This window comes from Ambystoma mexicanum, chromosome 1q (genome assembly GCF_040938575.1).
Source record: "Ambystoma mexicanum isolate Mex_15411 chromosome 1q, UKY_AmexF1_1, whole genome shotgun sequence".
In the NCBI taxonomy this organism is placed as follows: Eukaryota; Metazoa; Chordata; class Amphibia; order Caudata; family Ambystomatidae; genus Ambystoma; species Ambystoma mexicanum.
This window is the reverse complement of record NC_090922.1, coordinates 519,699,262-519,771,350: the sequence shown is the minus strand read 5'-3', so window position 1 is coordinate 519,771,350 and position 72,089 is coordinate 519,699,262.

The window sequence follows — 72,089 nt, the reverse complement described above, 5'->3', positions numbered from 1 at the left end:
ATGATATGGGAACTTAGCATGGTCCTCTATATTTTTTTATAAAATACCCAAATCTTACTTACCGATCCTTTAATTAGATCGGTGCTTTAGGATAAGAATTAGCCTCCATCTTGAAGGATGTTGATTAAATGGACGGAAGAAACTTCCTGTAGAATGAAAACACAGGAAAAAAGGTTTGGGTCTAGGAGTCTATAGATACAAAGTTTTTCTACATGATGTCCATAAATACTATTTCTGAAATTTTTATTTCAAAGTATAGATTTCAAAAAGAGGGAGTTTTTTGCATGTCCCAATGTGTATACTTTATGCATTAGGGAAAAAGATTTCAAACTACACCCCAGGTTCTAAGGGTCGAGATAGATAATCTGCCTGCTGTTGATTTTCTAATGGCAGTTTCTCGTCCCATAAAGAGTGTCAAATCCTCCTTACCTTAACAGGAAAAAGAAAGGAGAAAGAAATTCTGGCCACAGAACAGGTTCCAGTCACATCTGTGCCGTTTTAAGAGGAAAAAGGGCCGCCTTTTAAATCCCTAATCTGTGGCGTCTCACGTGACGCGATGACATCACCCGCAACATGGAACGCGCGATGGCGTCATCACGCCACGTGCAGTGACGTCATAATGCTCCGCGCCATAATGGCGTCCGCCCAAATAATTAGGGCAAAAAAACAGCAATAAATTGGGAAACAAACAGAGTGAGGTACAACCTCACTTCCCTAGATTTACTGGGAAATATAGAGAGGAGCCTAGTCGTGGAAGGGAAAGAAAGGGGAAAGAAAAAAACAGAGACTGGACACAACCAGCTTCGTAGTTGCCCTTGAAGCCAAATAATAAAGGTAAAAATACCATAGCAGAGTTTATTGAACCCACACCAAAAGCTGTTTATAAAAGGACTACAGGTATTTGAAGAATGCCCACATCATTATCATCAATTGCCCATAAGCATTCTGGGACATTACTAAATTCTGGCGGTAAAGGTCGAGTCAAAAACTGAGACGCGAGTGATTGCTGAGGTGAAATTGTTAGCCGAATTCCGTCCGGAGAACAATGTATTACTGCATGCAATGCCTTCAACAAATTTAGCCCCAGCAAGTTCTCCCCACAGTTTGTGGTAAGTAGAAATGGACACTGTTCCGTGAAGGGACCCAGTGTTATTGGTACCGGCAAAGAGACCGGACAAACTACAGATGTGCCTGAAAACCCTACGGAAACATTGGACTGCCCTGACAGGGGAATATTTGGAACCCGTGAATGATCAATGGAACATTTCTGTGCTCCCGTATCTCCTAAAAATAGATGCTTCCTATTTCCCACCGTCATCTCACCGTAGGGGCCTTTCTGATGAACGGGAATAGGCGTAGGTTCCAAATCCTGCTTCGGGCAATCCTAGCGGAACAGAATATTATCAAAAGGAAGCTCTTCAGAAAGGTACGCGGCAGAAGGGTGATCAAAAATGTTTCTATTATCCACATTCGAAACTTGCTTATCTTGTGAAGGAGGTTGCTGTGATTCTGGTGTAAACTGACCTCTGCCAGGGCCCCCTGCACCTGGGCGACCTCTGGATCATCTACCCATATTCCCAAATTACCTTTGCTGCAAGGTCTGACATTGTGCGTGCCAGTGGCCTTCCTGCCGGCAATAGGCACACTGGTTAATGGTTACCAGAGCCAAGGGTGTACTTCCCTGTGGGCTGTACTGACCTCTAAATTGATTACCCCCTCTAGGGTTTCTAACAATCTGCTGTAATAAAACTTTAGTTTTCAGGTCACCCCTTTGTTTCTCTTGTTTTTACTTTTCAGTATTTACACGATTTTCATAGAACTGAGCCATATGCAGTATTTCTGATTGAGACTTCGCCCGCCACGCGCTTTCAGAAGACATCATCTGTAATTGGATGTCAGGCAGCAATCCATGTACAAATTTGTCGACAAACAACCTTTTCCCTGACTCTGTGCCTAAGTCTTGTCCACTGAAATCTGAGAATACCTGCTCGAACCGATTGAAGAAATCGGTAGCACCCTCAGACTTTCCTTGGACAAAGGCCGTAAGCTTATCCCAAATGATTCTTTTTTTCTGGAACCATAGTTTTCAATTTTACAATAATTCTTTTAGGCAAGGTTAATATCACTTGAGGTGGTCGTTCGCCAGCTGATCTTTCTCTGTCTAGCCTAACAATGTTATCCCATGTATCTCCCAACCCAGGTATGTCATCTATAGTCCTAATCTGTTTCCACAAATCAACTGGCAAGAGTACGGGAAATAATAGGACAATATCACTTAAAGTGAATACCGACGACTGTAAGACCGACTCTATTTCTTTATAGAATCCGGTCGGATTCTTTCTTATATCGGGAATAGATTGCTTTATGGTGTTCACTTCCTGTCTTGAAAACGGGACGTGAACAAACTGTGAAACGTAATGTGCAGGAATTTCTCCGGCGACTATTCCTCGTCCAGCATCGGCCGCAATCTCAACTTTCGGGACAAATGTCGGAGGGACCTCTCTCATAGGCAACTGAAAAGTAGGCAGCTCCGAACGCTTACTAAGCAACATAGCCAAATCAAGCGCTAAGGCAGTCGAAGAAGTATCAATCGAAAAGGCTCTCTTATAAACACTCAACAATTCTGCGGGACAACAAATCTTTCTTCTTACACACTCATTCTGCAGGTGCTCTACCATCACCTGTATCACTTTCTTTTGCATTTCTAATGTATACTGACTATATGTGTCATATACTTCATCTGGAGTTATCGACATATCCGAAATCCATCTCATCGCATCCTTTATACAAATTCGCGCTTCCTCTCCTTTTAATTCTCGACGAGGAGAAAACTGTTTCTGTAAGTACATAATACCTAAACTACCACCATCTGCTTCCTCATTCTGTAACTCTTCCAACTCCTTCCTATACTCAAAAATCCTCTCAACATGCTCATATACCTTCTCCGCAGTATCTCTGGACAACGCTAAGGCGTTCAAATCCCGTAACCCTTGTGGGAAATCTACATCATTTAGTCTATTCCACATTATGCTCAAATGAGTCCCTAATCCTTCGATAAAAACATTTTTCTCAGGAATATCTTTTAAATTTTTGAGTGTGGAAAAAACATCATCTTGTTCACCCTTCTCCATACAATGTTTAGCCCAAGCAGTCAATTCACTCCTTTTGTCTGGGGACACAGTATTACGAGTCACAACCCTTGGTCTTGCTCCCTGGTCTGCTACAAGCGATGCAGAATCACTTGGAAGAGGAAGAGTAGGCACATTCTGAATAACAACAGGTGAAGGCAAGGGGGCAGGCAAAGAGGCTACGGCTGGAAGAACAACAGGAAGAACAGCAGGGAGGACCAGAGGAACTATAGGAGGGGTAACTATAACAGGAAGGGGCAAAGCGCCAGGAGGAAGGACGTACGGAGGTGGCGCAGAGGCATCGGGCCTTCGTTCATGCAAAAGCTTATTAATCAATTCATCTGACATATGAAAATCTTTTGAAGGGTAGATTTTCTGAATGCCTTATTGAAACGCCCTGTCCGTGTTCCTAACTGACTCCAATTGTTTATTTTGATCATATAACCGTGCCTTTTCGACTCTTGTCATATGTCTACGCATGTGTTTCTCTCTACTCTTTTGTTGCTGCAAAGCTTCTGTTTTCCAACTGTGCAACGCGTCAAATGCTGCAGGTCTAGCCTTTTTCTTTACTAATACAGACTCTAAATATTCTATACGAGGGATTTCAAAACTACCATTGGTTGGCCACCGAAGTTCAGAATTATGTCTGCTTTGTCTGTGCCAAATGTCATTAAATGCTATACTACCAAAGCCTTTCTTACAGTACATAGTACATGCCCGCGACCCCTCCTGTGGTGCGGGACGGCTATCTTCCAAAGATTGTCTGTCGCTGCGGAATAATGCCCTAAAGCAGGCAGACAATTTCCCAGGCATATCAAAGTTCTGGTGTTACCTGGTTAAATAATTGTGCTCGCGAGTACAATGCTCCAAATTCAAATTGTCAGGGTTAGATTAAGAATCGGGGCACGATTCACCTCACCAAAGGCCTGGGAGGCCCGATCGGGTTACAAAGGACAATGCTAAGGACCCACATGTTTGGTGATTTTCGGCAAATTTACCCACCTCAAATATATGGACCCTCGTCAAGACGTCATCTCGGGCTACAGCTCACCGTCCAGGGATCGGATCGTGCAGTTTCGTCGAGGAATTCGCTTCTTGTCTAGACTGGCCGGTTCTGTTGGCACCGTCCGATCCCGGTCCGATAGCCGAGCCAACCTTTAACGAGACGAAGTCAATCTTGAGGGTCCCTATTCGGGCGCCATCTGTGTAATCAGAAAAAATACAATATTACGGCTGTTACACCAAGCAAAGGAAAATACACCGACACAGGCTTGTAAAGATTCCCAGAATCTTTATTACAAAACTGAACAGTATTCAACAAAGTACACAAATAGCTATTTGGCCGTCAATATATCACAGAGACCACCAGCAGGGTTCAATGTGAGCAGTGAACAGAATTTCCTAGCTTACAGGTTAATTATTCACTGGGCTAGGGTCGCACCAGGTTCACTTTCCTAATTTACATATCTCGTGCATGCGGTTTACTTTTGAATATATTTACTAACACACTTCATTATTCTTTAATTTAACATTTACACTCTTTACATGCTGTTTTAATACAGACCAAACAAATGTTTCACATATTATATTTGGATAGCATTACTGTTCTTGTAGACTTGTAGTTTAACATTGCTAATTCAAGTAATCCCCTGAACCCGAGGTCAACAAAGGACAAGGTCTACATGACCCTAACATGTAGCCTGAAGGCAGGTTGGACATTAACTCCCCTACAGAGGTTGGAGAGGTTAAGGCAATAACAAGGGCAAACGAGACGGCCATTTTAGATTACAGGGTGACTTTGTACAAAAACCCCAAAATGGCGGTTCTAACCTAAAACGGAGGCTTGATTCAAGATGGCGGCTTACATCAATTTCTAAGGTCAAGACCTTGCCGTAGAGAGTTATTCGCGTATAATTTTAAGCAACTTGGCGTAGGCCAATATACATACAAATCGTTATAATAGGAGGCATAATTTAATATCCGGTTTGACAAATTGGCAGGATACTTATTGAAATGTCCTTCTGCGTTTATACGGAACAAATATTTACGTTTCAGATTGAATTTATGGCTAACAAGAGAAGTGCTTGCTAGGCGTAACATCATTCCAGCTGATATGAATTACTGTTGTCATTGTAAGCTTACTACTGAAAAGGAGACACTCCAGCATCTCGTAATATCCTGTGATAAGCTAACTGAACAGCAAGCTAAATTTTTCACTAACTTGTTAAATTTGCATGACTAACTAGATGAAAATCAGATCTGGAGTTTATTATTTTCCAACATGAAATTCTCTGTCTTAAAAGCTTTAGTGCAATTCCTAGAAGCAATCCTTCCTTGTGAAATCAAGTTGTAATGCCTTCTCTGAGCTCAATTTGTAAATGTTAAAAACTAAACACGTATTCAGGGAATAGAGATTTTTAAAATGTCTTTTTTGTTTTAACTAATGTTTGTTTTTATTCTTGTTATATTAACATGTAAATGAAATGTGAAATATCTGTTCTGATTTTTTTGAAAAGTTGATTTATTCAGCTATATCAAAATAAAAAAATTAAAAAATTAAAATTGGAGAAGCTGTTTGCGAGACACACCCAAGGACAGGCTCTGGATAACAAACTGCTGTCCCTAAAACAGGGGAGTCATGATTTACTGACATATATAGCCACTTTTAATCACCTCATTGCACAAACCAATTGGCCTGAAGAAAAAAGAACCACATTATTTTACCGAGGACTTCGTTGGGAACTAAAGGACGTGCTAGCCCAGGTGGTCAATCCTCCTGAAGGCTGTGCAGAATATATCAATCTGATGCTGCAACTGGATCATAGGTTACAAGACCAAAAATTGGATCGCACAAGAATGGAAGAGAGGTCAGTCTATATGCGACCCAGAGACAATCTAGTCAAGGCCCATGAAACAACGGAACCCATGCAGATTGGGGGGTTACGGGCCCCTATATCCAAGGCAGGAAGAGAAAAGAGAAGGCAGCAGCAGCTTTGTTTATATTGTGGCAAAGCAGGACATTTTCTTTGAGATTTCTCCACGAAACCACCCAAGAAAACTGTAGGTGCAACGGATAATACCGATAACGAACAAGACAAGGCTCCGGAACACTGCAGCGCCTGACAAGGGTAGGGGTCCCTTTGTCGAGCGAAAAGAAGAAAGTAGTTCAGCCCTCACATCTAGTCATTTCGGTACTCATAGTCCACCACCAGCAACCATCAAGGGTACACGCCTTGGAGGCGTATATCAACAGTGGAGCAGTAGGTAACTATATTGATCAGGGTCTAGCCGCACGAATAGGCCTCCCGCTTCAGCATAAAACACAGTTGGAAAACGTGACTGCAGTGGATGGCTCTCAACTATCCTCTGGACCAGTAGCGCAACACACCGAAAAAGTTATGCTGATATATCAGGACAGTCACCAGGAAGACATTTCTTTTGATCCTATTGGAGCACCACAGTTCCAGATGATCCTAGGAATGCTGTGGCTGGAGGCCCATAACCCCAGGATAGACTGGAAAACACGACCGCTGATCTTTCCACAAGAATGTGCCAAAACCTGTTATCGCAACAATCTGCAAAAAACCAAAAGCATGGCAAAAGCACTTCTGGCTCTTGCTGGTGCCTTACCTTTGGATTATTTGGATTATCAAGACGTATTCCAAAAAGAACAAGCAAATGCGCTGCCGTCACATAAACCCTACGACTCCCAGATGGACTTGATACCTGGAGCTCAAATCCTGTGCAGCCGAATATATGCTTTGACAGAGCAAGAAAATCAACACTTACGAACCTACCTAGATCAGTATCTGCCAACGGATTCATTCATCCATCTAAGTCCTCTGCTTCCTCAGCGCTCTTCTTCGTACCCAAGAAGAAAGGTAACCTCAGAACGTGCATCAATTACAGGGCATTGAATCAAATCACGGTTAAGAATAGATACCCTCTGCCACTCATCCCAGAACTGCTCGACCAGGTAAAGAGTGCTCAAATCTAGATGAAACTAGACCTTCGGGGCACCTATCACCTTGTACGAGTTAAAAGTGGCGATGAGTGGAAAACAGCATCCGGACCAAATATGGACTTTTCAAGTATCAGGTGATGCCCTTTGGGTTATGCAATGCACCAGCGGCATTCTAGTTCTTTATGAACGATGTGCTCCATGAACTATTGGATGTCTGTGTTCTCGTTTACCTTGATGATATCCTGATCTAATGACAGGCCAAGGAAGATCGTGTTGGACATGTGAGAGCGGTGTTGGAAAAGCTCAGTCAGCACTGATTATTTGCCAAACTATAGAAATGCTCCTTCCAAGTCACAGAGGTCGTGTTTTTGGGCTTCATGTTTACTCCACGAGTAGTTCCTATGGACACATGTAAGGTTGAAGATACCCTGAAATGGCCATCCCCCACATCTACCAAAGGGGTACAAAGTGTTCTGGGATTTGCTAACTTTTATAGACGATTTATACTACAATTCTCACAGATTGTCCATCCAATCACATCTCTTCTAAAGAAGAATAAGACATTATTTTGGCCCGCAGAGGCTGAGAGCGCCTTCCAAGACTTAAAACAAGCCTTCACCTCAGCATCTATACTTCGACGTCCTCGGCTGGATCTACCGTATGTGGTTGAGACTGATGCCTCCAGTATTGCCATGGGAGCCGTGTTATCGCAAAGGGACCCTGAGACAGGGCAGCTCCATCCTATAGCATTCTGGTCCCGCATGTTTTCTGCACCTGAAAAGAATTACGCAATTATGGACAAAGAGCTCCTGGCAATCAAAGGAGTCTTCAAGACCTGGAGACACTGGGCCTCATTATAAGTATTGCAGAATGGGTTAACGGGTGCCGCTAATGGTGGCGGACCCGTTAAACCCATTCCGCAATATTACGAGGTTCCCTCGCGGAACCCGATGGGGACGTCTGGTTTTACCAGACGTCCTTACCGGGTCCCGCGAGGGGACCAGGGAGCTAACAACGGGCCGGTCGTAATCGGCCCATTGTTAGCTCCCGCGCCCATTCCCCTTGAGCCCTATGGGGGCTCAAATGGGAATGGGGAAGGTCCAGGCCCGGGTTCCCTGAGGGAGGAATTACTGGGCCCTCCAAACTGGGAATGGCCTGGTAATTCCCCATTCAGGGAACCCGGACCCGGACACGGTTTTGGAGGCAGCCATGCCCTTATTAAGGGCATGGCTGCCTCCAAAGTCGTAATGAGGCCCACTATCTTTTATGGGCAAAACACACGGTTACTGTTATTACAGATCACCGTAATCTGCAATATTTAAAGACAGCCAAAACTCAATCCTCTCATCAACTCCATTGGGCTTTATTCTTTGCCGAGTACAATTTCGTGATAACCTACCGACCTGGGGTGCATAATGGAAAGGCAGACGCCCTATCATGAATGTGAGAGGAAAAAGATGCCTTCATTCCATCCGACCCCATATCCATTATTCCTGAAGACCGGAATAAACATCAGATTGCCATAACTACCCGATGGGAAGAGTTAAAGACTGATCTCCAAGCTCAGATGGATCCGACAGCTCAAAAGGAATGGTTGAGTAAGGGACATCAGTACTCCACCAGAAATAACCTGCCTTACTTTCAAGGAAGGCTATATGTTCAGGACAATGAAATACGTGCTAAGATAAAAGCGAATAATCATGAGTCATTGGTGGAAGGACACCCGGGAATCGCCAAGACTAGAGCCAAAATACATAAGAATTATTGGTGGTCCTCTTGGAGGAAAGACATTGCCCAGTTCATTACCACGTGCGGTATTTGCGCACAAAACAATTCCCAAAAATTAAATCCTGCAGGACTATTGAGGCCATTAGGAGTACCACCAATGCCATGGCACACGTTGTCAATGAACTTCATCAACGATCTGCCACCCTGTGATGGGTTTAATACAATACTGGTCATGGTAGACCTATTCTCCAAAATGGCACATTTCATTCCACTGAGGGGACTTCCCACCGCTGCTACTCTGGCCACAGTATTTCTGGAACAGATTGTCCAACTGCATGGTTTCCCATCCCTATTGGTCTCTGACAGGAGATCTCAGCTTGTTTCAGCCTTCTGGAGAAGGTGTTGTAAATTAGCCCAAATTGACCTTGGTCTTTCCACAAGTCACCATCCCCAAACCGATGATCAAACAGAAAGGATGAACCAGACACTCGTCAATATTAGAGATGTATGTTACAACAAACAGGAGACTCCTGGTAAAACATCCTCTGGTTAAGTGAATTTGCATATAACAACTCTATTCATACGAGCACTGGACAGACCCTGTTCTACACAATGAACGGTCGACACCCAAGAACCTCTTCCTTTGATCCCCTTGACGAATTGGAGATGCCAGCTGTTACATCATTGCATAAAATAATCACCCAATCTCTTAAAGAAGCTAGCAAAAACTTAAATCGAGATAAGGAGCAACAAAAGAAATTTGCAGACTGACATAGGAGGGAGGCTCCACAATATCATGTTGGGGATAAAGTGTGGTTGGCATCCAAAAACATTCCATTAAAACGACCAGATGAGTATGCAGCAAAGAATATCCTGGACTCTAAGAAAGTACACTTAAAACTATATGAACTCATTGATTGGGAGGGCTACGGGCCCCATGATTGTACTTGGGAACCAGCTGAATTCGTCCATGCTCCACGACTCATCAAACAATTTCACCGGAACAACCCCACCAAACCGGGACCGGAGGGAAAGACAACCATGAGAGGGGCCTTGAGGGGGAGTGCTGTCATGGCCACCGGTCAAGGGCCAAGCATTTCACCACCTGCAACGTCCCAATGGACCCAATCTTGACGCCTATGGCACCAAGCTTATTACAAAGTGTGTTCTGCACACAGAATACAGAGGACTCGTGCATCTAGGCCGGGCGGGGCCCTACCAATACAGGGAAGGCATGTGCAGAAGGCAGGAGGTGTGGCAAGGTGGGGCCATAAGGAGGGGCTCAGAGGGAGTGGCTGGAACCAGGCTATATAATAAGCCCCACCCGCATGCTGGCGCTTCGCATTAGTCTGCTAGTACAGAAGACTCTTACCTGGTTCAGCATGTGCATCTTCAGTCTCTGGAATCCTCCAGTGTCTTACCTGGAATCAGCCACGACATCGCTAGAAGCACTGCCATCGGCTTCCCTCTGCAGCCACCACGCATCTTACCTTGAGACCACACCACCGCTGGAACGCCTGTTACCTGCTTCCGACTCTTGAGTCTCCGTGCGCATTTTACCTGAGTTATCCTCGCCATCGCTTCAAGAAGCTCTGCTCCGCTTCTGACTCTGCAGCAGCCGCATCCAACTTACCAGTCTTCTCGAGTTCTCCGCGGCTGCCGCCTAGCATTCTTACCTGTCCCAAACTTCCATCTACACGGGCCCATCACCTGGTGCAGCATCCACGCAGATCTTCATCTCCGGCAGCCTGCAGGAGTCTGGAAACCGTTCATCAGCTAACATCGACCAGCTACACCTGCAGAGGGAACAAGAAACACTAGGTGAGCAATCGCATCATAGACTATGGGCCTCATTACACGGAATGCGGTAAGGGTTTACCGATAACGGTAAGGGCACCGGTACCGGTAAACCCTTACCACCTTACTACGAGGTCCCTTTGCGGGACCCGACCTCAACGGCTGGTTTTACCAGCCGTTAAGGAACGGGCCCGCAAAGGGACCTTGGTGCTAATTACGGTACCGCAATTTGCGGTACCGTAATTAGCTCCTTCCCCATTCCCATTGAGCCCTATGGGGGCAAAAATGGGAATGGAGAAGTGCCTTGGTGAATGGGGAATTAACGCCCCCACTCACCTTGGAGTAGGGCGGTAATTCCACCATCCACCAAGGCGGACACGGTAAAATACCGGCGGCAACCATGGCGCTAATAGCACCATGGTTACCGCATACCGTGTAATGAGGCCCTTTAACACGTTAAGCAGCACAACTCACGAGCTTGCCGCAATTTCTGGAACAGTCTACTTACCACCAGTAGGTTCTACGGGACAGACTTTTTCCTCCTCACGTGCTCGTGGGCCATCTTCATACCTAGGGAGAGAAAGGACATTATATGGATACGGACAATAATCATTGGGGAAAATAATCACAAAGGATATGGACAATAATCATAGCAATAAACCTACCTTCAAGCCGGAATGGTCGCAGCTGTTCTGGACCTCCACACTCAGGACCAGTGATGCAACTAGGTCCATCCACAGCGCCCCTGCTGAAGGAAAGCAGGACGGAGAGCCCATCTTTACATCAATACAGGTGAGCTTGCATGGGCAAACTCTTGCGCACTACCTTTTGGCACGAAAGGGTCGAGGGGATTCACAGCACCACCACGTTATTCTCATCTCCTCTCAGGAACAGTACCAGCACCCCGGCCCCTCGATACCGCTGCAGTTGGAGGAGAGAAGTGACCAAGGGAGTCAACTCCTGAGGGCGCTCCAACCGTGCCCCAACGTCCCTGCAGATACCAGGTGAGCATAGCAATGCCCTGCCACCAGCCGAACTAAACAATAGGAAAGCAGATCATTGGAGCCTTTGATATTTTAATTAGGCTGCCGATGGCCGGAGGAAGGTGCACCTTCCCCCTTTTTGAGATGCTTTGATGTACCCTTGGCTGTCACATTCCAGCTGAACATGACAGGGGAGGACGGCGCCTGTAGGCTGTGTCCTCCCGGAGTACATGTGACCATGCGTTTCATGCTGTGAGCAGAGAAAATGTGTGCAGAATGGCCTCACAAATTTTTCAGAGGTTGATGTCCCATCATTCATTTTCAAAAAAATCGAAAAAGCCCAGGCAAGCGCACACTCCCCGTGCAGATGGTCGAATTCCTCACAAAATCTCTGTGCATCTATTAACTCAACACATACACTTCTGTGTTGCATCCCTCTAGAAGATAGCACATATATAATGTGTAAACACATGTCAATACTGATACAAGCAATACTGATGCAAGCATTTCGCTCTGCCAAATTCCGTCCTTACGTCTGCAAACTCCTGACCTTTGTTCCCTCCCTCATACTTCTCCTTTGTTCATGCTACTCTTCCCATCAAACTAAGGGCTGGTTACGTGAGGTGGGGAATAGTACACCTCAGATAAGGATTCAACACTTTGAAGTTCTAATGGTGGTGTCCCGCTGCAGTGCAAAAGAATAAGAGCAAAACATAACATATGTGCCTTAAAGAACCCTGAGGAAGGAGTGTATTTAGCCAGCATAGCTCAGGTGCAACAGGCTCACCTTGGGAACAGGACAATGCCTTGAGTGATGGGTTTGATACCCAATCAGATTGACCTAACTACTTCATCGCCTCAAAAGCCTTATGCATTTGCGGACCCTCCTCAAAGACCCTGATATACCATCCACCAATTTATGGACACAAAGTAGGAGTAGAAGCCATGGACTTTGGAACTAAAAGATCAATCTGAAACAAGACAAGCACAAAAAAAAGAAAAAAGAAATGACTGTGTACCGTGGACTCTGCACCACTACTTTAATGAACACAACAGCTTGCACCACACTAAAGATTATTTGCCGATTTTGTGCTAAAAACAGCATTGAGTCACCAGTGCTGCATATTGTTCTGGCAACACAATGAGCAACAAGGAGGTTTTGAAGTATCACTGAACCATCCGTCCTGATGAAGGTGTTAATAGCTTTTATTTTCCACTGACACCGGTTGACTAGTGTGGATGTGCCAAATAGAATTACACCCCCCTAACTAGAATGAATACATCCTTTTATTGGAAGTGGAAATTATTAGCTCACTTACTCTTTTTTGAAAGATTGTGGAATTAATCCCTAAATGTGTAATATTAGGACCAAGTTACAGAAAAAGCTTTCGTGGGGAACAAATAGAAAGCAGTCTGTCCTGGACTGTGGGAAGCTATGTAACCATACAACCTGAGAGCTTTTTTTCCAAAGGTGTGTGGCCAGTAAATATTAAATGTTGCTCCATATATAAGTCCGGACACACTTTTTTACATTTAGTATTATTTACCTCGAAAGACCATGTTTAGTCGTTTAGAGAGGGCAAGGTTTCTCTTTCTATCTTACCCCTAGGTAGGAGGCCCACCACTGCTTACTAGGGTTCAGGCCCCTACTCCGAGGGACAGTTAGAGTCTTTGTAAGGACATGTACATAAGTTTACCATGTCGCAAGTAATTGTTTTTTCTTTCTCTCACTTCTGTGTTTTCCCTAAAAGACATCCACCACGTTGCAGCACTCCTTGTTACGGGTAAAGGGAAATTTGACTGAATCGCCCCCATACTACCTAAGCTACACTGGCTTCCTCTCCAAGCCAAGATACTGATCAGGACTGCATGCATCATCTACAAAGCAGTGCGTAGTCGCACAACATTATACCTGCCAGCTGTGCTCCAGACATCTGGTGTCACATGCTCCTTGCACAGGAAATCAACCAACCGACTTGAATCACAAACCCCCTTAAAGAGAGGACCCGCAAACAATCCTTTTCTTGTCACACACCCACCCTCTTCAACTGAATCCCACTATCGGCTCTGAATGCCCCCACAATTCTCCCAACCTGGAAAGCACTCAAAACATGGATGTCTCAACAATAACTGACCAAGGACAAATCCTGATGGACCCAAAAACTGATGCACAGACCACAAATACTGTTAAAGACGCCAGCCAGAAAAATGGCTACCCACGCCCTAAATAGTGCTCTGCTGCTCTCATGCTAGGTCTGCGCTGTATATATTAAAATAAAAAATTAAATATAAAAGCCTTAGGTCAATAAATTAAGTACCAAATTGTGTGGTTATATGTAACATCAGTTACTAAAAGCTCTAAAATTGGATTTACAATGATAATGGCACTATTTAAAACATTAGAATTATAATCTTTAATTATGACTTAAAGGGGAAAAACAGAAGGGGATGAAATGTAATTAGGGTTAAGCATACATACTTATAATTGATTGGTTCCCATATTTAATGTACTTTGCAATTTCCAGGCATGAACTCTGTGTGACTTGCCTTCGTGAATGAAATACCATAGGATGAATAGGGCTTGTTAGAGGAAGGGGGAAAGGCACGGGTAAAAAACAAAACTGCAGAGGATGCACAAAGTTATTGCTCCTCAATCAGTTTGCTTGCGGTCCATATCAAACGGCTGGTGGCACTGGGAAGCTAGGTGCCGGAAACTGTTAGTCCCCATTCCTGTGAAGTCCCATAGGACTCCACAGGAATGTGTTCATGGAAGCACCAGAACCGTTACTAATGGTGCTGGTGCTTCCATGATGAGTCTGTATACCGTGGCCACTGCACCCGGCAGGGTCAGACCTGTCGGGCGCAGTGGCCACGGCAGGCAGACTTGTAGTTTGGTGGTCCAAAAACAAGGCTGCCTTTATTCCAGTTCTCAGTACAGAATGTACATAAAATGTGCCAAGAAGGTACTGCGCCATGAGAGATCCTAGAGCAATCCCCCCATTGGCCTGCCCAATAGGGTGGTAATGTTCTCAGGGTCTGTCTTGCAAAAGGAAAGAGGGTTCGCCTGATCTGGGAGTAATCGAGGATTGTCAGTTTTACTATACTCATCCCATGGATAGCTGGAGGAGGGCTTCACAATTGTGCCAAATTAATTTGGGCCTAATGAACAGCAAAGAGCTATTCCAGTGGTCTGTATAACCTTTGACACTCCAGATGCTTGGGACCAAAATTCCCAACAGCCCTAACTAGCGCAGTCAATGGTGAGGGATCATGGAAATTCTACTGCAAAATAACCTAGTGTGCTGCAGGTTTCAGACCTGTGAGCTACTCCAAACCTGAACTGGGATGTAGGTATAATGCCAGCAGGTAACTCCCTTTAGAGTTGCCGGTGCCCAGAGTGCCGTACAAGTTGAATAGACACCATGGTAAGGGGTACACACTATTGACTACTGCAACTAGTGCATTAGACAAGCAATGTCACTGGTTTAGCAGCTAGATTTCCCTATTGAATGACATTTTGGCATGGCTGGGTTATGGTACTCTCATAAGACCTTTATGTGCTTCCTTTTGCAGGGCCAACGAGTTTCGCTGTTTATCTTTTCTTTGCAGGGTTGAAGACTTGTTTTCCAGGCTTGAGGAAGCCAGCGTCCTCGCCCCATCTCCAGGGAAAATTGGACATTCTATCTAGTGGACAGACACTGGAGCCAGTTATTGTAGGGCCCAGTCCCACACAGTGAGAGGGGTCAGGAGGTTTGCAGACAACTAGTCAATGAGTCACTTGGGAAGACCAGCTCAATAGCTCCCTACAGGTGGGTGCCATGGCCTTAAATGACTATGGCCACACCACAAGGAGAAGAGGACTTGCCATTATGGTTTTGTCATCCACAGAGGGCAAACGTCTAAGAACATTCTAAGTACCAAAGATTGCAGAATCCCAAATCCTTAAAAATCTTAAATTGTGGAAAAATAAATGTATGAAAATTCTAGTGTGCATTGTATGCTCCTCAAGAATCACCTGGGACGTGTCACTTCGAAGAAGGTGTACCATTCAATGCCTGCACCAGGTATTGTCCTGAACTCTTTCGATGGTGCAATGAAGCCCAGCACGACCCCTCATGATACACTTGTCAGGTTTTGGCACTGGAACCATATTCGGATACTGCTTTTGACCAGCACCAACAGACGATTGTTGGGCTCCAGTATTTCTGCTTCCAAAGAACCAACTGTGAGACACCACGCCCCTGGATCTAGGAACCACCTCTTCCTTAACCGGCTGCCAGGAATGCCTGTATTACACTGCCTTCGCTGCAGTCAACTGCCAATCGAAGGTTTGGAACAAGTCTCGGACATTGTTGAAAAGCATACATTAAGGAGTGCTCAGAGCTTTAAAATGTCTTCTAAGTGCCAAAGTAATTTGATTTTCTTTCTTCTAGTTTATTTTTCCTGTCGTTCATTTGCTCTCTACTTCTGTGTCTCCAGTATCATGTCTCCCCTATTTTCGTCCTTCACACTGCTTCCTCTTCCCTTCCTTTCTTCCCTCCCTCTTTGCTATTCACTCATGTCCCCAGCAGATTTCTTGTTTGGCCTGTTATTGGTGGGGGGTATGGAAAGAGGGTGCAACTTCACATCCCAAGAAGAATAGGATGATAAGTGCACCTGATGGATTAGAGCAGCCCAAAGACCAGACAACTCACTGCCTCAACATAAGATAGCTGCCCCCTCAGGGAGTCCGGACAATTGCCCCTGAGGAAAAAGGCTTGCACCCTGGGGGGAACAAGTCCTGCTCCTGAGAACAGGCCTTTGACCTCAGGTTGGAGCAGGGAGATGGTGTCACCTAATAGCCCCAAGTTGAAGCTGCAGGTTTTCTGTGGTCCTATACTTCTAAACCGATTGCGGTAGGCTAATGTAAGAAGAGTGGGTGTATTATAGGTTTGAAAAAGGGTGTGGGAGACCTTTTTACTGTGAACAAACATGGCTCAAATGACCTGTTCAATGGAATGTCTTCCACTCTAAGGCTGCTGTTGATACTCTTGTTCAGAGGAGACTTGCCTAGCATTTCAGTGCCGGGTGGGTGGAACCAGACTGATATGCAAATGGGTATTTCTTCTCTGTGAAAGGTATAGTGAGCTAAAACGTGGTTGTAGACCCTCCTGAGTGGGAACCTACCCATACAACACGTTATTTGGCCATGTTCATTCTCGGTGGAGGGTCTCCCAGACCTTTTGCAAATGGTTTTAGGGACTTGGTGTTTCACCCTAATTTACTCAGAGTAATCCATACGTGGACCCCTTGTTGTCTGTGCTTAGAGAGGCACAGCTTCAATTCACTGCTGAGGCCCACAAAGGCTGAAACATGTGTCTCGGGTTGCTGTCGGTACTCTTGTTCAGAGTAGAATTGCCTAGCATTTTGGTGCTGGACTGCCCAGATGAGTGGGACCAGACCGATATGCAGATGCGCATTTCTCCATTGTGAAAAGTACAGTGAGCTCAAATGTGGTTGTAGACTCTGCAGAGTCGGAACCCACCCATAGAGCAGGTTATATGGCTGTGGTTGTTCACGGTAGAGGGGCTCTCAGACTTCTTGCATATATATTATAGGTATGGTTGGGGCCTTGAAGGTTTTTAAATACGGCTGCTGCACTCTATTTTTCTTTGTGAGTTGGTTTGCCTTGGCATGGTTTCTTTTCTTGGTTGACTGTATTGTTTACTTGTGTTTTCTTCTCCTATATTTTTTAAGAGGATGTTTGGCCTCAGCTTTCTTCTAGCGAAAGAGTATGGGCAATGTTTATGAGCTGGTGATGCCCCTTTTACAGAACTGCCACAACCTTAGACCAACCCTGCTGCACTCCCTTCTATGAAAGTATGCCAAGCTTTTCCATTCAAATGAATATGCTCATCTGATCTACTTAATGTCGATTGCAAATAAATCTGCATTACTATTAGATTATATGACAACTTATCAATCTGCTACATATACGGGTACGAAGCTACAAAAAAGATATGCTTTTTAGAATTATGGAAGTAGTATCAAAACGAGAAAGAAGACCCGCATGAGAAGGAGTGGATGATTAATCAGCCTAAAGAGGACGTAACACCCTCAGCTTCTCTTACTCCTCCGAAAAAAGATAGCATAAAGGAAGATAAACAGGGAATTTATCCTTTAAAAGAATTAAAGGCAGCAGCGGCGTATGTTAATCCAACATACGCACCTCCCGCTTATAACAGTGTAGAAAGCATGGAAGAAAGTAAGATTAAGGAACGAAAAAATATATTGACACATGATTCATGTAAAGAGTGTGAGGAACGTAGAAGTAGATGGATAGAAATAGAGGAGGAAGGTAGGAGACAAAAAAAGGAGACGGATAGAGCCAAGGAAGGGATTATAGTGCAAAACAAATGTATGGGAGGACAGATCTTAATCAAATTAGATGGAAAATGTATTGATGGTGTCCAAGAGAGGGAAGAAAGAGTAGAACCGAAGAGAAATAAAAGGAACGGGAAAGAGCATACAAAGAGGAGAAGGAGAAATGGAGGAGACAAAAGGAAGAACAAAGGAGGTATGAGGAACACAAGAAAGAGAAGGAGAGAATAAAGGAGAAGAGTCACAGTGAAATAGAAGCCCAGAGAATGAAAGAACATAGGTTGCTAAGAAGGCAAGAGGAAGAAGAGAACACAGAGATGAGGAGAAGGGTAGAAGAAACGAGACGGAGTAGGTAACAAAAAGATGATGAAATAGATTATCTTGTTAACAGATGCATAGTGCAAGTTGAAGCATGAGAACGACGGCAAGAAGGCAGAGGATCCCAACAGCCCCATAGAGAGCTGCATGGAATACAGAGAATACAGACATGGCTGATGAGCAAGAAGCAGATGGCATAGGGAAAAGAACTGGGGATCTATATAAAAAGATGAGATAGAAAGGCTGTTACAAGGGTAGGTGAGCATTGCAGGATCTCCACCAAAGGAAACAGGAAATAGGACAGAAAACATATTGATGGACGAGCATAGAACGCTCTCCCTAAGTAGACTCAATCTTGATGATGAAGAAGTTGAGGTAGAATTATGTCAGACGAAAAAAAGGGAGGAGAATGAGAAAACAGGAAGAGGTGGAGCATTCAGTTTTTCAATAGATACCAGTATAGAAAAAACGGTAAAATGGTCAGATTTAGAAGACCCTAAAGAGAAAACACCAGAACCAATATCATATTCTGCGCAACCACCAGTATGATCGTGCAGTGCAGGGGGTTTATCCCTGTCATATGTGAGCAGATTAAGGTCACTGCCAGGAGGAAGACAAACGGGAGAAACTAGCCCACCTGGAAAATGAGAAGCCTAGGTGGGTATGATTATGGAAAAGTGTATATGCAACTGTATATGCAATTCCCATTATTAGAGAAAGGGGATGGACGACCGCAATATATACTGTGGCCACAAATAGATAACGAGAACTTGAAATGTAAACTGCCTAGTTTGGCTGCAGGTGCAGGAAAATTGATTTATGAGTTAGAAAGAATAACAGCAGGAAGGACGTTAGCAGTGGGGGATGTAAAGGGCCTGCTACCAGCCATTCTAGGAGAGAGAGGTGACGACATTTGGAGATATGTGGTTGTAACAGCACAAAAGACGATACATGACAGAGCGCCATTTAATAATTGCAGAGCAGACTTATGGAGAGCACTTAGAGTACAGTACCCTGACACATCAGACATGGGTGTGATAATGACAAGGGAAATGGGGGAGAATGAAGACCCTGTTACCTTTATTCAAGAGATTCAAGAACTTTGGCCGCTCGAGATGAGAGAACCGTGGGATAAAACTGTGGCATTATTTTACCACAGTTTGTGTCAGGAACTGCCCGAGCCAGTGCAACAGCAGATGAAGAAACAGGTTGGAATGGAAGTGAAGCCCTAGCCAGAAATACAGTTCACTATTGTGCATCATTCTCAATTGTTGCAAGAGAAGAACAAGAAAAAAGCGGATGGTAGAAAGCAACATGAAGCAAAGTTAGTTTGAAATAATTGTTAAAGGAGCGGCATTGACAAGTGGTGAATGTGTGGTAACACAAGCAGTACAGCCATTGCAGTTAAGCAATGTAGAGTATCCTGCAGATCAAGGTGGATACAATTTTCACCACTAGGCAGAGGGAGCATGCATAGAGGAGTACAAGGGGGATTTCAGAACCCCCAAGGAGGAGGAGGCTTTAATGGAGGACAGCCACAGCAATGTTGGAACTGTGGGAGAATAGGATGCATAGACCGAAGTTGTAGAAGTAGAGGGGGCATGCAGCAGAAATGACAGGTTCCAAGAGGGGGGTAGGCTATTCTATGCAGTACAATACAGAACCACAGGAATATTATGCTAAAGATCACACACAGAATCAGACACATACACCCCAAATACAGCAGGATCAACAAAGCCCAGCACAAGTGCAGATGCCACAAGAGTATCTACAGCAAGCGCCTATAAAAGCAAAGTAAGTACCGACACAACAAGCGGCAGCACCACAATGGAACACGAATTTAGGAGCCCCACAAACATCTGCACTGAGGATAGGGAGCGTGACCATGGTAGGAGTAAATCCTTTCACAGGAACTGGGATGAATTTATATCCACAATAGGGCAGCCCGCAGAGTGACCTGATATCTTAAGTACTATCAGTGACACCAGAACCCCAAGAGGAACCAAGGGTCAGGGTAACGATAGGAGGCATGACATTTTTGTTTTGTAGACACTGGAGCGGCTCGTTCCTGTGTTCGAGAGGGAAAATACCCAATTCCTGGCATTTCCATGAATGCTCAGAGATTCTCTGGGGTGACGGGTTTAGTTCCTTTTACTGACGAATTACCAATTTTCATAGGAGAACATTATGTGTCCATGCCACTGTTGTTTTCTCGACAGACACCAGTTAATATATTGGGACGTGATTTGATGACAAAATTAAACATGACAGTGGGCCTCACTATGAGTGTGGCAGAAAGGCAACAACGGTGCCGGTAGTGCTACCGGCGCCATTGTTACCTCTCCACCACACTATGAGTTCTGCTCACCGGTGCCGGACTGCACACCTGGTCTGACCAGGCGTGCATACCGGCACCCGCGAGCAGAACTCATGATTGCACCAGCACCTTTATACGGTGCAGGTGCAACCATGCTCCCGACCCCCATTCTGCCCTACAGGGCAGAATGGGGATCGAGAGGCCAGCCAGAATGGCACCCGCAAATGGGCAATTACCGGGTCCGCCAAACTCGGCATGACCCGGTTACTGCCCATTCACAGGTGGCAGAAATAAAACAACTCCGGCGGCAGCCGTGGGCTACCGCCAGAGTTATAGTGAGAGCCAATATCTTTTACTGACAAAGGGATTGTGTGTTCCACTCCAGGAATACATCTTCTAAACGTAGGAGAGTTAATATTGGCACTTGCAGGCCAGAAGGTATTACGAAGGGTTTCTTTAGAGCCAGAAGTATTCTTATATGGAGTAACTATTTTGTAAACATGACTTCCTAGATTAGTAGGTAAAATATTGAGAATATCTAATGAATTTTTGTTTCAACCAGAAATACCTATGGATGGTGAAGATGGAAAGATAATTCCCATAGAGTTAGAAGTAGCAGCAGTCAGAGCAGTAAGGGTGGTTGTCTATGGGACAGATGATGAGGGAAGAGGATGGAGAGCAGTGATAGCCCTTGGTGAAGGATATAGACGGTCAGATTTGACAGATGAGGAATTGTTTAGAGATGACTATTCAGATGATGAATTAGTATTTTTATAAGTCTTACTTACTGGATCAACATAGAGAACAGAGACATACCACGGGGAATGGTATTAGTGAGAAAGAAACTGTCATTTTTTTCAGGAAGATTTAGAAAAGCATCTTGTGGACTAGTAGTGCTTATTATGTAGGTCTACTGAAAGGAATAGGAGAAGTTAAAATCAAACTCAAGCCTGGGGCTATCCTGCCACAAGCAAACCAATACCCCATGTCTATAGAAGTGGATGAGGGTATATTTGAAACCAGTTCAGCCTTAATGCAACAAGGGATATTGGTACCACCAGATTCCCTGTGAAACACAGCTGTGTAGCCCATGTAGAAATCGAAAGTGGGGGGGTCATGAATTTTTATTCAGAATTTCTGGCCTCTTAATAATATTGTTGAAGCAGAGTTTCTTCTAGTTCCGAATCCCGCTTCAATATTATACAATATTCCAGCCACAGCTAAATATTGTACAGTTATAGATTTAAAAAACACCTTCTTCTCAATTCCCCTTCATGAGGACTCACAAGATTTGACTTAATTTTTGTATAGACATACGTGCCTAAAACATACTCATTTGCCTCAGGGGAACTGCGAGGCCCCCTCAATCTTTAATAGGGTCTTTCAGATGGATCTAGGCAATATACAGCTTGAGAGTGCAATCATTTAGCATGTAGATGATATATTAGTACGTAGCGAGACAGAAAAAAGATGCAGAGAAGACTCAGTTTGACTCATGACCATACTAGCAGAGAAAGGATGCAAGGTAGACTAGGAGAAGCTACAATATTGTCAGGACGAGGACCTGTATATAGGACAGCTGATCTCCCAAGACAGGACAAAAGTGACACCCGAAAGAGCAAGACAATTCAAAACACCCCTGAACCAGAGACAGTAAGGGATATGTAACAATTCTTATGCCTATGTAATTATTCCAGGCCCTGGGTTTTTGATTACAGTACATACATACAACCACTTTTAAAAGGACTCAAGGAAGCACAGGTGTGCAAGAATAAAATACCATGGACAGTGGAAATGACTGAGGGATTTGAAGAATTGAAAAGAGCAATTTGCATAGCCCCTTTTGTTGGGAATTCCAGATTGGAATGAAATGAAGAGGTAATGACAGCAGTTCTGACACAGAAAATGACTTTAGGACATGGGCACAAACCATTAGCTTATTATAGTGGGATTTTAGACCCAGAGATGAAAGGACATTATCCTTGCAAACAAGCTTTAGCTGCTGCCACTTTTGAAATTGAAAAGGCTGCCAGTATTATAAGGGGGTGTTCAATGACATTATTTGTTGAGCATTCCTCATTTGCCATTTTAGAGAAACCCAAAAGTTCGTTGACTACACAAAGAGCATCAGGAAATGAGGTGATTATTTTGAATCCAGCAATTAAAAATGTTAGATGTAGAACAGTGAATCCACCAACATTTCTAGCAGAATTAGTAGGGAAAGAGGATTATGTACATGACTGCACCACGTATACTGAGTTCTATGATGATATTCCCCATGTTGGAGAAAATGCCCTCGGAGGGGGTAGGGGATTTCTTTATTGATGGTTCTTCAAACATTGACCAAACAACTGGTGAAAGGCATACTGGGGTGGCAGTAGTGAAGTTAAAAATGAATAGTGAATTTGAGGTAGTGACAAGTGCAAGACTGACTTTGCATTGTTGAGCACAGGCTGCAGAATTAGTGGCGCTCATCTCCGCACTTCAGAGATTTGAAGATGAGGAAGTGACAGTGTACTCTGGTTCTGCCTATGTGATGTCAACCGTACGTGCAGGATTGTCACGTTGAAAGAAGAAGGGTTTCCTCCACACAGACGGTTCACCCATGCAACATGCATCGCTATTGGAAACACTTATTAAATTATTGAAGCTTCCATTGGCTATTGCAAGCCTTGAAGTTTGCAGCCGATATTAAAAGGGCAGATTTGATATCTTGAGGTAATGAAGCCATAGACGTAGAAGCCAAAAGGGCAGCATATTCCCCAAACATTTCTGACTTTGATGTAGAGAGTGTTGAGAAATTGTCAGGACAATGTATGATAGTATGGGAAGGATTTAATATTTTATCCATCGTACAGTTAACTGAGCTACAAGGTCAAGCTCCGCAGGAAGAACAGGATTTATGGAAAACATGGGGGTGAACCTTATTCCCACTGAGGCTATATGGAGATAGGATAGCACTGGAAAGCCAGTTATGCCTCTAGCATATTTGAAGGTGGCATTGGAGCAGCATCACTACCCCACGCACACAACAAGAGAGAGACTTGCTGCTACGATTGCAGAAGACACCAAATTTATTAGAAGCTGTGGCACAGTTTATTGTGAACTGTATTGTATTTCAAAGGTTCACAGCAGGGCATACTTAAGGAACAATAAGAGAAGTAATCCCAAGGCCTAATGGTCCTTTTCAGCATCTACATATAGATTATGTGGATACGTTGCAAGTATGCAATGGACATAAGTACATGCTGGTAGTAGTATGTCCCTTTCCCAGATGGATTTAGGCAGGTACATGCACATACCCCGATGCGTGAAGTGTTTCCTAGATGGGATGTGTGCGAAGTCCTGCGGTCTGACAATGGACCGCATTTTGTAAACGAGTTATCCAAACAGATAGTGCTTCTACTAGGCATAAAACATAGGTTTTCATCTGCTTATCACCCAAAGGCCAATGGTACCTGTGAGAGATTAATGTCATGATCTCTGCTTCCAAAAGGTCAGGGTTTTCCCAACTCCCTTGGAAGCAGATCCATAACCCAGGTTCTGAGTGCCAACCAGTCCCAATTGGGACCTTTTGGACCCAGTCCTGGCGCCAGTGGCACCAGGCTCATAAATATGCCCAGTCCCAGCGCTGGAAGCGCCGGGCTCATAATGCTTGGGTGGACTTACCTGCAGCAGACCATGCTGCTTACTTGCCTGCCAGTTGAGCCTCTGATCCTCTTCTGTTTGGAACTACTTTTCCTGTTGGGTGGGGCAGGAGCCACTCCCTAGATTCAGAACACTGGAACTCTTCTGGAAAGCAGGAACTCTTTTCTTACCTAGGCGTGGCTGTGGAAGGAGGCACCTAAGCACTACAGGAGGCTATTTAAACCACACCCGATGGATGAATCTTGCTTTGCGTTATTCTGCATCCTCTGCAGCAGAACGCTCATCGTGTCTTCTGCATCTGATCCTGGGCCTAAGGAAAAAGGCTTACCATCCTGAATCCAGTCTTCAGCAACACCTATAAAGACAAGAAAGAACAGGTTAGCATTACGGTCTTCAGTGACAGCTCTTCACTTACCTGGTCCATCGGCTGTCACCAACGCCTCGCGCTGCATTCCGGCATCTGAAAGACAAAGGCTTACCTACTCTTCGTGCGCTCCGGAGGTCTTCACACTGCATTCCGGCATCTGAAAGACAAAAGCTTACCAACTCTTCGCACGCTCCGGAGGCCTTCGGCGCTGCATCCCGCATCTGAAAGACAAAACAAGGTGCGTTTAAAGACATTGGGGAACTTTAATACTCACGTGCCATTACTCCTTTCCACATCTAACCCAGTGGGTATACCGGCACCCTGCAGCCGCTCCGAACTTGTACCTGCAAAATAAAAAGACAGTTAGAGCGCATCGTGAAGCAGGCAACAAGCGCTTACTTACGTGCTTCCAGGCGCTTCTATTCATCACACGGGCTCCATCTTCAACTCACTTCAGCCCGTCATCCGCCATCGCCGGAACCCTGCAAAACAAGAAACATCATTACTAAAGACTTTAAAGACATTAGAATTACTCGAAACTTACCGTTCGTGCAGTAAACGACGGACAGCAGTCCTCTGAAGTCAAGAGGCCTGCTCCCCTTATCCAGTGAAGAAACTGGTTACAGCACCCTGCCCCGAGGCAGATGGAGAGCATGGCGTTCACTTACCTAAGGTGAGAGCGTTAACCTTTGGGGTTCTACAGGAGAAGAGAAAGGGAAGAAGAGAGAGACATTCAATAACCCAGTTCCTTAATCCCATATTTTCTATCTGCAGACATCTTACCCTTCGAGTCAGACATACAGTGCACAGAGGTCCAGCCCAAAGAGCCAGCCATGTGTTACACATCACCTTTGAAGATACGGTATACGCCCAGTCAAGACCGGCGCCTCTACGGGAATCAGGTGAGCGTTACAGAACGCAAAGCCTACCACAAAACTCCCGTCCAGGCGCTATGGAAACTTCGGATACCGACCAGCTAGCCCAGTTACTTGGGGAACTAAGGGCAGAAGTGCATGCAGCCCGTCAGGAAACGAACGCTCTAAGAAGGGAACTGATTATTTCCAAGGAGCGAACAGATGATCTCGCTAGACAATTGCTACAGTCACAAGCCGGACAGACCCCGTTACCCGCATCTGGGGGAAATCTTCCTTCTACATCCTCTATGAATCCAGTGCAGATCAACCTACCTGGGAATGTACCTCTGGCTCCGCCCGAACGATTTTCTGGTGACCCAAAGAGGTTTGCAGTATTTATCAATCAGTGCCGGTTGCATTTCTTATGCCGGCCAGCAGCCTTTCCAACTGATCAAGCTAAAGTAGCTTTCGTGCTTTCGTACCTTAGTGGCAATGCGGCAGACTGGTCGATCCCTCTAGTAAATCAAGATGATCCGGTCCTCCATGATTTTCAAGCTTTTCAGCTCAGTATGGAAAAACTGTTCGCAAGACATTCACAGGGGCAGGCCTTGGACAATGAGCTTCTTTCGTTGCGACAAGGTAATCAAGACCTTTTGGCTTATATTGCGTCTTTCAACAGACTGATAGTGGAAACTCAATGGCCTGAGGACAAAAGGATTACGCTGTTTTATAGAGGTCTACGTGGAGAGCTCAAAGATGTGTTAGCCCAAGTAGTGAATCCCCCACAAGATTGTTCGGACTATATAGACTTAGTCGTTCAAATAGATCACAGACTGCAGAACAGGAAGGCCGATCGTTCCAAGTTTGATGCTCGAGTATTTTCCAAACCGCCAACTCCTTCCAAAGGAGTAGACTCCGGGGAACCCATGCAAATAGGGGGTCTGAAAGGTCCTCTAACACAAAAGGAGCGGGAAAGGAGAAAACAGTTGCAATTATGCCTCTATTGCGGAAACTCAGGGCACTTTCTTCGAGACTGTCCGGTGAAACCTGCCAAGAAGGCAGTATGAGCTGCAGTTACCAAAGTTACAAACTCTGAGCAGGGAAACGACCTCGCCCGACAAGAATAGAGGTCCTCTTGCCGAGCGTGAAAACCAGTTCCGTGACCTCGCATTTCGTGATACCTATGGTCCTCATTAGCCCTGGTAATCCGGATCGATTACATGCAATTGAAGCTTACGTCGACAGCGGTGCCATCGGCAATTATGTGGATCATGAAATGGTTTTGAGGATGAATCTAACTCTTTGTCCCAAGGCTGTAAAGGACGTCATTACTACGGTGGATGGTACGGAGATAGCCTCCGGGCCAGTAACGCATACCACTCAAGAGGTGACGCTAGTAAGTCAAGATGGACACCATGAGAAGATCGTGTTCGATGTGATCAAGGCCCCTCAGTTTCAGATTATTCTAGGAATACCTTGGTTAGAGAAACACAATCCTCTGATCGATTGGCGAGCAAGAACGGTCCAGTTTCCAGAATGTGTCTCTACTTGTCACCCTCCACCTGGTGTTGCACTGGCAGCAATTTCTTCAGAGACTCCCCAGTTACCTCCCGAATACCTAGAATACCAAGATGTTTTCCGGAAGGATCAGGCTAACTCTCTACCTCCTCATAGGTCTTATGACTGCCAGATAGACCTGATACCTGGATCTACTCCTCCTTGTAGTAGAATTTATGCCCTCACCGAGCCTGAGAACCTTCACCTTCGACAATACCTGGATCAATACCTGGCAAATGGGTTTATTCGTCCTTCCAAGTCCCCTGCTTCTTCAGCTTTGTTCTTCGTTCCAAAAAAGGAAGGAGACCTTAGAACTTGTATAGATTATCGCTCCCTGAACCAGATCACCGTTAAGAATAGATATCCGTTACCTTTGATCCCTGAACTCCTGGACCAAGTCAGAAAAGCATGCATATATACAAAGCTGGATCTTAGAGGAGCTTACCACTTGGTACGAGTAAAAGAGGGCGATGAATGGAAGACGGCCTTCCGCACCAAGTATGGGCTATTTGAATATCAGGTTATGCCCTTCGGACTTTGCAATGCCCCGGCCGCCTTTCAATATTTTATGAACGATGTCCTCAGAGAGCTCATAGATGTGTGTGTTGTTGTTTACATTGACGACATCCTCGTTAATTCTTCATCGGAATCTGAACATCGGAAACACGTGAAAATGGTCCTCGAAAGATTGCGTCAACACAAACTTTTCGCTAAGTTGGAAAAATGTGTTTTCAACGTGACTGAAGTTGAATTCTTGGGATTCATATTATCACCTGGCGGAGTGCGTATGGATTCAAAGAAGCTCGATGCAGTTCTCAAATGGCCATCACCATCCTCCGTAAAAGGTGTGCAAAGCATGTTAGGCTTCGCTAACTTTTACCGCAGGTTTATCCCCGAATTCTCTCGAATAGTCCAGCCCATCACTGCCTTGTTAAAGAAAAACAAACGTTTTGAATGGTCTACCGAGGCGGAACAAGCTTTCCAGGATTTGAAGACTAAATTTATCTCTGCACCAATCTTAAAACACCCTCGCCCCGAACTCCCCTACATCGTGGAAACTGATGCTTCAAGCCTTGCCATGGGGGCAGTTCTATCACAAAAGGACCCGGTAACCAATCAGTTGCATCCCGTGGCATTTTGGTCCCGCAAATTCTCGCCTCCTGAAATCAATTACACGATTACTGACAAGGAACTTCTGGCTATCAAGTCTGCCTTTAAGGCTTGGCGGCATTATCTGCTGGGGGCCCGACACACCGTTACTGTGATTACGGATCACCGAAACCTGCAATATTTGAAAACCGCAAAAGCCCAATCCTCTAGACAACTCCGTTGGGCATTATTCTTTGCCGAGTTTGACTTCATAATTACCTATCGACCTGGTACAAAGAACGGTAAAGCTGATGCCCTTTCTCGGATGGGAGTGGAAGAACACTTGATCAACCCTAAACCTGTACCAATCATTCCCGAACAAAGAATTCTGGGTGTAATCGCCACAGAATCCATAGAGGAAGTTAAGGATAAAGCCAGGCAACTTGTAACTCCAGCAGACATACAGAATTGGCATCTGCAGGGAAAGGACTTTGCAGTAAAGGACAACTTATTGTATTTCCAAGAACGATTATACCTACCCAGCACAGATTTACAGAAAAAAGTAATCTCTTGTTATCACGATTCTTTAATGGAAGGACATCCCGGTATGGCCAAGACCTCAGAAAAGATCAAGCGCTACTTCTGGTGGCCGTCTTGGAAAAAAGATATCAGAGACTTTATAATGTCCTGTGGAGTATGCGCCCAAAACAAGAGTTAAAAGGAAAGACCAGCAGGCCTCTTACACCCTATTGACATCCCACCTCGCCCTTGGCATACGCTTTCTATGGACTTCATCACCGATCTACCTCCATGCTCCGGATACAATACGATTCTAGTAATCGTGGACTTATTCTCCAAGATGGCGCATTTCATTCCGCTCAAAGGCTTGCCAACAGCAGCAACTCTGGCCCGAGAATTTCTCGAAAACATCGTCCGACTGCACGGTTTTCCTTCGGTTCTAATTTCGGATCGAGGTAGTCAATTTATTTCTCATTTTTGGCGAAGTTGCTGTCGGTCGGCTCAAATTGATGTGAGACTATCGACCAGTCACCACCCTCAGACCGACGGACAAACCGAGAGGACCAATCAAACTCTGGAACAGTATTTACGCTGCATGCTGCAACAAACTGAAAAAACTTGGAAAGACATCCTTTGGATAGCCGAATATGCCTGCAATAACTCTGTCCATTCGGGAACTGGTAAAACCCCGTTTTTTCTTTTGTACGGCAGTCACCCTCGAACCTCGGAGTTGGATCCCCTCCAAGATCTTGAAACACCAGCAGTAGACTACCTGCATTCTACAATCACCCAAGCCTTTAAGGAAGCTGTTTCTCACCTTCAAAGGGCTAAAGAACAATACAAGAAAGGAGCAGATCAACATCGGAAGGAAGCCCCTCAATATCAAGTAGGGGATCAAGTCTGGTTATCCACCAAATATCTACCTCTAAAAGGGCCACGCACATTCAACCCAAGATACCTTGGTCCCTATTCCATCACTACCATAGTAAACCCAGTAGGGGTCAAGTTGGACTTGCCCCCGCACATGAAGATACATCCGGTCTTCCACGTCTCTCTATTAAAACCCGTGCAACCTCAAACCCGACTAACTAAATCTCCAAAAGCTATCCTAGTTGATGGAGAACTCGAGTTTGAAGTCAAAAGCATTCTGGACTCCAAGATCTCCAAATCTAAACTATTTTACCTAATTGACTGGAAAGGCTACGGCCCCCAAGAGAGATCCTGGGAACCTGCTGAATATGTCCATGCTCCTCGCCTAATCAAAAGATTTCACCGAACATTTCCTGACAAGCCAAAACCCCCAGAGAAGCCCGGTTTGGGAGGGGCCTTGAGGGGGGGTACTGTCATGATCTCTGCTTCCAAAAGGTCAGGGTTTTCCCAACTCCCTTGGAAGCAGATCCATAACCCAGGTTCCGAGTGCCAACCAGTCCCAATTGGGACCTTTTGGACCCAGTCCTGGCGCCAGTGGCACCAGGCTCATAAATATGCCCATTCCCAGCGCTGGAAGCGCCGGGCTCATAATGCTTGGGTGGACTTACCTGCAGCAGACCATGCTGCTTACTTGCCTGCCAGTTGAGCCTCTGATCCTCTTCTGTTTGGAACTACTTTTCCTGTTGGGTGGGGCAGGAGCCACTCCCTAGATTCAGAACACTGGAACTCTTCTGGAAAGCAGGAACTCTTTTCTTACCTAGGCGTGGCTGTGGAAGGAGACACCTAAGCACTACAGGAGGCTATTTAAACCACACCCGATGGATGAATCTTGCTTTGCGTTATTCTGCATCCTCTGCAGCAGAACGCTCATCGTGTCTTCTGCATCTGATGCTGGGCCTAAGGAAAAAGGCTTACCATCCTGAATCCAGTCTTCAGCAACACCTATAAAGACAAGAAAGAACAGGTTAGCATTACGGTCTTCAGTGACAGCTCTTCACTTACCTGCTCCATCGGCTGTCACCAACGCCTCGCGCTGCATTCCGGCATCTGAAAGACAAAGGCTTACCTACTCTTCGTGCGCTCCGGAGGTCTTCACACTGCATTCCGGCATCTGAAAGACAAAAGCTTACCAACTCTTCGCACGCTCCGGAGGCCTTCGGCGCTGCATCCCGCATCTGAAAGACAAAACAAGGTGCGTTTAAAGACATTGGGGAACTTTAATACTCACGTGCCATTACTCTTTTCCACATCTAACCCAGTGGGTATTCCGGCACCCTGCAGCCGCTCCGAACTTGTACCTGCAAAATAAAAAGACAGTTAGAGCGCATCGTGAAGAAGGCAACAAGTGCTTACTTACGTGCTTCCAGGCGCTTCTATTCATCACACGGGCTCCATCTTCAACTCACTTCAGCCCGTCATCCGCCATCGCCGGAACCCTGCAAAACAAGAAACATCATTACTAAAGACTTTAAAGACATTAGAATTACTCGAAACTTACCGTTCGTGCAGTAAACGACGGACAGCAGTCCTCTGAAGTCAAGAGGCCTGCTCCCCTTATCCAGTGAAGAAACTGGTTACAGCACCCTGCCCCGAGGCAGATGGAGAGCACGGCGTTCACTTACCTAAGGTGAGAGCGTTAACCTTTGGGGTTCTACAGGAGAAGAGAAAGGGAAGAAGAGAGAGACATTCAATAACCCAGTTCCTTAATCCCATATTTTCTATCTGCAGACATCTTACCCTTCGAGTCAGACATACAGTGCACAGAGGTCCAGCCCAAAGAGCCAGCCGTGTGTTACACATCACCTTTGAAGATACGGTATACGCCCAGTCAAGACCGGCGCCTCTACGGGAATCAGGTGAGCGTTACAATTAAACAGACTTCTCAAGGAAAGTATAGTGAAATTGAAGATGACTTTAAAAAAGGGGTGGCTGTATTGTTTGCCCCTTGCTTTGTTCACATTAAGAACCCAGCCTGGTTCATATCCCATCTGACTCCCCATGAGTTGGTGACTGGATGCCGCATGAGAATAACCCTTACTCCTCCAACTCCAATAGAAACTGATGCCCACATTGTATCAAAGACTTTAGGTGATGAGATGCATGATTATTTGACCAATATGACCGCTAGTTTTTATTTTATTTCTCAACAGGTCAAGCAGCGGAGGGAAGCATCGAATAAGTTTGAGGAGGAAGACGGTCAAACTAGTGATCCCAGCAAACTGTTACAGCAGCCTAGTTTGTACCCAGGGGACCAGGAGCTAATGCAATGTTTTGTGCACACTTGGAATAAGCCCCGCTTTGAAGGACCCTACCTAGTAGAAGAGGTCACACCCACAGCTGTCAAATAAAAATCAGAAGAGCCTGGCTGCATCTAAATGACGTAAAGCTCTACAAAGGAGAGACCCCTACCTCTCCAACAATCGGTGACAAGGAAGCAAGAGAAGAAGTTCCATCAATGACAACAAGATCAGCCACTAAGGGCAAAACCGAAGTTTATCAAAATAAAGAATATTTCTGAACTTTTCAGTCATTCCCAAGACTGAAGGGAAGTGAACATTGCAGCAATTACAGAACAATTTTAGTTAAGAAAAAGGAACAATATGCCAGAGGCAAAGCAACAATACATATACATATATTACTTCATGTTGCCTATAACTGTAACATTGTGTACATTTTTTAATGGTCTTTTCACCTATATTCTCCAGTCTTACCCAGCCTCAGTAAGACAAGACATGGATGCTGCCACATTTTCTGGGAAACCTAAAAATGGCCATATTATTTTAAGAGTTGTTTTCCTGCAATATTTGTTGTAAAAGGGGAAGAACTCAGTAAAGGTGACCTAAACACACACTGAAAGGAAAAAAGAATGATAATATGTCAGTATACAAGACATACCATGTCTGTGAGAAGATCAATAAGTTTGTTTGGATTGATGCTCATATTCTGTACATTCGACAATTAATTTCTAATGCAGATGAAATAATAATCAATGATACATCTATAATTATACCTAGCAAAGGTACAAATAATGTATTTCTGAACAAATTGTCTGACTTAAAAGAGATGTTGAGGGAGGTAATGAACATATACATTCATATGTTGATACTTCGATCCATTTAAAGAATAACATGTGATATCAACACATGAAGAAGGCGGGGAGGAAACGTCAGATGAAAGCTGTTATGTATGCTCCCTTATTCCTTATGCTATGGGAGCATCTGAAATATTCATAGTCACAGACGTACCAATAAAAAAGGCAAACTGCCTGACAAACCTTACACTTTGCCTAACCAGAGGGCAATTCCATGGTAAAATAGCTTCATTGGTATGGATGAATAAGGTGAAATCCGAAAGACAAGACAATTATGTACAAAAGATGAAGTCTAGAGAAATGCAAGTGACTATGAACCAAATAATAAAATATGAGCAATCTGGAGCAAATGGAGCAGGGATCAGGGTTCAGGAAAATCAGATGTTACAATGCAAAGATAAAACAGGGAAAGAAGTACAGGAATGCTGGAAGAGAGGCCAATTACAACTCAATGGAACAGTCCTGACTCCAGAGGGATGATCAGATGAACTGGTCATATGTAAAGCAATGGCCTTATCGGGACAATGGGAAGCAGTTGTGAGGACTGTAGATAAAGAATGTAAGGACCAATGACCTACAATCACAAAGTTATTAACATGGGTTGAGGATGAGGGGGGACCATTGCAGATATTACCCCTGAAGAATGCATCCTTATGTTTTAGAAGTAATGGCATGATAAAAGCTGGAGAAGATATCAAATGTGGTGGTATTTTTGTTTTACCAGGCGTGAAGGGAGGGACAGAAGTCCTGATGGATCACTAGTGAGCCTGTGGAGCATGAGGATATATGATGTTACCACCAGAATGGGGAGGAGTCTGTTCATTAGTATTGATGATTATACCAGCTCTAGTAGTACCACAAAGTGATCTTCAGATTGAAAGCTTTCCGTAAATGGATACACACCAGAGAAAGATGAGGTCGCTCAACCTCCTGCAGCTGAACAGAGAGGACTTTTTTTCAGCAAAATCGCTAAAAGCTTATGACAATATTCCAGATGAGCATAAACTATTTGGCAAGATGGCAATAAAATTTACATCCACTTTCATGCCAGGACTTCAAACTGCAGTGAATGCCAAGCGGCTACTGATCACTAGATGGGAGCTGCTACAAACAATCAATACAACAATCAAGGGATTTAATGCAATCAAAGAAGAACTAAGGGCCATCCGACTCATGGCCCTACAGAAAAGTCTTGGACTTGATTACAGCAATGGAAGGTGGCATTTGCACCAGCATTGGGCCTTCTTGCTGTACATACATACCTGCCCATGATGAAGAAAATTGAACTTTAACAGAAGCAATAATGAAGTTGTCAAACCTGCACACAAATATGGAAGAAGAAGTAGATGACACTAAAGGAGATGACTCGTTCTCATCCTTGTTTTCCTGGACTCCGACATGGATGGCAAATGCCTTCAAACTACTATGAGCAATACTAGTTTTAGTAATGCTGGGATTCTGCTTTTTGAGGATCATCATTGGACAATGTCAAACGACAGTGAAAAAAACTGTTGGGATGAAGATAATGATTGATATAAATAATGAAACTGGTGAACACATGCAAAACAAGAGCACCACCCGTGAAGACATAAGAGGAGATATCCTTGCACTCCCAGGAATTAAGTTCTATTACCCTAGGGATCACAAGAAATATATAGGATGTTGGGTATTCTATCAACCATCTGAGAAGTGCTGCCATATGATTTGGAGTGTGGATGAACATATAAAGAATGCAGGTCCCCTGAGGGGGTAACAAAGATATGGATCTGAAAGATGTCACTGTGTGAAGAAAAAGTGAAGAAGGCTGAGGAGGTGGTAGATGACTTGACCAGAGGGGGGAAAGTAGAGGAGCAGATGATGTCATCTCTAGTGCCCGCGCTTTCACCTCTATCATACTGGAAGCAAAGCAGGTAGACTCTGTGCATGGCACCAGGTATTGTCCCAATACTGTACCGAAGATATGAGAGATGTTATGCATTTAGACAGCTGCATCGAATGTACCCTTGTGCTGATGTGGTGGAAGGATGTTGGCATACATCATTGGCCATAGAAGAGCTGTAAATTAAGTCAGACCAGAGTAAAGTGATGTCATAAAGAGAAGATACTAAGATGTACTAAAACAATATGCAAATGATTAAAGAATGATAATGAAACCAGACGAGTAGTGAATGTATACACGCAGAAAAGCAAGGTAGATGAGTTACACGGTAACAGTGTATTTTTAGGATTTCTCATAAAGGTTTTCTCAAATATTAATACAATGTAGTTAAACAAGTGTTCTTAGTTCAATATTTGGATACATTGTTCTTAACATATGCTCGCGGATTAGCTTCATTGGCGCAAGTAATCCTTTGCACACAGGTCAGCGAAGGACAAGGTCTCAGTTCACGACCTCAACAAGTAGCCTGCAGGCAAGTTACATATTAGTTACACACAGAGGTCAAGACGGCCATGTTGTATTTTGGAATGACATCGTCCACCATTTTAACTCACAGGGTGACTTTACAGAGAGAATCTAAAATGGCGGGTTGACCTAAAATGGCGGCTTACATTGATTCTAAGGTCAGGACCTTGCAACATGGATTTCTTCGCAAGTGGCTTATAAGCAGCTTTGCGTAGGCCAATGTACATATATTCGTTGCAATAGGAGGTACGATATAATTTCTCGTTTGACAACTGGTCTTAAGGTTTTTCGTTGACTGTTCATTGTACTCTGCCATTTCAGAACGAAGGCCAAGAACATAGTCCATCACATCTCATGTAGGGGATGAGGTGTTGCTCTCCCATTCCTCTTTCACTAGACTGAGGGGACCTCCTACTGGGTGACCAAACAGAAGCTCAAAGGGGCTAAACCCTCCACTGTGTGGGGTATTGCACCAAATTACCATATAGAAAATGCTGAATGCGTGTTTGTTGCACATTCGGCATTGCAGAACATTTCAAAGCTAAAAATGATGACCTACGTGACCGGGTATTACAGGGGTGTCCCCCACTCCCCTAGTTCAGAATTATTGGCTTCTGCAGTTGCAGGGGTGTCCCCCGCATATATTAGGTGTAGATCGGGGGAGAAAATAATTAAATCCCAAAAGCTCGGGTTACAAAATGCAAACAAGTCGGCTATGCATTTTTGTAATTCAAGCTTTTGGGATTTGTAATTTCAATGTAGATCCGTTCTGTGGCAACTCCCTGTAGGTGAACAGAAGGCATGGAAGGAGAATATCCCATTTCCTCCTCCGGTGCTCTTGCAAGCCACCTATCACGCCTTTCAGGGTCTTGTTGGACTGCTCAAAAAGCCAATTTCTTTGTGGATGGAAGGATATAGAGAACTGGTAGGTGACTCCACACTCTTCACACATTGGGCCTCATTACGAGAATGGAGGTAGCCATGGAGCTATGAGCTCCATGGCTACCTCCGTTCCGGGCTCCATTACCGGGTTCCTGCAATGGGGACTTACCGGGTTACTCCGACATAGGAGGACCCGGTAATTCCTCCTTGCAGGAACCCATCCCCATTCACATTTGAGCCCCCATAGGGCTCAATGGGAATGGGGAGGGAAGTAATAACGGGCAGATTACATCTGGCCCATTATTGCTTCCCTCTTCCCCTCGCGGGACCCAGAAAGCATGCCTGGTTTTACCAGGCGTGCGATCCTGGTCCCGCGATGGGAAGCTCGTAATCGGCGCTCCCGGAATGAAGGGGGCCGGTCCCGTACCGGCCCCCTTCATTATGGGAGTGTCAGCCTTATAATGAGGCCCATAGGCCTTCATATACGCTGATATGAAGTTTGATTCCCTGTCAGAAACGGCTTCCTTGGGGAATCCACCATGGAAGAATATCCCAATCAGAGCCTTTGCAACCACAGGTGCTTTGATGCTCCTTAGAGGGACAGCCTCAAGGTACCTTGTGGCGTGGTCTACCATCACAAAAGTCTGTCTCTTCTCTGAGCTGGTTTGAGGATCCAAAGGACCCACAATCTCACTAAGCCTGAATATCTTGAAATAATTAACTAAAATTAACTAAGGTGAGACCGTTCCATCTTGATTTCTGAATTTGGACACAGAGTCAATATGGCCAATATACTTATACCTATACAACAGGTTGACCCGCTCTTTTTCTTTTAACGAGCGGTCTGTGTTATAACAGGGTCATAGATTAATCGAAAAAGAAAAGGGGGGAACACAGACTACCTTATACTCCTGCATTATATATTGGATGATTACCAAAGTGAAATACCACCCAGAAGTCCTCCTGTCTTTAACACAACTACCTACACAGAAACTTTAATTGAAGCCACAAAAAGTCAATAAGAAAATAATCGCTGTCCTTATTTTCTTTATCTATCCACTATTAGATAGGCGGCAGACCAGCACCGACTAGAGAAAGGGGTTTCAGACAGTCAGGGGCAGAACTTCTCTGTCTTTTCTTTGTCCATCTTCTCAATCATTTCTTAGATTTATGTCAAGATTCACCAAACCCTCAGAACTAATCTAAAAAGATATAGAATTATACTGTTTGACTTTGACAACAGGTTGTGATCAGTTGTCTCTGCCACTCTCATGCTTTGAGACTATTCGATTCACCTATGAGTACTGTAGATGTTTCATGTATTAACAAATTATTAGGGTGTGTTGCCCCTCCTCTCTTTTTTCGGGTTACATAATATTGCTTGGATACAACCCTCACAAACCACTTCAAAGCACCCCCTAGCCCTCTTTTGTATATTTAGCCCACAATATCCATGCCTATTCTCTGGGAAGGCCGCCCAACCACAGGTAGTGGAATTAAGGGGGTCTTTGTGGCACCACCTGACATGCCAGAACCTTGACAAGTCAGGCAGGAGCAGACAAATTCCAGAACCTTTACGCCAAAATGTGGCCAATAAAAGTGCCCAGACAACCGATCCGATGTCTTAGTCACTCCCAAGTGACCCGCTAAAGGAATTTGGTGAGCCAAATCCAAAAGCAGCTTTCTGTGACACTGGGGAATCACCTCACTCCTGGTGCCCTCACCCTCAGAGTCTTTTGGCTCACTGTACAGGAGTCCATCCTCCCAGTACACTTTGTACAGTCCAGGGGCCTTGCCCTTAGCCTGCTCCTCTGCCTGCTTTCGCAGACCCGCCAGAGTGGGATACTCTTTCTGGTGTAGAGGAGCAGATGGATGCATATACCCTAACTCCTGCCCCCTCACAGCTGTCATACTTGAACAGCAGGAAAAGAGCTGTGTGTGGGACCCCCTGTGTTGTCCTTATATTGCATTGTGTGAACGAGTGGCGACATGCACTCAGACAACCATATAAAATGTACCCTTACACTGAGAGAGTGGAATGATGTTTGCACGCACTGTTGGACATCATGAAGTGCTGAGTGACATATGACGAGGGCAGAGTGATGTAATAAAGAGGATATATAAGGACATGCTGAAACGACATGAAAATACTTAAGAGTGACGATGTAACTGAAGCAACAACAGAAACATGTACGAAATGATAAAGTAATCATGTATGCAAAAGAAGATAACTTGCTGACCTATACGTGTAAATACGCAGTAACGCAAGGTAGATGAGACGGTTGTAGGTCAAATGGTCGAATCTAAATGGTCGACAGGACAAATGGTCGACACCAAAAGGTCGACAGGTCAATTGATCGAATTTTCTTTTTTTCTTTTTCACATTTATTTTTTTTGTGGGGGTCTCCCCAACCCCCTTTTTTTTGCTAAAAACCCCTTTTTTTCCCTAAACGAAAACCTAAAAAAATATATATAACTAAAAAAAAAATGCAATCATTTGTCCTGTCGACCAAATTGTGTCGACCATTTGTCTGTCAACCATTTGTCTGTCGACCATTTGACTAGACACCAGATGAGACATATAGAAGCTTGCTATAAAGGAAAATATAATGTGGCAAGGACGGCCATTATATGAAGATGGACATCAACTTGTGTAAAGATTCATACCAGCTACCTCAGAAACAGACCAGAAGCGCAGAGTCAGGAGACACAGAAAAACAGCTTTGCATGCACAGTAAAGATGAGTTTAAGTTGGCCTGGGATCAAGGAGTTGCAAAACACAAAGGTAGGCAAATGGATAAACCATGAACATGAGACATATTTCTCTTACATTAAAGAAGAAGAAAACATTTACAAAAGTCAAGTATTGGACAATTAACAATGGCTAGGGCTCCTAAAAGATGAGTGAGCCAGCCTCCAGAGGCTAGCAGGAGCAATAACACCCGGAATAATTGAATCAATTGAATCAAATAGCAGTAAATAGGAGATTGAAATGGACACATTTGCGGTCTCCTCAGACGTGATGCAGAAGTTGAAAATAAGGGCTATTCATTAAGCCTTGGTTGAAGATAGTGATGTGTTCATACTCCCTCAAATGTCCCAGAACAGAGAGAAGACTACAATGTCAACTACAGATGGGAAAATGTGGCTCATCGTTGGACTGATGAGAGATGATGGACTAATTGGGAAAGTGGAGAGTCATTTGACGTGACTCCTGGGTTTCGTTTCACTTACGTGCTGCTAGCCGAGCCGGAAGTCCAAGGTTGGGTTGGAATGCCAACCAATCAGTGCATGAATGGGGGCAACCTGTTATGCAATGTTGGATAGATCAATCTGCTGCCATTTTGTCCATTTTGGCTGCTATAATCAGTGTTATACATATTTAAATGTAGTTTAAGGTGTGTCCTACAAATAAGGGACAGTCAATGAAGTACTAACCCATATGTATTCCATAAGTTTCCCTAACCAATCCCTCCCATCACTAGATTTTACAGTTTGCCCCGTAGGATGACACCATAGGTGACACATATTGGGGTATAAGACCTCTGTGTAATCAAGTTTGTTTGTGGGTGTGCAAGCATCAGTCCGAGGTCTGCAGGTTGCCCTGCTTTATTAAATTGAGAATAAAGTAGTACTTTGTCATGTTCTTTGAATCTGTTCGGTTATTTGGTCTGAGATCCTTTTTGGTAATTCCATCTAGCACAAGAGACGATTCAAGGTCCTAGAGCACACTGGGCTGTGAAGAAGTCAGTCTGATCTGGGCCCCCAGCTGACCTAAAATCATTCACCTTGGGCAAGCCCTTCAGATCTGCGCCCACCTTGTTCTCCATCTCAGGTTCCTGCGCTGCAGACAGGCTACTCTGAAATCACTGAATCCCCTGCTACCTAAGTAGGGTCCTCAGTGGCTACTGGCAGCTTTCCCGCAAGAGTAGGCAACTCAGCAGTCTGTGGAACTGGACTAGGGGCGACTGGCCCTGCTGGTACTTCCAACAAGCCCTCTGGAAGCACTCCACGCCATAAGGCTCTGAGAGTGTTTAATCTGGTGATCTCTTTCGCCCTTGATCGGGTAGCCACTGTGCCTATCTTGGAATTAGGAAGATTATTACCCAATAGACATGGAACAGGGATGGAGTATTTCACCGTTACACAGTGCTGGGTCATGTCAACTCACCAGCTGAACTCTACTATCGCCAAGAGGTACTTACTCTTTCCGTCAAACCCACTGATGCTACAATCAGGCCCATCAATATACTGGCCTGGCTGTACCCATTGCTGGGTGACAGCAGTGACGCCAGCCGCAGTGTCTCAGGCCTCTGGAGTTTTGTGTCGATTGATATATACATGTTCTTAATAGAGTTGAGTATAATTGGGAACTGGGATCTCTTCTGGAGACGCAACATTCCCACTCAGTGTAACCAATCCACATTCAGCCACTCCTTGGTCTACTGGGAAGTCCTCCTGTAGGAGGCCCCACACTAACGATGGCCTCTTCCATGAGTCTAATATTCACTATGGCTTGCTTCGATAAACCCTTGCAAACAGGATCCCCTTTCCTGTGGCCCAGCTCCTTACACATGAAACAACCTTTGGGTGGTGAGAACAAAGGTGTCCCAGTGTTGGGGGTGCCCGAGCTCTTCTTTTCAGTGGGTACAGCTGAACTGAAGTTTGGGGATTTCCCTGCATTCTTTTGGGGAACTAACTTCGAAGAGGATTGGGCTGGACTTTTGTCCTTGCCATACTTATTTATTTTTTTATCTGAAGATTTCTCTTCCGGCTTGAGTGTGCTTGCCTGTTTCTTTTTCTGGACTCAAATACTCACAAACCTGTTGGCAGCCTTTGCAAGCTCCTTAGGGTCTGTGAATGTCTTATCCACAAAATGCTGGTGTAGGTTAACCTCACAATTCTTCAATACATGCTCACACGCAATCAAATTGTACATCCCTTTAAATGTGTCAACTTTGTTACCAGCCACCCAACCGCTCAGATATTTCAACAAGTGTGTGAGTGCTTCAAATGTATGCCACCTTTTCATTCCAAGCTCTGTGAAGCTCTTGAGATACTGTCCTGGGGTTTTACAGAACTTCCTGAGGAGGGCCGCATTCATGCTTTTATAAACGGGCCTTTCCGCAGGAGTTAACTGAAGAATTGCATCAGTCCCTGGTGTCGGTAAGCGACTCATCAGGGTTGCACCCCACAGTACCTCCTCCATCTCCTGCAGCTGAAAAGCGAGCTGGAGCGCTTCAAACCAGTCAAAAATATCCTTCCCCACTTTGTAAGCCCACACTAAGTCTTTGGGGATGTGCCACCAGTATTTACCCTGGGCTCTCTGGTTTGAACCACTACTGCTGCTTTCACCAGATGTGGATCTGTTGGCCTCCTTCTCCTCTTCAAGCACCAGCTTGCGCAGCTCTGTGGCAGGCCTGTCCCGCTCCATGGTGACCTTGTCCCACTGTTTCTGTTCTCTAGCGCTAGTCTCCTCTCCTTGAGAAGGAGCTTTCTAGTAGCTACTTCATTAACACCCGGAACAATTACTGGGCCCCTTAAAGACGTTGCTAAGACCTGTGGGATGCCACACTAGCCCCTGACTTCACTGATACTCTCAAGTGTTGTGAAACTATGATTGCCCCCAAGCGGGATGGTTAGCAACAAACACTGCTCATGCTGTCTTCCTAACCATCTTCCACTTCCTGCTCCAGATGTTCTTTTCTGTTCTGGTACACAGGTTCTAACCCATCCCCTGGGGTCTTCTGCCCAACAGCCCTCATTCCTACCCAAGCTTGGAGGCTGGTTGGCAGTTCAGGTTTATTAACCTTAGTGCTGTGGGGAAGTCCCCTCTCTTGACAAAGGACGCGCAGGACATCCCTGGTCATGCCTTTCACAGTCTCTATGTCAAGATCCATGATTATTACCAATAGCTAGCAGTGTTCTAAATGTAGCTTGTAACAGTACTTTTAACTGTTGGGTGACTTAGCTGTTCACAAGGCTCCAACTAGATCTGACCACCTGCCACCAATGTGACAAATCAACTTCTGGGGCACCAGTGGTTCGGGGATGAATATTGGTTTCTAAACCATCAATCAGCCCCACACCTCTAGTACACCAGAATTGATCTGATCAAATTGGAAACACAAACAAATTATACACCTCCATGTCCAATTTTGGTAACGTGGACGGAACGGCAGGCTTATCTCTGAAAGGTTATGGATCGTTGGTTAGTTGCAACAACGCAAAAATACAATCATTACCCAATGATAAAAGGGACTGTCTAGTTAAATTTGTATACAAATATCTACTTTATTATTATTCAACATACAGTTCTAGCACACTACAAAATACAACCCATCCTTTAAAGGAATGCAGAGAACAAACAGTTTCAAGAAGGAAAAGAGATGCACTCTGGATACTGACAGGAGGGTAGTCAGCAAAGTAATTAATTGCAATAGTTCAAGGATACTTGATTTCAGCACAAAGGGAGCAACGGGTTGTAAAATGTCAACGAGGGCCTTCAGAGAAGGGCCGGGGGATAGAACCACAATGTACCTTGTGCTTCTAGAGGTTTTTGGTACGCAACAGGGTTGATTTTTTTTCTGGGCACTTTGCAGCTCCTGCAACAGAGTTCAAGATGCGAGACAGTTGCGGGATCAGGCGACAGACAGTTCAACGAGCGAGGCTGGACGGACTGCTGCAGGCTGACCTACACGGCAGCCCAGGGTCAGGAATCGCTGTCTCAGTACTGGTTGGTGGGCTAAGCACTGGTCGAGGTGTCTCAGACGATGTTAGCGACTGCGGTGTGACAACAGTCAGTGGTGCAGTCGGATGCAGCTAGAGGGGCTCGACTGACTCAAAAATGTCCTTTAAGGTGGACGCTGGTTGATGCTTGTTGATGCACTCCTCCTAGCTTCTTCACTGGGATTTTGTTGTCCTTTAAGGTGGATGGCCCAAATCTGAGGGGAGTGTTTCAGGCAACGAGCTTGTCATTGGTTTGGTTCAGAGACTCTCTGGCACTTCCCGCCTAGGAAGTTTGATGCAGAGCCTAGCAGGGCATGTTGTGTGCTGGCTGAGTACTAGTTCTGGAGCTGCGGAGGGTCCTCTGGATTTAGTATCTCCCTCTGTTCCCTGCAAGATGTTTAGGGGATGGATCTTGCTTCACTCTTTGGAAATCCTGGTCTTCCTTCGCTGGTGGAGGCTGTAAGGCAGAGTGTATCTTCAGCTAGGGTCCAATGCTGAGTTTTTCTTGTTACTCCTGGCAAACTCTTCAGATCATCTCCCCAAAAGAGGGGTTCAGCGCTCTTTTAAATCCAAATTGGCCACACTGATTGGTGTAGGTAAGCCTACCTTAATGAACCAATCCTGGGTCCCCACCAACAATCTCCTGTATGCCTGAGGTCATAACTAGAGTGCTTTGCAACAGAAAAGGTAAAGGGGTGAAAACATGTAAGTCCCACCCATATTCCTGTCTGTTGTGGATCAAAGGGTCTCTCTGGTTAATTAAGCTCTCTGTGGTTCTAGATTAAAGTGGATGGTCAGCCTTGAAGCTGCAGCGAGAACAGACTTTCTGTCTCCAACAATCCATATATTTGTACCTTCTGAATGGGGACACCCTGTGGAGGTTGCCTAATGTAAACACATAGTCCCAGACATGACATATCACTGCACTTGATACTGAGAGGCAGGAGCTGGCTTCAGGTTGACACAGTGCATATCAAAGGGTGTTGGGGTTTTCCTGTTTGTTGTTGGTCTTGCGACCAGTCCTCCTGTGTCTTGCTTGAATTAACTCTGATTAGTATGCAAAGCTGCCACCAGCAGCTGTCAAAGGGCGGGACAGATCAATGGAGCCTTTGTTAGTAAATTAGGCTGGCCATGGCAGGAGGAAGGTTTTGTCTTTCCCCTTCTCAGATGACTTGATGTACTCTTGGCTGTCATATTCCAACTAAATATGAAAGTGGGGTGGTGCCTGTAGGCTGTGTCCACCCAGAGTACACAGGTCTATGTGTATGGCTTGCTGTGAGCATAGGAAAATGTGCCTGGATTAGCCCCACACATTTTCCGGAGGTTGATCTATCATCATTCAATTTCATTTAAAATTTCAAAAAAGCCCAAGTGAGCGCACACCCACCATGTGGATGGTCGAATTCCTCACAGTCCCCACTCAATGAGCATGCCGCATGAGGAAATAAAGTGCTGTAGGCACTGGATTGATTCAGCCGTAGACTATGAAAGGTGCAGCAGGGCGTGGCCCATTATAACGGTGGGGCTCCCAGGCCATGAGGCCACCCATTAAGAGATTGCGAGACTCAGGTGCAGCAGTGACGTGCACACCACACAGGGCATGGGGAACGCAAAAGAGCATGAAGTATGCCACAGAACCGGGGGCAGTGATATAGATCGGACCCACATGGATGACAGACCATCTAAGAACAGTTTGTTGCACAGGGCGCACAGTGAGATTGGGTGTTCCTACATGGTGGACAGGTCCTTGAGTGAGGAGTCCTGATATATCACAACATTCACTACACATCTAGAACTTTTTTGCTATATGAGACTGAGCCTTGAAATCTCTTCGGCAGAAGAAATTTTCCAAGAAGAAATCTGGAAATTCATATTCTACATATCATATTGTATTAACTACAGAGACGATACCCTCATCTTTGGAAAGTCTCAGGAAGACCAGGATGCTACACTCATGAGAGTGTGCAAGGCATGAAGTGATGCCAATCTGACCCTCAACAAAGAGAAAAATGCACATTTAAATAAGTCCACACTGAAGTTCTTCGGCAACACATTCTCGGAAAAGGGCATAGAACCAGACCCCGACAGGATCAAATCCCTAACTGAGGCCCCTAGCTCACTGAACATCGCCCAACTGAGGCCATTCCTAATTATAGCAATCTACTGTACAAGATACCTCCCAGACTTGGCCTTCACGAGCTCCCCACTACAAACACTGACCAAAAAGGACCACAAGTTCACGTGGGAGTCAGTGCAGCAAGAAACATTCAACAAAATCAGGAAAGACATTGCTGCAGTATGCATGTCATACTTTGATCCCAGCAAAACAAAAGAGCGGATGGCTGGAAGGTTTAGAATAACTCTTAACCTATGGCATTGCTCAGGGCAAGGCTCCAGACCATCGTTCCTCGCCTGTCAAGCCATTACAAAAGGGGAAAGACCATATGCACATCGGTCTTGGTCCCACCCTCAAAGGGGCAGTCCAGCCCAAACTGCTTGGTCACATCCCTTTTGCACAGGACCACAAGCATCCCCCAACATGTTTCAGCCACATTGGGCGTCATCAGTGAGGAGTAGTTGGGTCTCTAGGCACAGCAGGCATGTGACCCACGTCTGGGCATACCCGTCCCATTCAGGGTGACAATAGCAAAACAAAACAGGTGATGGCTGAGAGGTTTAGAATAAATCTTAACCTCTGGCATTGCTCTGGGCAACTCCCCTAACCATCGTTCTTCGCATGCCAAGCCATTACAAAATGGGAAAGACCATATGCAAATCATACTTTGACTCCAAATGCACACTGAAGTGATGGTAGACGCAAGCCCAGTAGTACTTGGAGCCATTCTGGTGCAACACACCGGCAGCTAAAATGCTCCATGAAAGATTATGTTGTATGACAGCAAGAGCTTGACCAAAGCCAAACGACGATACTCACTGGCTGAAAAGGAAAGCCTTCCTGTCGCATGGGCATGCGAGCACTTCCACCTTTTTCTGTATGGCAAAAAGTTTACCGTCATTACAGACCATCAGGCTTTGTCACAAAATATGGCAAACTAACAGCCCAAATGCCACCTTGCATCGCTCGATGGGGCCTACACTTGCAACGGATTCAACATTTTACACAAGCCGGGCAAGGAAGCAAACCCAGCAGACTTTTTGTCCCCCACCCCCTGTCATGCCTGCAATCATCGAGAGGGGTATGTCAACAAGGTTGTTCAACACGCCCAACCGCAGGCCATCCTGATAGAAGAGTTAGCATGGTGTACGTCAGAGGACATAACTTTAGAGCTGGTGGCATCCTGCATACAGAGCGGGAGGTGGCGATCAACGGAATACTCAGCACAGTTCAAGCGGCAATAGACGTCAAACTCTTTCAGACACTCGCCAGCATAAAAGACAAGGGGGGTCATTACGAGTTTGGAGGCAGCCATGGTGCTATGTCTGGGTCCGGTGTCTCTGAATGGGGACTTACCGGGTCATTCCAACCTTGGAGGACCCGGTAAGTCCCCATTCAGAAAACCATTCCCCATTCCCATTGAGCCTCTATAGGGCTCAATGGGAATGGGGAAGGAGCTAATAACGGGCCTGCAAATTGTGGGCCCGTTATAAGCTCCATGGTTCCTTAACGGGTCCCGCTAAGGACGGCTGGTCAGACCAGCCATTCCTGGTGGGACCCGCTAAGGGACCTCGGAATATGGTGATACGGGGTTAACGGCACCGGCATCCTTACCGGTGCCATTAACCCCCTACTGCCAGACTCGGAATGAGGCCCAAGCTGTCCATCTCGCCATCCAATCTGATCCATATCGGAGATAGAATTGTGTTACCAGCTCCCCTGCACCGACGTGGGGTGGACATGGCACACGAAGGCCACCGAGGGATAGTATCAACCAAAAGGCTACTCAGGAGGAAAGTGTGTTTCCACGGAATGGAGTGTACTATTGAAAGCACTCTCTATGTGTGCCACATATGCTTCAGCTTACAGCCACACTCTGCCTCGTAGCCCATGCAGATGACGCCACTGCCTGATTGAATCTGAGAAGAGGTAGCCATTAAATTCTTCGGTCAACTGAGATCCGGCGACTACATACTAATGGTCCTAGATGAATGCTCCAGGTACCCTTGGATCGAGATTCTACAGTCTACCACTGCCACGGCAGTGATACTAGCGCTAGACCGAATCTTCTCATCCTATGGCATTCCAAAAGTGGTTAAGTCGGTCAATGGCCCTCCGATCACAAATCATGACTTTCGGGACTTCGCCTAGTGCATGGGCTTCCACCACAGGAAGGTCACCCCATTGTGGCCTCAGTTGCATGGGGCGGTTGAACGTTTTATGGCTAACATCAAGAGGACCATAAGGATATTTAATATAACACACAGACCCATAGAACAGACACGATACCAGTTCCTGAGTGACTACCGCAACACGCCACATGACCCCACGGGGGCATGAGCTGCAGAGCAAATGATCTGTAGCACAGTGCACACGAGAATGCCCCACGATCCGCATAAGGGAGAGTTCATCAAGAGTGACAGCAAAATCCAGAGGAGGGATGGAGAAGCAAAGGATAAAATTAAGGAATACGCTGACCGCAAGCACAGAGCACACAGGTTACACTTTCAGCTAGGGGACAGAGTCACAGTGAAACAAACTATCTCTCACAAGGGAGTACCACCATTTGACCTTTGACCACTAGTCGTGGAGGGCAGAAAGGCTTCCATGATCACTTCCACAAGGGACGACAAACGTGGGACGTGCAATGCCTGATTCTTTAAGAAAGTAAGACAAGACCTCAGGAAGAAGACAGAGAATGGAGTGAACGTAAAGATGAAAGACGGGAAGAGTCTGGATCACGGGAGGTGACGAGGAGTCAGAGGGAGATAGGAGTGTGACCCAGGAGGCAAACCGAGAGTCAAACGCCAGCGTTCGAGAATGGGTGGACGACGTCACCGGATCATAAAACGCCCAAGAAGGTGGATAGAGGAAAAGGTATAGGACATTGTTATTTTGGAGGGAGACGCAGCGTTGCATCACAGGCATCGTGCTTTGCCGGCACAAGCTGCCATGATGGTCATTTGACCAGAGTTAATGAAGTAAAGGAAATATGTAAAGTAACGGCAGACCATGAGTGTAGACGTGCATCCCTGTTGTAAGTGTGTGAGTGCGGCCCATCGGCCAGATCTGACAGTATACATTCTGACCCCTGGTGGGGCCATAAATCAGCAGGGGCTATGAAAGATAGATAGATAGATAGATAGATAGATAGATAGATAGATAGATAGATAGATAGATAGATAGATATTGATGTGATGGTGATCAATAGGATAGATAATGTAGAGATATATATCAGTGTGATAGAAATATTGATATGATAGTTGAACATTAAATGCATAGATAATGATAATCGAATAGATCGATGCAATGGGATAAATAGATGGATAGATAGCTGGATGAATGGATAGTTGATCAGATAGATAGATAGATAGATAGATAGATAGATAGATAGATAGATAGATAGATAGATATCCATGTGATAGATAGACGATGGGATAGATGGATAGATAGATAATGCTGATGGGATGGATGGATAGATAGATAGATAGATAGATAGATAGATAGATAGATAGATAGATAGATAGATAGATAGATAGATAGATAGATAGATAGATAGATAGATAGATAGATAGATAGATAATATTGATGAATAGACAGACATTGGGATAGATAGATAGATAGATAGATAGATAGATAGATAGATAGATAGATAGATAGATAGATAGATAGATAGATAGATAGATAGATAGATAGATAGATAGATAGATATGATGATGGGATAGATGGAGAGAGATAGATAGATAGATAGATAGATAGATAGATAGATAGATAGATAGATAGATAGATAGATAGATAGATAGCATTGGGATAGATGGATGGATGCGTTGTCGCTTATAGAGAAAGGGTGAGGGCAGGAGATTGGCAAATAGAGAGGCAGTGAGAGAGAAGAGTGGGCCGCGGTGGGCATGCATAAGAGAGATAAGGCGCACGGTGTGGACACATGGCATTCTTCCACGCCTCGCGTGCTCCAGGCTTGAGATCTCGGGGTCCTCAGCCCCCCCTCTGCCCAGCGGGGAGGGGCGGAGAGGGCCCCGGGTGCCCTGGGCAGGCCAGCTCTGCACCTCTGGAGCCGGCAGCAGGTCGATAAGTAATTGTTATTGCAGGCAGGGAATGCAGAGGAGCGGCTCCTTCAAGAACATTTCTCATTTACTGCCTATATTTATTTATTTATTTTTGGGGAGGCTGCTGGTCACACTCCACCCCCCCCCCCCACTCCCTCCCCATGCTCAGGGCGCATGCGGCCGACACCCCTGTCCATCCATCACACTTTGGTGCTACCAGTGCCAAAAAGAAGAGCGGGAGGGGAGAAAAAAAATCCCATTTTCAGCAAACAAGTTTTTTTTATCCCCCACCTCCTGCAAACCCCCTCCCCCCGCAAATGAAATCAGTCATTTTCATCAAGTGCCAGCTAAATATTATCCACAGCCCATTCAGAGGGATCGAATCCTATTTGGAAGGGCGATTCGACATCTGTTTTCAAATTTGATCAGCTATGAACTTTATTTTCCGAGTTTGGGGAGAATTATATGGCATCGATCGGCCGGGGCTGTGTCAGGGCCACATATATCCTGCTGGCGTGAGGCGACGAGGAGGCTGAGCGAGGCTCAGAGAGGCACACACTCCCAGCGCAGCTCCTGCCGCACGCTCCCCTCGGGGCTCCGGCGTCCTCTCTACGCCCCTCTCCCGTCCCCCTTGCGCACCCCCGCTTCCGCGTGCAGTACCTTCTTCTGCGCCCCCCGCCCTGCCCGCCCCTTCCTTCCTGTCTCCCTCTTCCTCCTTCTTCTGCCCGTTCACTTGTTCCTTCCAGCTCCTTTCGCATGCTTGCAGGAATACTTCTGTCCTCGTTTTACCGGCTTCGCTTATTCCTTCCTAGTGCCCTTTACACCTTGCTCCCGTGTTTCTTTCTACCCGCTTTATTCTTCACAGCCTGCACTGCTATAACCCCTCTCGCCCCTTAATTCCTTATTCGCTTACTACTCTCTTTGCCCAAGTCCTGGAACCCACTCCCTCCCCGACACCTTAGTCCTTGCGTTCGCTGTTCCCTCCCTCGGTGTGGCATTCTCTTACTCTACTTTGTCCCCCCTTCTCTTCCTTCACTCTACCGACTCTCCCCTTCCCTTCGTCTCCTTTCTCCTTCCTCGCTCGTGTCCCCTCCCTCTTTCTTGTTTGGGTTGTTATTGGTGGGAGGACATAGAGAAAGGGGGCGCCTCTCCACACCGGCCAGAAGAAGAGGAGGAAAAGTGAGCCTGAAAGTGCAGCGCGGCTCCTGAGACCAGAAAGCTGCCCTGCCAGGCGCCGAGAGAGCTGCGCCTGAGACAAGACACGCGCCCCGAGAAGGCAGCCTCGCGCGCACACCTTGGGCACGAGCCCTGCCCCTGAGACCACCCTGGGACTTCCGGCCGCCGCGGACTACTCCCTCGGCGAGATTGTGAGTACAAACTTTGCGGACTGGGGTGCATTTGCGGGGGGTGGGGGAAACTGTGGGGAAGAGGGTTGTTTCTTGCTTTCTGTTCAGAGAAAGTAGGGGTGATTTGCTGGTGCCCGAGAAAGGGTTGTGAACTCCGTGGGCCAGGTTTGAGGGTGTGTGCTGCGTTCACCAGAAGTGTATGAGGCCACTAGAAGGGTCCTGGAAGGGATGGTGGCACGCGCATAGGTGGAAGGCTTCAATACTTAGCACAGCTGTATTGTGCGGGTTTCAGACCCTATCCACACAACCCAAGCGCACAGCACGGACGGACGTGGTTACACCCAACTCTGATGCACAAACCAGGCACAGAGCACAAGTGGACGGGTTTTAGATACATGCTAGGAGAAGAAGTCCATTAAATGTCAGGAATATTGCATATTAACAAGGGGGGGGGGAGTTCCTGGGAGTCCCTCTGCTGGACATTAGTCCTGGTTACGAGTTACGAGAGCCTTACCCAAGGAGTATTGCATGCAAGAGCTTCAGTCAATCGGGAGCTACACAACAACTTGGCTGTAAGAGCGCCAAGCAAGGAACACAGGTGAAATAGGTCCAGCAAGTAACAGGTGCAACCTGGGCGCAAGAGCGGCGCTTGGCGGACAAGTAGACACTACAGGTGATATGGGATGCAGTCTTAGTAATGTATGAAAACATAACGACAGTGTTTAAATGCACTACCCAACACTCAGCTGAAATAGCTTCCAGCAAATAACACATGCAAAACATGGGTGCAAGAGCGCCAAGCAAGCAACACAGGTGAAATAGCTTCGAGCAAGTAACATGTACACAACATGGCTGTAAGAGCGCCAAGCAAGCAACACAGGTGAAATAGCTTCCAGAAAGTAACAGGTACACAACATGGGTGTAAGAGCGCCAAGCAAGCAACACAGGTGAAATAGCTTCCAGCAAATAACACATGCACAACATGGGTGCAAGAGTGGTGCTTGGTTGACAAGTACCCAATACAGGTGAAATAGCTTCGAGCAAGTGACAGGTACACAACATGTTTGCAAACGCGCCAGTCAATTACCAAGCGGCAGGGCAGCTAAAATAGCTCCGACTGAATAACAGATACAGAACATATGGACAAGAGCGTCGCTGAAATCCCAAGGCACTGCAGGAGTGCAAGAACGCCAAAAAAACAGACAAGCACACAACACTGAAGCACTTTAATGAGACGCTAGCTTCACAATCCGGTGCAAGTGGCAGGTATGCAACACGGGTGCAAGAGCTTCATTGAAATTATAGAAAGAAGACACACGTGCAAGAACTTCTGTGAAACCTTTGCTATACACAGCACCTGTGGAGGAATTTCAAGGAAATGGCAGGTGAACAAGAAGGGCGCAAGACTTCAACTGGGCAGCCGCCCCAAAAGCAAGACCTTCAGTCGAATCCCAGATAAACAACACCTGTACACGAGCGTCAATCCAATCACAGGTACAACACGCAGGAACAGATTGCCAATAGAATTCCAGGCACAGAACAGGGGGTAATACTATCAATCCAATCCCAGTTATACAGTACAGGTGCATGCATGTCACTCCAACCAGGTACACAACACAGGTGCATGCATGTCACTCCAACCAGGTACACAACACAGGTGCATGCATGTCACTCCAACCAGGTACACAACACAGGTGCATGAATGTCACTTCAATCCCAGGTAGACAACACTGGGCCATGAAATTCAATCCAGGCTCAAGTACACAACTCCGGATAAGAATGTCACTCCATCCCCAGATGCACAACACAGGATAAGAATGTCACTCCAATCCCAAGTACACAACACAGGTGCATAAGTGTCACTCCAATCCCAGGTACACAGCACTGGGCCATGAAATTCAATCCAGGCTCAAGTACACAACTCCGGATAAGAATGTCACTCCATCCCCAGATGCACAACACAGGATAAGAATGCCACTCCAATCCCAGGTACACAGCACAGGTGCATGACTGTCACTTCAATACGAGGTGCACAACACAGGATAAGAATGTCACTCCAATCCCAAGTACACAACACAGGTGCATACGTGTCACTCCAATCCCAGGTACACAACGCAGGTGCATGAACGTTACTCCAATCCCAGGTAGACAACACAGGATAAGAATGTCACTCCAATCCCAAGTACACAACACTGGGCCATGAAATTCAATCGAAACCCAAGTTCACAGCACAGGATAAGAATGTCACTCCAACCCCAGGTGCACAACACAGGTGCATGAATGTCACTCCAATCCCAAGTACAACACGTGGTAAGAATATCAACAGAATCACAGGGACACAACACAGTGTAATGATGTCATTAGAATCCCAAATACAACACCACATGCCAGAATGCCAATAGAATCCCAGGTACACAACACGGAGTAAGAATGTAAATGCAATCCTTTACACAATACAGACAGTGACTATCTATCCAACCCCAGGTACACAATCCAGAGTAATAATGCCAATAGAATCCCAAGTACAACACCACTGGCCACAATGCCAAACGAATGCTCGGTACACAGCATGGAGTAAGAATGTCCTTGCAATTCTAGAAACGGAATTTTGGGTAAGAATGTCAATTCAATCCCAGGTACACAACACTGGTAAGAATGTCACTAGAATCCTAGATACACAACACGGGTAAGAATGTCAATAGATTCCCAGGTATACAACACGGGTAAGAATGTCAATAGATTCCCAGGTATACAACACGGGTAAGAATGTCAATAGATTCCCAGGTACACAACACGGGTAAGAATGCCAATAGAATCCCAGGTACACAACACATGGTAAGAATGTCAATAGATTCCCAGGTATACAACACTGGTAAGAATGTCACTAGAATCCCAGGTACACAACACGGGTAAGAATGTCAATAGATTCCCAGGTATACAACACGGGTAAGAATGTCAATAGATTCCCAGGTACACAACACATGGTAAGAATGTCAATAGATTTCCAGGTATACAACACTGGTAAGAATGTCACTAGAATCCCAGGTACACAACACGGGTAAGAATGTCAATAGATTCCCAGGTATACAACACGGGTAAGAATGTCAATAGATTCCCAGGTACACAACACATGGTAAGAATGTCAATAGATTCCCAGGTATACAACACTGGTAAGAATGTCACTAGAATCCCAGGTACACAACATGGGTAAGAATGTCAATAGATTCCCAGGTATACAACACGGGTAAGAATGTCAATAGATTCCCAGGTACACAACACGGGTAAGAATGCCAATAGAATCCCAGGTACACAACACATGGTAAGAATGTCAATAGATTCCCAGATATACAACACTGGTAAGAATGTCACTAGAATCCCAGGTACACAACACGGGTAAGAATGTCAATAGATTCCCAGGTATACAACACGGGTAAGAATGTCAATAGATTCCCAGGTACACAACACATGGTAAGAATGTCAATAGATTCCCAGGTATACAACACTGGTAAGAATGTCACTAGAATCCCAGGTACACAACACGGGTAAGAATGTCAATAGATTCCCAGGTATACAACACGGGTAAGAATGTCAATAGATTCCCAGGTACACAACACGGGTAAGAATGCCAATAGAATCCCAGGTACACAACACAGGTAAGAATGTAAATACAATCCCATCTACATAATACTGAAGCATGAATTCCAAACAAATCCTGGTTACACAACACAGTGCAAAAAAATCTTATCACAGGTGCACTACAGAGTTGGATGGTTTTTGCTATAAACCCTGGTGTAGAATGTGGGCGAAAGATCTTAAATCCAATTGCACACAGAGGCTAAGGATTGACGAGTTTGTATTCAATCCCAGAAAACAAACCAAGGAGGAAGATCTTAACAGCAACTGCAGTAGCATTATATGGGGAATGGTGGGTGGGGCATTTCATATTCAATACCAGGGATAGGGCATGATTTAGAGATTCTAAATTGAATCCCAAATGCAGGCTATGGGTATGATATGATGATATGATATGATATTTTATTTATATCGCACCTATACTCAAGTGTTTCAGGGTGAAAGACCTTACATTCAAATCCACATAACGAACTCTGGTGGAAGATCCTACTCCCGGTGCCAAGTACGGGATACAGAGTGGCGGTTTTACACATAATCCTCGGCACGAAATCCAGCTGGAAGATCCTACTCCCGATGCCAAGTGCAGGATACAGAGTGGCAGTTTTACAAATAATCCTCAGCACAGAATCCAGGTGGAAGATCCTACTCCCGGTGCCAAGTGCAGGATACAGAGTGGCGGTTTTACACATAATCCTCGCCACAGAATCCGGGTGGAAGATCCTACTCCCGGTGCCTTGTGCAGGATACAGAGTGTCGGTTTTATACATAATCCTCGGCACATAATCCGGGTGGAAGATCCTACTCCCGATGCCAGGTGCAGTATACAGAGGGCGGTTTTACACAGAATCCTCGGCATACAATCCAGATGGAAGATCCTAGTCCTGGTGCCAAGTGCAGGATACAGAGTGGCTCTTTTGCACATAAACCTGGGCACATAATCTGGGTGGAAGATCCTACTCCCGATGCCAAGTGCAGGATACAGAGTGGTTCTCTTACACTTAATGATCGGCACAGAATCCAGGTGAAAGATCCTACTCCTGATGCCAAGTGCAGAATACAGAGTGGCGGTTTTACACTTAATCCTCGGCACAGAATCCAGGTGGAAGATCCTACTCCCGATGCCAAGTGCAGGATACAGAGTGGCAGTTTTGCACTTAATCCTCGGCATAGAATCCAGGTGGAAGATCGTACTCCCGATGCCAAGTGCAGGATACAGAGTGGCAGTTTTGCACTTAATCCTTGTCACACAATCCAAGTGGATGATCTTGTGTCCAATTCCAAGCATGGGGTCATGATATACAGGATCCCAAATAAAGGGCATGGATTAAAGGTTTTAGATTCCAACCCATATCTTGGACATGGCTACATATAGTTTCTCAGTACTAGTAGCTCAAATCTGGAACTCTCTGCCCACCGCTTTAAGAGTCGAACCATCCTTCCCAGCCTTCAGATACAAAGTAAAGTCATGGCTTGCCGCACAGCTGAATTAGGACTTCTCTCCTCTGACCTCAAACATATGCTCACACCATATATTTATGCTTGCTCCGTATACCTGATGTAAAAGGGCTTCCGGTTGAGACCCTATCAAAAACAATCACAAGTGAACAGGGTCAATCCTACCTATTCAAAGAACCCAATAGTCTACTTCGTGCAATATAAAGGACACATCTTCATAGTTACTGTAAATGTTTATAATCGAAGGTAGAGACCTAATGGTCTAGTTACACACAAGACACAGAACATTCCATTGAAAAACAGACATGCAAAAAATGTGTGATGGTTTAGCACATGAATCTTCGAGACAACTCGAAAGATGGAGTGTTCTATGTGTGTACTGCCTACAAGAGAAAAACATGGGGCCGTGTCAGTACTTGGGTATTGAGAAATAGGTAAGGAGGTGAACATAACTAATTATTTATTTATTTGTGTCCAAATTAATGTATACATTTCTTTCGAGTTCACCCGTCCTGATGAATGCCCGCTCAAGAAAGGCTCATACTGTAGCCTGCTAGGACCAAAACACTCCTGTGTAGACTGTCTTAATTCCAATTTCAGTGTTCATCATTAACACTGATCCCATCTGCGATTTCTCAACATTATGTTATGTTAATGTATTATATATGTTTTGACCCCTGTGGTGCTTTAACCCAGCAGTAGACAATGTACTCTGTAGGTTGTTTGTATTGAAATCCGAGTCTCAATTGTCTCGAAGATCTAAAACATCACGCATTTTTTTTGTTTGCATGTCTGTTTTTCAATGGAATGTTCTGTGTCTTGTGTGTAACTAGACCATTAGGTCTCTACCTTCGATTATAAACATTTACAGTAACTATGAAGATGTGTCCTTTATATTGCACGAAGTAGACCATTGGGTTCTTTGAATGGGTAGGATTGACCCTGTTCACTTGCAGTTGTTTTTTACTCCGTATACCTGCAAAGGACGTACGCCTTGATTTGTAACACTAGGCGCTCTCCTTGTCTGCTCCTAGTCGTACCACTATACGTGTATAAAAAAATATGCATATAACTCACTGTAATTCATAACTCCCTGAAATGTCTTTTAATGGTATGCTGTTACAAATTCAGTTTATTCGTGGAACGGTTTACGTGCGCTGACTCTCACCTCTAGACCGCTCTGTTTACTTGTACCCAAATCTGTACATTATTTACTGCCATTTCTAAGTTTCGATCGATGTATTTCTGGAGCTTTTTCCCATGTTGTAACAAACTCTTTTTTTACGCAAGCAAAAGCGTCCAGATACCCTCGGGTTTGGTGCGCTATACAAGCAAATAAACTAAACTGCAGGAGCTTTTTTCCAAACCCAAATGTAAGAAACGGGCTAGTAAGGGGGCTATGAGGACCCTGACTCTGGCCATTAAAGCAGAGAATTCTTAGCTGCAGTCACAAGCAGGTGGACAATCTCACATCCAATCCCAGGTTTGTGGGATGTGTGTGATAGTTTAGGTCGGCTCAGAATGTCACTGGGGCAAGGGATAGAGAGTCTCACGCCTCGCCTGAGAAGTGGGGCACAAGGCGTGCCCTCACAGAAGTGGGGCACCGATAGGGGTCTCGCACCCCCCCACAAGTACAGAATGTTAATACCGATAGTTACCAGTCACAGGTGGGGACTCAAACATTGTAGTTGTGAGTCATGGGTAGGGTTCCACATCCCTCAATTGTGGGGCACAGATTCAGTTGTGGCACGGGGTGGGCTCTTAGATCGCCTCTCAGTTGAAGGATAGGGGTGGCAAGCCCTCATCTACTTTTTACTGTTACACATAAGGCAAGGTCTTGTATCCTCTCATATTTGTAGGTGGTAAGGGGGTGGCGTGGTGTCCCACATCTCCTCTCACACGCAGTCCACTAGAGGCACGCTCCGATTCCTGACTGCGGTGGCCCACATGATGGAGTTGACGTCTTTGCGGTACATGGGTGGGGGGACTCAAATCCTCTCCTCACGTCCTTTCTCATATGTGTGACATTTGTGGGCTGGCAGCACCTCTCAGTTGCGGGGCCCTGGTGGAGATCACGCTCTCACTTGTAGGATATGCGAAAGTCTCAAATCTCTTCATAGTTGGAGGAGACATGCGCGGTCTCAAGTGGGCCAGTGTTGGAATATTAGCGGGCAGTCTTGAATCTCACCTGAGCCCAAGGACCCTGGTGAGGGGACACCCCTGCCCAAGTGCAGCACGGCTGTGGGTTTTAGGGCGCCCCCTGTCAGCTCTCAGTTGCAGGGCACTGCTGCAAGTCTAACTTCTCTTCTCAGCGTTAGGACACTGATGGGGTGTCTCATCTCCTCTAAGTGGGGGGGGGGCACATAGAGGGTCTGGTGTCTATCTTCCTATCTATCTCGCCATATATATTTAAGTTATCTCTTGCGTGTCCCATCTGTCCCAATGTGTCCCCCACGCCATGCTCACTGGCTAAACATCACTGTCTATACTGTAGAAGTCTTTCCATCCCAGCACATTGCTGGCTTCTTTTCTATACACAAACACGCCTAACTCTGTATTCTTACCCTTGGACACTGCCTCGTAGTGTATACCGCTTCCCCTCTGCCCTGCCCTGTATCTGTGTTTCTTCCCTCCCCACCCCACTCCCCGCACCTCCTACACAGACCCCGCCTCTCTTCTCCCGTGCTACCTCTTCTGTTGTACACTTTATCAGCGTGTATCCCCTCTCTATGTCTATTCTTCAACTTTTACTTGCTTTGCTCAATCATAAATTCCCGGCTCCACCCGTCTCTTCACAACGATTGCTCTTGTCAGTAAATCGGCCATCCTCTTTGCCTCCTTCGCCTACAGCCTCACCCCGCTTTTCTCTTCCCCTTGTCAGTTTTCCGCCACCCTTCAGCCCCGTTTCTCTTATCCCCATTTCCTAGTATCCCTTTTCCCGTTCTCTCTTATTATCCCACCTCTGACTCCCTTTCTAATGCTCTTTGATTTATTCTCCGCCGCGACACCATTCCCTGCCTCCTCTCCAGCTCTTTCTCATGACCTCCTGGCTCCCTCCGTTTCTAACCCTTTAGTCCCCTCTCTCTTTCGCATTCCCCTCTCGAAGCGACCCCTCCAGTTTCCATTCACTCTTCCTGTCCTTCCTCCTTTGCAATACTTCTCTTGCATGCCTCCTCTCCCTCATACCCTTTCTCTCCCCCCTCCCTTTTACCCCAGTTCTTTCTCTTTCTAAGCCCACCTGTCACTCTCCCTCTCTCCACCCATTTCCGTTCTTCCATTTTTCCTTTATCTATTCTCTCTACATTAAGTACCCTCTCATTCTGAACTTTCTCATTGCATTTTTGGTCACTGATGTCCTTCCTTCCTTCCTTCCTTCCTTCCTTCCTTCCTTCCTTCCTTCCTTCCTTCCTTCCTTCCTTCCTTCCTTCCTTCCTTCCTTCCTTCCTTCCTTCCTTCCTTCCTTCCTTCCTTCCTTCCTTCCTTCCTTCCTTCCTTCCTTCCTTCCTTCCTTCCTTCCTTCCTTCCTTCCTTCCTTCCTTCCTTCCTTCCTTCCTTCCTTCCTTCCTTCCTTCCTTCCTTCCTTCCTTCCTTCCTTCCTTCCTTCCTTCCTTCCTTCCTTCCTTCCTTCCTTCCTTCCTTCCTTCCTTCCTTCCTTCCTTCCTTCCTTCCTTCCTTCCTTCCTTCCTTCCTTCCTTCCTTCCTTCCTTCCTTCCTTCCTATTTGGCCCATCCCTCTCACCTTCTCGCTCCCTCGCCCTTCCATCCTCCCCCACTCCTCATTCCCCTACATCCCTTCACTCCTCCACTGCCACCTTCCCTCGTTCTCTGTCAGCCTCCCCTCGCCCAGTTCCCTTCCCCTCTCTGCAGCTAACTGGAGCCGGTTTCCGTTTAGATTAAGGCAGGGAACCTAATTCCAGGGCAGGGATCGAATTTTCTGGCAACAAAGGGAAATAGTGTATTGATCAGAGGCTCCGGAGATTAAGAGACAAGTGTGTGTATCCATCAGAGCTAAACTGCCTCTCCGCGCGCTCAATGGGGCCCGGCTGCGGACGAGCCCAGCATGGCAAGTGTGGCAGGGGGAGAGGAGCAGGGGAGAGAGGGGGGCAGAGCGAGAGAGAGAGAAGGGGACAGTGATAGGGGGTCAGAGGACCTGAGACTGGGCAAAGGAGAGCGGGACAGACAGCTAGAATGCCACAGAAAGCGTGAGAGGGGGCAGCGACAAGGGGAACAGAGAGTAAGGAGAGGGGAGGACAGAGAGTGTGGGGAAGGGCCACAGTGTGGGAGGGCAAGGGAGAAATAGCAGGAGAGGGGAACAGTGCGAAGGTGGGGAGCAGGGAGAAAGCACGAACGGGGCGGTTAGAGAGGGGTATAGAGACAGCGGGAGAGGGGGCAGCGACAAGGGGAACAGAGAGCAAGGGAGAGGGGAACACTCAGGAGGACAGAGAACACGGGAGAGGCGGCAGTGGGGGGGGGGGCAAAAGAGAGCTATCCGGAGAGGAAAACAGAAGGGGCAAAAGTAGGGGACAGCGATTTAGTGGCAGAGAGAAAACATGAACGAAGCAGTTAGGGAGGGGCACACAGACTGCACAAGAGGGGACAGTGAAAAGGGGCAGACGGGTGGGACATAGTATGAAGAATGGGGCAATAAGAGGGAAGACAGAGGAAGCGGAAGAGTCAGCAGTGGGAAAGGGCAAGGGAGGTTGCAGTGGGAGGTAGAGTGGGACAGTGAGTTTGGAGGACAGAGAAGGGGTAGAGGAGCGACCTTGACAGAAGGGGACAGAGAACGCAGAGCACAATAAGCAAGGGGCGGATAGAAGGAGGAGAAAGAGAATAGAGAATGGGACAGGGAGGAAGGGAACGAGGAGAAGGGGACAAGGGAAGTGGGAGAATGGCCAGAGACAGAGGGGTAAGCGATACCAGCAAAGGGGGACAGAAGAGACCGAGGAGAGGGCAATACGTCAGAGGGGCTTAGAGAGTTGGCAGCAAGAGATGGGAACGGTGATTAGAGTTAGTAGGGGACAGTGAGATGGGGCAGAGGAAGGGGGCGTGACTTATAAGGACAGGGAAAGCAGAACACTGTGCACCTGGCCACCCTCTGTCCTTCGGGCCCAGGTACCTGCACGCCCTCGAACCCTCCTGCACTGCCTGCGGGCCACCACTTGCACTGGGGTCTGTATCTATGCCCATACAGTCCCCCACCCACTTTCTTTCTGCACTTATCAGGTATACCCTATCTAACTAACCTAGCACTTGCCACTTGCTGGCTGCACTATCACTGTTTATCGCCTTTATTTTTATTTTTTACTTATTAATATTTATTCTGTTCTCTCCTCTGTCCCGCACTTTCCACTTTTCCCCCCTCCCATGCACTTTTCCCCCTTTTCCATGCACTTGCATGCTCTTAATGTCACTGGGCCTAGTAAGATCGTTGCTTTTGTTCTCCCATGTTCCCCTACCCTTGCCTGGTCGCGCGCTGAAACACTTGTGTATGAGCGCAATATAAATAAAATATCATATCATATCATAACAGGGGCAGTGAGAGAAGGTGACAGAGATACCTGGAGAGGGGAATAGAAGGTGGGACAGAGACCTGAGGATATGGGGCAGATTAGGAGGCCAAAGAAGGATGGAGAGGGAGCAGTGAGAAAGGGCAGAGGAAGTGGACAGAGAGAAATCGGTAGGGGGCAGAGAAGCAAGAAGAGAATAGGGCAGTGAAAAGGGGGTGCAGAGACGGAGCAGTACAGGGGCCAGTGGCAAGGGGGCATATAAAGCAGCTGAGGGGGTCAGCGAGGGGGCACAGAAGTGATAGAGGGGATCAATGGGAGGGGGTAGAGAAAGTAGCATTGAAGACAATAAGAAGGGTCGGAAAAGGGGTGAGAATCAGAGTGGGCAGTGGGAGAGGCGACAAAGAAAGGGGGGGCAGTGAACGAGGTGTACAGATAAGGGACAGAAGGAAGGAAAGTAGGAAAGGGAAGTCATGGAGGGGCAGAGCAAGAAGTAAAGGGTGTCAATCTAGAAGAGAAGGGGACAGATAAGGAAACAAACGTTAGAAGTTATCGATGGGGCCTACAAGGGAGAGAAACGAAGGAAAGGGGCAGTTTAAAAGGAGGGCAAGAAAGAGGAAAATGGGAAATGAGAGAGGAGGCTGGGAAGGGGTGCCGGTGGGAGATATAGGAAGGGATAGTGACAAAAAGAGAAAAAGAGAGGTGACGGTGAGGGTCATTGGCAGCAGGAGATAGGGGACAATAGGAGTCAAGGCAGGGAAGGGGAGGTAGGGAGAGGAGACAGGGAAAGAGGACACAAGGAGGATAGAAAGGGTGGAAAGGGGGGGAGAGAGAGGGGAAAGGGACATGTGTAGGAGGTCATTGGAAGAGAGGAAGGAGAGGAAGGTGGGAAAAAGGCGCAGTAAAAGAAGGCGAGTAGCAGAAAACGGGGACAGAAGTGGGAGCTGGGGGGCATTGGGAGAAGGGATAGGAAGTGAAAGAGGCCAGGAGTGAAACTAAGCAAGTGGGGGGCAGTGGGTGGAGGTAAGTTGGAAACCACTGAGAGTGAAGGACTGGCAAGTGCTGAGGAATAGGGGAAAGGCAGTGGGGCAAAAGAGAGCTAAAAGGGGGTTCCTATGCGAGCAAGAGCAAGAGAAAGGCGAGGGTACACATAGCTGAAAGCGTCTACTGTCTGTCCAGGCCGCCGCACTTTATTACAGAAAGTTGTTCTACTGTGCACACTCCTGACTTCTGGGCAGGCTGTTTCATGAGTTCATTCTTCATTCTATTTACTGCACTGCATATTAACATCCGCATGGAAAGCATCGTTTACAAACGATCACTTGATTTATTTATTTATTTATTTATTTATTGGGACTCTTATACACCGCGCCACAAGCCCGCAGGCCTCAGGGCGCACTCAATGTGCATGTTTTCAGCTGAGACCCTTACTCCGGCGCTCATGTGGGTTTGAGCCATTTCACGGGCCTTGAAAACCCTTCACTGCACACGGGGAGCTGTGTCCTGAGGAGAGCCAGCTGGATGGGGTCCCACGCCAAATGCATCACTGGAACTAGTTTTTGCAGAGGCCATGAGAGTACTCACCAGTAAGATGGCCGCCTGTACTTGCTGTGGGTGGTGGGGCAGTCTAGTGCTTACCACGCCTGCCATGGAATGAGACCAATGAGAATCTGGCCCTTTGGAGATCATTATGGAAAGTCTGCAGGGCTCATGAGCTGGCACAATGCCCACACTCCTGCGGGTACGCTAGGTGTCGCCGGGAGCAGACTGCTACGGTACACAGGCCTCTGCCCCGCCGTGGGAACAATGTGGCTATTACCAGTAGAAGATGGCTGCCACGCAGCTAGAAAAGCCTTCAAATATCCAAGAAAAAGTACGTGTTCTCAGTCTTTCATTGTGAATAACCGGCTGTGTGTGTGGGCCCTTCTGCTATCCTATAGTGACCTGGATTGAATAAAGTATTTGCTTCATTAAATGCCGGCGACGGCACGACTCTGAGTACGGGACAGGGGCTACGTCTTGCTCCCACCTCTAGCCTGAGCGGGGCCACAAATACTGATCTTTCCCAATTCCCGAGATATAGAAATGCACGTATCGGACAACCCCGGGAGCCATGACACCCTCGAGACCCATAACACGGCCCAAGCAGACCTCCACACAGACTATCAAGCTCAGTGCCAGGAGGGTTCCAGAGTCGCAGGCCTTACAAATACAAAAATGATTGTCCCTTGGCATTGAGGGTGTGTGTCGGCAAAAAGAATTGTTGCGCCAACTCACAAAGGGAAACCTGGCTACTAAAAAAACGTATACCAACTTTTGGAAAAGAAAAGTGCAAATTACTCAGATTTCCTTGAACCTTTATGAAACATGAACATAAAGAACTAAACATTTTAACATTGAAGGAAAGACTAAAATTCAGGATACTATACAGGGAGAAGAAGCGCAATAAGACAATATAAATATTTAAATGGGAATAATCAACAACAAAAAACTGTTTATTTAAAAGATCAAATATTATTTTAGCACTCATAATTTTTAAACTAATAAAACTGTATTTGCCATAAAGGGAGCATGTTCCTACCGCTTGAGTAAATAAGCCTTGCAGAAGCCAATGACCAGAGGCCTGGAAGTTCATTACTGAATGCTGTGATTGGTCAAGCGACTGTGCTGAACTTGGAGGGGGAGGGTTCAACTCAATGACCTCTGGGATCCTAGAACACAGTTCCAGACTCCCCTTAGCGGCAACCACTGCACCGCAGCCTGCGCTTAGTAATGCGGGAACGCTAGCACCTGAGTGTAGGGATGGAGCTTGATCCCACGGTCTGGCATATCCTAATAAAGCGAAGGCTCCGGCACAGTGTTGGGCGTCCGGCACAATGATCCATAGGCTCGCTTCCAAGGCCAAACTTCTGAAAAGCAGCACGCAGCCCTACAGATAAGGGGAATATCGCCCCCTTTTACTCCCTACAAATAGGCAAATTCTCCCAAGAAATAAAAATGGTGAGTGAAAATGCTGCCACCAAAAAACAGAAAGCAGACACATAGGACGCTGTGCCCTGGTTTCGCTCACAGAGCTCCCTGGATGCGTTTGAACCAGTAGTGCACATAGTACCACAGGAAGAAAATACGATTATAAGCGCATGATCGAAAGAAGTACACATGTATCTTTTAATGCTAGGTGCCAAGAAATCATTATTCCAAAAACATTTCCGTTTTACAGTTAAAACATTTTTACACACTTATAAAAAAATACTCTCATTAGGAATTGGACTTACATTTATACTCCCTTAAAAATCATTTTACTCCCAACTTTAAAACATAGGGAGTAAAATACACCTACTTCAAAATCTTGCCTGGAGCACTGGCAACACGTATCAGAATTCCCATCTTTATCGCTGTACGAACAGCCAAATTGGCAGACAGGTTGGGTGGAAGTGATAAGATCACGCTCTGCGGATACCCCATGAAAAAGTGCAGTTCCATTTTTTTGACTAGTTTGTTTATTGAATGATTGATCTTTGTTGCGCTCTTACCCGTTACAAATATTTGGAATCCCATTCTTTCAATATTCACTATATATTTGTATATGAGTTTAGTTATCAATGTGTGTGTCCCAAATTAGAGTCCTTTTTAAGTGATGCTTCCGAGTTGCGAACTTATATATGCCCAGCAAATGAACTTTTTATCATTATTTATTTATTTATTGTATAACAATTAAAATTAAACATTGCACAATATATCCTATAAAAAATTGACTCGCACATAACTTCTGTTTAATAATATAAATAATAAAAGTGACAAGAATGGATTCTTCCATAGGCAGAATATATAAGAATAAAGTGAATTTGTTCGGAGCTTTGTAGGGAGAATATGTAGAAAATATGTGCATGTGGGTGTATTGTTAGTATCCAGTGAAGACAATGTCACTAGTGTAAATTCAATGCACACATTTGTATTGTTTCAAAAACGTACAGGGCATCTGTCCCGGAAGTACTAAGACCCATCAAATTTGGCAGAAAGTGGGTTGGCACTGTAAACGTGTTGTCCCCTTCGGATGTGTGTGTGTGTGTGTGTGTGTTTAGGATACATGCTGGGAACCTGTTTTATGGTCAGAGAATATTCCCCCCCTCTGCATTGTATGTAGCTCCCCCTCCCCGCCTCTGCATTGTATGTAGTTCCCCCACTCCCCGTCCTCACTCTTTTCACACTTTTTTCGATGCTGCACTTGCAAGATCTGAAAGTCACAAGGCCTAGTAGGACCGATATTAGTTTTTTCCCCGTATCCCCTTATCCCCCCCCCTTTTTTTGTCTTGTGGCACCTTACAAATACTCAGTAAATAAATAATAAAAAAAAAAAAAAATAAATACATTTGTAAACATCACCGCGAACCCCAAGATGAAATGGATGGACCAAAACACGCATGGCACCCGTTTAGAATTTTGAAATTGAATGTTAAAAAATATGTAGCCTTCACAATGTTTAAATATGTATAGATTGCGCAATTATTGTGTCATTAGCAGTTGTCATTCATGGGGGTGGGGCCTGACCTTTACTTTTTATCGTACATTGTCTACTTTGGTTTAGTGTATTTTTCTTAAATGATTTAGTCTGTAGAAGCCCTAGTTTTACAACACTGCTATCCTCAATTTGCAGCTAATGTTGGAACAAGAGCCGTAACGCAACTTGCGTTTCCGCCGCCTCCCTTCCGCTCTGCCATACAAATCCTACAGCATTTGCACCGGCATGCATTTTCATGCAGCTGCAAATGCTGGTGATCCCTATGGAGTCCGCCGGCTTTATACAACAGTAAAAAGCAGGAGGAAGCCGTAGGGATCCATTGTAAATGCATAAATGTCCCCTGCCCTGTGTAACATGGCAGGCTGTGTTTATTTAATTTGCACAGCCGAGTGCAAAAGGTGGCGTTCACGCGATAGCTTGTCTTTTGGGCTCCCCTTTTGCACTGCACCGTGCAAATGACAAACATTTGGCGGCGGGACTGGTTCATGCAAAAGTGTAAGCGTAGCAGGTCCCTGCTGTCAAATTACGAGGATCTATAAAATGAGGTCCGGAATGTTTTTTTACCTTTCTTGTGAAGGTAGCTGTTGAACTCCTTAAGGGCTAAGGACGAGTATGCTTGTCCTATTTGCATATAATTGCATAGAGCTCAGCATTTTAAAGTAGATTGGCTACATTGGTTCACAACTGCTGAATAATTAAATAAGGCTAACTTGTATTTTGTATTTTATTTATTTATATAGCTTCCCACCTTCTCCTTTACAGATCCGCCAGAGCGCCTGGGGACCAATTCCGTTGGTGACGGTGCGCTGTATAAGTACCTTTAACATAACATAACATATAGCGCACCAAACCCAAAGTTATCTGGGCGCATTTCTTAAAGTTACACATTTTTACAGATTACAAAGAAGTGAGACAGTGCAAAAGGAATAGTTAAAGTGCATCGCAAATAGGTACAGACATGTGCAGAATAGCAGACAGGTGAAAACATTATGGTGCGTCTTGTGTGTGAAACCACGTTTGTACATTTTATCTGAAACTAAAGTATGATTGTTCTGCTCTTAGGGCTAAAGGAAGAGTATTCCATAATGTAGCCACTAGAACTGGGACACCACTGCCACCTGCCTTCTGTAACTTGAACCTAGGTACCTGGAGGCAGTGTAGGTGTACGTACCTCGTGGGTCGGTCTGAGATGTTTCGTGCAAATTTGTCAGCCAGGTATTTAGGCATTAAGTTACAGAGACATTTGTGGGTGAGTGATAGAGCTTTGAAAGCAATTCTTTGATTGACTGATGGCCAGTGAGTATTGCATCTCAATTCCGATATATGGTGAGTTCTAGGGATATTCAACGCAGATCTAAGCACATTGTTTTGGAGTATTTGTAGCTTTTTTAGTTTGCGTGGATTGTTTCCTAGATACAAGGCGTTACAGTAATCTATTTTAGCTAAAATGAGCGCTCTGGCTATAGTGGTGCAGTTTGCTGATGACAAGAAGGGTCTGCAGGCATTGATTAGTTTACAAGTATAGGCTGTGGAGGAGGCTGTCACGTTGACTTGCCTTGTCAAGGTCAGTGAAGAGTCCAAATAAATTCCTAGTGTTTTCACATCCTCAGAGACGTTTATGTTGTTACTATCAATGTTAAAGGAGTCAAACTGTCTATCTAGTCTGTTTAGTCTTGTCTGGGATCCGATGAGAAGTAACTCTGTCTTATCATCATTAAGACAGCGGGCATGCATGGCCATCCACGCTTGAATGATTAGGTAAATATTGTTGAGTAGTTTCGAGCCTGTGGTGTAATCGCTGGTGATGGGGATGAGGATGTGGGTGTCACCTGCATAGTTGGTATAGGTGACACCCAAATGGTCGAGGTCATCGAAGAGGGGCTTTGTGAAGATATTATAAAGTGCTGCAAAGTCGCAAGAGCCCTGAGGGACTCCACAAGAGTACACAGCTGTTCTCTGCATTGTCGAGCTCACAAGATGCACCAATTCACAGATTGGCACGGAGGCTAGCAGCATCGTGGGTTTTGCCCATTTTAAGACAGTTCTGTGTTCAAGGAACAGTGAAGTTAATTCATCAGGTTGATATCCAATACTTTCCCTTGGGGCAAATTTATATTTCAATGGAATTATGTATGCACTGTTTGGAAAATATTTAGAGGGAATGATATCGTCAAATTGAAATATAGGGCTTGAAGGCAGTTCTGTTTGTGCAATAATGCGAGGATTGAACAAAAAACAGGGACACAACACACCCCTATCATACCCCTAAACCCCCACCCCTAATCCTAGGGGACGGCGCTGTGCTGCTTATCCATGAAAGGATAGGTTAGAAAGGTCAGCATTCTTCATTGTGGATGAAATCACAAAAAGGTAACACATCCTGGTCCATATAGCAAAGGTCAGAGATGGAGGTGTGTTCTGTCCCTGTCTTTTGTTCAAGCCCTCTCTTTGGGGTTGGTTGTCCTGGTCCAGTGTAGGAGTCATGAGTGTACTCATTCTGTGTACTCATTGAATGTTGTGTAGAGTGGTCTGCTCCCTTTGAGTGGTCTATGATGTACGTTTGACAGACCCTACAGTACGTATAATTAGGTCCTCCTAAGTGTTTTCTGTTACTATACATACGCCCATAGAAAACTATCGTAATGTAGCAACTTTTGCAATACATTTGACCAGAGAGAGGATATACCACCTACATACACCTGCCAGAGACACTTTATGAACCACTGCAACCCCACATTTATTTCACAGCTTCACAAGGGGAGGGATCTCAGTGCACGGGAAATATCTAATTTAATATGAGCTGCCTTAATTAAATTGCTATTTTCGAGTTAGGAGCCATTTGCTATCATCACTTTATAAACTAGATGACTATTTCCTGTGAGCGCGTCGGAGTGGTGATATTTGGGCCAGACTGTCACAAATGAACTATGTTGGACCCTGCTAAGGAGTTCTCTACTTTCATAATTCGGGCCTGATTCATAAAGAAGACATATTTATACGAATGTGTGTAATTTACAATTTTAAAAAGTTAGGTGTGCACACCCATAACGTGTTCCGGTTGCTCTGTTTGCACGTGGTTTCCTCATGGGTCAGTCCGCAACAGGGTGTTAACAATGGAGAGAATTGGTGGCACGCTAAAAAAACTCTACATTCTCATTTGCAGAATATGAGTTGTGAAGACAATGGTCCGGGACAGGCAGTGCAAACTAAGGAAACACAGGGAAGCTCCCTGGGACGTCTGGGAGTCACAAAACAGGCAGGGCAAACTAATCAAACACAGTGAAGCTCGTGGAAATGCTGGGAGTCGCAAAACAGGAAGTGCAAACTAAAGAAACACAGGTAATCTCACTAGGACGTTTGGGAGTCACAAAACAGGCAGTGCAAACTAAGGAAACACAGGGAAGCTCGTGGAAAGGCTGGGAGTCACAAAACAGGCAGTGCAAACTAAGGAAACACAGGGAAGCTCGTGGGAAGGCCGGGGAGTCTCAAAACAGGCAACATAAACTAAGGAAACAGACTGAAGCTCACATGCAGGCCGGGGAGTCTCAAAACAGGCAACACAACCTAAGGAAACAGAGTGAAGCTCATATGGAGGCCAGGGAGTTGTAACACAGGCAACGCAAAGTAAGGAAACAGTGAAGCTCACTGGCAGGCCCTGGAGTCGCAAAACAGGAAGCGCAAACTAAGGAAACACAGTGAAGATCGTGGGGAGGCCAGGTAGTCGCAAAACCTGCATTGCAAACTAGGGAAACAGAGTGAAGCTCACATGGAGGCCAGAGAGTCGTAAAACAGGCAACGCAAAGTAAGGAAACAGTGAAGCTCACTGGAGACCAGGGAGTTGTAAAACAGACAGCGCAACTTAGGAAATACAGTGAATCTCACGGGGAGTCAGAGGAGTCACAAAACAGGCAGCGCATACTAAGGAAACAGAGTGAAGCTCACATGGAGGCCAGGGAGTCGTAAAACGGGCAACGCATAGTAAGGAAACAGTGAAACTCACTGGCAGGCCATGGAGTCGCAAAACAGGAAGCGCAAACTAAGGAAACACAGTGAAGATCGTGGGGGGGGCGGGACTTCGCAAAACAGGCAGAACAAACTAAGGAAACACAGAGAAGCTCTCAGGGAGGCCAGGAAGATGCAAAATAGCTAGCGCAAAGTTAGGAAAAACAGTAAAGCTTGTGGGGAGGCTGGGGAAGTGCAAAACAGGCAGCAGAAACTAAGGAAATACAATGAAGCTTGTGGGGAGGGGCAAAACAGGCAGCGCAAACTAAGGAAATACAGTGAATCTCATGGGGAGTCAGAGGAGTCACAAAATAGGCAACGCAAACTAAGGAAACACAGTGAAGATCGTGGAGAGGCCGAGAAGTAGCAAAACAGGCATCACAAACCAAGAAAACAGAGTGAAGCTCACGGGAAGTCACAAAACAGGCAGTGCAAAGATTGTCGGGAGGCCGGAAAGTCGCAAAACAAGCAGCGCAAACTAAGGAAACACAGTGAAGCTCACAATGGGCGGGGAGTCGCTTAACAGGCAACGCAAACTAAGGAAACACAGTGGAGCTCATTGGGACATCGAGGAGTCGCAAAACAGGCAACGCAAACTAAGGAAACACAGTGAAGATCGTGGGGAAGCCGGGAAGTAGCAAAACAGGTAGCACACACTAAAGAAACACAAAGAAGCTCACAGGGAGGCCAGGGAGTTGCAAAATAGGTATTGCAAACTAAGGAAACACAATGAAGATCGTGGGGAGGACGGGACTTCGCAAAACAGGCAGCACAAACTAAGGAAACACAGAGAAGCTGTCACGGAGGCCAGGGAGATGCAAAATAGCTAGCGCAAAGTTAGGAAAAATAGTAAAGCTTGTGGGGAGGCTGGGGAAGTGCAAAACAGGCAGCACAAACTAAGGAAATACAGTGAATCTCACGGGGAGTCAGAGGAGTCACAAAACAGGCAACGCAAACTAAGGAAACACAGTGAAGATCGTGGAGAGGCCGAGAAGTAGCAAAACAGGCAGCACAAACTAAGAAAACAGAGTGAAGCTCACAGGAAGTCGCAAAACAGGCAGTGCAAAGATTGTTGGGAGGCCGGAAAGTCACAAAACAGGCAGCGCAAACTAAGGAAACACAGTGAAGCTCACAATGGGCGGGGAGTCGCTTAACAGGCAATGCAAACTAAGGAAACACAGTGGAGCTCATTGGGACATCGAGGAGTCGCAAAACAGGCAACGCAAACTAAGGAAACACAGTGAAGATCGTGGGGAAGCCGGGAAGTAGCAAAACAGGTAGCACACACTATGGAAACACAAAGAAGCTCACAGGGAGGCCAGGGAGTTGCAAAATAGGTATTGCAAACTAAGGAAACACAATGAAGATCGTGGGGAGGACGGGACTTCGCAAAACAGGCAGCACAAACTAAGGAAACACAGAGAAGCTCTCAGGGAGGCCAGGAAGATGCAAAATAGCTAGCGCAAAGTTAGGAAAAACAGTAAAGCTTGTGGGGAGGCTGGGGAAGTGCAAAACAGGCAGCAGAAACTAAGGAAATACAATGAAGCTTGTGGGGAGGCGCAAAACAGGGAGCGCAAACTAAGGAAATACAGTGAATCTCACGGGGAGTCAGAGGAGTCACAAAACAGGCAACGCAAACTAAGGAAACACAGTGAAGATCGTGGAGAGGCCGAGAAGTAGCAAAACAGGCAGCACAAACTAAGAAAACAGAGTGAAGCTCACAGGAAGTCGCAAAACAGGCAGTGCAAAGATTGTTGGGAGGCCGGAAAGTCGCAAAACAGGCAGCGCAAACTAAGGAAACACAGTGAAGCTCACAATGGGCGGGGAGTCGCTTAACAGGCAACGCAAACTAAGGAAACACAGTGGAGCTCATTGGGACATCGAGGAGTCGCAAAACAGGCAACGCAAACTAAGGAAACACAGTGAAGATCGTGGGAAAGCCGGGAAGTAGCAAAACAGGTAGCACACACTAAGGAAACACAAAGAAGCTCACAGGGAGGCCAGGGAGTTGCAAAATAGGTATTGCAAACTAAGGAAACACAATGAAGATCGTGGGGAGGACGGGACTTTGCAAAACAGGCAGCACAAACTAAGGAAACACAGAGAAGCTGTCAGGGAGGCCAGGGAGATGCAAAATAGCTAGCGCAAAGTTAGGAAAAATAGTAAAGCTTGTGGGGAGGCTGGGGAAGTGCAAAACAGGCAGCACAAACTAAGGAAATACAGTGAATCTCATGGGGAGTCAGAGGAGTCACAAAACAGGCAACGCAAACTAAGGAAACACAGTGAAGATCGTGGAGAGGCCGAGAAGTAGCAAAACAGGCAGCACAAACTAAGAAAACAGAGTGAAGCTCACAGGAAGTCGCAAAACAGGCAATGCAAATATTGTGGGGAGGCCGGGAAGTCGCAAAACAGGCAGCGCAAACTAAGGAAACACAGTGAAGCTCACGATGGGCGGGGAGTCGCTTAACAGGCAGCACAAACTAAGGAAACACAAAGAAGCTCACAGGGAGGCCAGGGAGTTGCAAAATAGGTATTGCAAACTAAGGAAACACAGTAAAACTTGTGGGGAGGCCGGGGATTCATAAAACAGGCAGCAGAACTAAGGAAATACAGTGAAGCTCACCGGGATGCCAGGGAGTTGCAAAACAGGTATTGCAAACTAAGGAAATACAGTAAAACTTGTGGGGAGGCCAGGGATTCATAAAACAGGCAGCAGAAACTAAGGAAATACAGTGAAGCTCACCGGGAGGCCAGGGAGTTGCAAGACAGGCAACGCAAACTAAGGA